The sequence below is a fragment of the Passer montanus genome, unplaced genomic scaffold (assembly GCF_014805655.1).
Source record: "Passer montanus isolate IOZ18808 unplaced genomic scaffold, ASM1480565v1 scaffold8, whole genome shotgun sequence".
NCBI classification, from domain to species: domain Eukaryota; kingdom Metazoa; phylum Chordata; class Aves; order Passeriformes; family Passeridae; genus Passer; species Passer montanus.
In genome coordinates this window covers 14,953,440-15,006,366 of record NW_024373256.1, presented here as the reverse complement: position 1 = coordinate 15,006,366, position 52,927 = coordinate 14,953,440, and the positions used below count along the sequence as shown (strand labels likewise).

At 52.2% G+C, this 52,927-nt stretch overlaps 1 protein-coding gene across 1 annotated transcript; it reads right to left on the bottom strand.

Moving 5' to 3' along the window:
* Window positions 1-6,200: 6,200 nt before the first annotated feature.
* LOC120513172 (syntaxin-binding protein 4-like) lies at window positions 6,201-52,671 on the bottom strand. The gene is made up of 22 exons (XM_039732321.1): window positions 52,545-52,671; window positions 41,520-41,593; window positions 36,084-36,179; window positions 35,212-35,281; window positions 34,128-34,202; window positions 26,458-26,543; window positions 25,637-25,757; window positions 23,112-23,253; window positions 22,818-22,924; window positions 21,921-22,074; window positions 20,093-20,165; window positions 17,127-17,224; window positions 15,468-15,564; window positions 13,357-13,484; window positions 12,776-12,868; window positions 12,225-12,290; window positions 11,942-12,130; window positions 11,375-11,491; window positions 10,218-10,267; window positions 9,232-9,362; window positions 7,919-7,976; window positions 6,201-7,155 (listed from the first exon to the last, which is right to left on the bottom strand). The coding sequence occupies exons 1-22, from the start codon at window positions 52,607-52,609 to the stop codon at window positions 7,053-7,055; spliced, it is 2,193 nt and encodes a 730-aa protein (XP_039588255.1). The 5' UTR covers window positions 52,610-52,671; the 3' UTR covers window positions 6,201-7,052.
* Window positions 52,672-52,927: the final 256 nt, after the last annotated feature.

Genomic DNA, 52,927 nt, shown 5'->3' with positions numbered 1-52,927 from the left:
CCCCGCAGGGCGCTGTCCATTGTGCTGCGGGGGCGCGGGCAGGCCCCGCCCCCGCACGTGCGGCCCCCCCGCCGCCATCTCGCTGAGGGGCGGCGGGTCCCGGCCGTGAGGGGAGCGCTGCCCCGGGTCCCACCTGGCGCTGCCCTCTGGCTGCGGGAAGCCGTTCCCCCCTGGCCTGTCATTCCAACCCCTGTCCCAAGTCCCTCTCCAGATCTCCCGGAGCCCCTTTAGGGCTGGAAGGGGCTCCAAAGTCTCGGCGCCCCCGCACGTGCGGCCCCCCCGCCGCCATCTCGCTGAGGGGCGGCGGGTCCCGGCCGTGAGGGGAGCGCTGCCCCGGGTCCCACCTGGCGCTGCCCTCTGGCTGCGGGAAGCCGTTCCCCCCTGGCCTGTCATTCCAACCCCTGTCCCAAGTTCCTCTCCAGATCTCCTTTAGGGCTGGAAGGGGCTCCAAAGTCTCGGCGGAGCCTTCTCCAGGCGGGCAGCCCCAGCTGTCTCAGGCTGCCCTCACAGCAGAGCTGCTCCATCCCTCTGAGCAGCCTGCTGCCTCCTCTGGACTGGCCCCGGCAGCTCCGTGTCCTTCCCGGGCTGAGGGCTCCAGACCCGGGCGGGGTCTCGTGGGCAGAGAAGCAGAATAAGGCGGGCTGTGTCTGTGTGGAGATGGGCTCAGCCCGTCCCACGGAGGGGTCACGGCAACAGCCCTGCCAGAGCCCCAGGAGTGCTTGGACAGCGCCCTCAGGGACGGGCTGGGATTGCTGGAGTGTCCTGTGCAGGGCTGTGCTGGACTGGATGATCCTAACCCTTTTCCATTCAGGATATTCCATGGTTCTATGATTCTCCACCAAACTGGCACCTGCCCTTGAGCAGCAGGAATTTTCTTGGGTCAGGGCAGGAGGAGCAGAGCACAGCTCCCAAACACAATCTAATCCTGCTCATCCCACAGTAGATCAGAGCAAAGGGACCTGCTCACCTCAGCCCTTTACTCTATCACTGCAGTGTATTATTTAATTTATTACATGACTTATTGCACACCTGTGAACCCACTCCTCGAGCAAACATTCCCCAAACTGTGCTCTCTGGTGAGGTGCAAGGGGATCACCCAGACAAGTGACACTAGAAGGACACTGGGAGGCATCCTCACCTCTCAGCTTCCCCCTCTCCCACCAGCTCAGAAAACCTGTGCAGGGTTTGGTGAATCCTGGGGGCTTTGCAGCTCAGGGTGAGGGGCCCCTGTTTGTCAGGCCATGTGCTGGGGAATTGTCACCATTCAGTGACAGTCCTTGGGGCTGGGGCTCTGTGGAGGAAATGATGCCAACACTGCCCGACTTTGGGGTGTCAAAGAGTGGCTGAGCAGCTGGTCCTGGGGCAAGAGAGGCATGTGGCACCAAGAGTGCTGGAGGAGAGGGGTGTGAGAGACCAGCTGGGGAAGGTTCTGCACCTTCAGAGCCTCCTTTCATGTTCTCCCTAAGCACCAGCTGCCCCTGTGCCTGCTGGTATTGAAGGAACATCACATTTACTGCTGCTTTGTCTTCTCCTGCCTCCTTATCACTTCCAGCTGTGGACTGTCCCCTTATCTGGGCAGGCATTTCAGGAAGCTGCAGTGCTATTTCTGATCAGCAATATTTCCTGAAATGTTCTGCTATCTCAGACTGAGGAGACCAGCCTGCCACTGCTCAAAAACAACCATTGACTGTCAAATGTCAGAGCTCCCAGGGCTGCAGCCTGTGGAGCCAGAGCACTTTTCCTAAAGACCTTTGCAGCACAACTTGGCATCAAAAGCCACAAAGTTACTCAAGGCCTGCAACATCTACTCTATAAATATATATTCAGAATAAAAACAAAATGTATTTATTTACAAATAAATATACTGAATTTCTCATCACAGTGCAACTTTCTTTTTTAAAGATAATTGTATGTCTCTCCTGTTCCTCATTTATTGCTAAATTTCCTCAGAGAGAACAGAAGGAAAAATAAAGCACTATTTCCATCTCCTTGCTACAGAATTTACACCAGCCTGTAACTACTTTGTGCCTTAATTGTGGCTGTTTCCCTTTTGTTCAGGTCATAAAAGCTGGATGAGATTTTGGTGAGTGCTAATCCATCTTTTTCTCTGCTGTGCAGCCCTGACTATAGTTCCTATTTTCCAGCACTTTTTTCTCCTGCTGCCAGAAGGTCACCTTGGCATTTTCCAGTGTCAGTGGCCAGCCTTTTCCCCTGACACAGGGCCAGCTCTCCAGGGCATTCCCAAGGGCCCTGCCTGTCCTTCCACCTACCAGGACTGGGTGTTTGCCTCAAAGGCTGGCACTGACCCTGTGTTTTTTCTCATGGGAGCTCCTCAGAAAGAAGTTCTCACCCCTCAGCAGCCCAGCCCAGGAACTCCTGCAGTTAGAGAGGAGAATGTCTTCCAGGAAGGACATCTGGTCTGGAGATAGCATTCAGCCTCCACTTCCCCCATCACAAGGGCATTTCACTTCAAATTCTGCTTTTGCCTCAACTTTTATGCATCATCTGGTGGCAAAAATTAAAAAAAATTCAACAGCAATTCAAGCGCATTGGCACGTCACATGCAGGAAAAAGCTTTTAAGGATTGTTCATGGTATTGTTATTCCCATTTACCTTACTAGGAAAGCAGCTGAAAGAAGTTGCAAAGGAGGTTTGTGGCAAAGCTGCAGTCAGCGAGGCCAGAAAATTCAGTAGTTTGTGATGGAGGTACTGGGGTAACTCGGCTCTGAGGAGGGGAAGGATCCCTGAGGGAAAGGAAAAGGAAAAGGAAAAGGAAAAGGAAAAGGAAAAGGAAAAGGAAAAGGAAAAGGAAAAGGCAGCTTCACACCTGCAGCCCAGCCCTTTCTGCAGTGGCACTGAGGAGCTGCTGTCCAGCCCTCTGCCACACGTGTTCAACAACCCTTAGAAAATCAGCACTGGTTAAACATTAAAGGCTTGCTTTAAAAATTCAGCAGTAAAGTTCACCTGCCTTTTAGAGCCTCATTTAAGCAGCGTGGAGGTGTATTCCACTCTCTAAACATGGGCTGCAGTCCAGGTGTCACAGTGGAGCTGAGAGGAGGAGGCTGCCCACACAGGCTCCAGTGCTGGGGTGGACACAGCATCCTCCTCCACTGCTCTGGGCTGCAGCTCGCCTCTGCCCCTCCACACCTAAAGACACCTTTTAAACACTTCATCTCCTCTGTTTCACACAGCATCCTCCTCCACTGCTCTGGGCTGGAGCTCGCCTCTGCCCCTCCACACCTCTCTAAAGACACCTTTTAAACACTTCATCTCCTCTGTTTCACCAGAGCTGAGCAAAAGCTGGAGCTGCTGTTCTGAGAGCCAGGAAAAGTTGAAACAGTGAGGCTTTCTTGGCTGAAACCAGCATACCCAAAACCACAGCACTCGCAGACCCCCTTGTGCCAGGAGGTTGCCCCACATCCCGCGGATCCCTTTGGGCTTTGCCTTGCCCGTGCCACTCTCAGTCCCGTTTGTTTTCTGGTGCAAACCTGAGATGAAATGTGCTGCCCAAGGTCACCCAGCGAGATGAAACTGGAGACCAGCGGGCTGAGATTGGGTTCCTTTTCCCGTGGGACTGCAGATGAACAGAGTGCTAATGGCTCTGCTACATTCACCTTCCGAGACAATGCCGCGGTGGCTCCCTGCCCCGCCTTCTCTGCTCCTGCAGCTTTTGAAACAGATGCTCCAATCTTGGTTTGATTTGTTTAGTGAAGCAGAGTGGTCTCCCACCCTCTGACCCACCAGCAGCTAAGAGCTGAATTTCTGCTTTGCTCAAAAACAATACAAAATAAACCCATCGCATCAGTAATATTTAACCCCCAAAGTTTCCAGCCCAGCAGCTGATCCCACTGATGCTCTTTAAATGCATCTTTTTGTCACCTGCACTGTGTTGACATGCTCTGTCTGTGGGGGTCTCTCTGCATTTTGGCTCATAAAATATTTGCCATATTCCAGTCTATGCAAACACAGAATGGTTTGGGCTGGAAGGGACCTTAAAGCTCACCCAGTTCCACCTCCTGCCATGAGCAGGGACACCTTCCACCGTCCCAGGCTGCTCCAAGCCTCATCCAACCTGGCCTTGGGTACTTCCAGGGCTGGAGCAGCCACAGCTTCTCTGTGCCAGGGCCCCACCACCCTCACAGGGAAGTTTTTCCTGATATCTAATCTAAACCTGCTCTCTGTCAGTGTGAAGAATTCTCCTTTGTCCTGTTACTACATGTTCTTGTAAAAAATCCCCCTCCATCTTTTGTGTAGGATCCCTTCAGGATCTGGAAGGCCACTCAGGAAGATCTAATACCATTCAGGGCTCATTTTTATCACAAATACTCCTTCTCATTTCTGTGCAGTCATTCTGGGACCCTCCAAGGCACATTCTCTGAGACAAACACAGCACATTGTGACAGCAGCACATCTCCACAACCTCACAAGCAAACCAAAAGTATTGCAAATTAACCCAGAATTCAGCTCTCTTATAGAGTGCTAGACAGGCCCTGTGGGAATAAAGAACACCCCATGTAAATAACTTCTCTTTCTGTGCTGTTTGTTCCTTCATGCATTTCGCCTTTTGCCTCCTGGTAGTTCTGTGAGGAGATGTCACCCTGTGCCTTGCTGAGTTCTGCCTGATTCCCCTTGCCTGGGAGTAAAGCCTGACACAGGTTTGTTGTTCTGGGTCACCAAAATCAGTGTCACCTCCAGGAGCACAGCTCTTGTCAGAGCTTGGCTCTGAGCACCCCTCTGCAGAGGTGGTGTTGGAACAGCAGGGTTAACAGACAGAGGGAAGTCTGCTGGGCTCGGAGCAAAGGCACAAGGAATATGGGAAATCCAAAGGAAATAAATGAAAGCTTTGGGAAGCATGCAATGCTTGATCCTTGTTTGACATGAGGCTCTCCAGTGGCTGATGGGAACACGGGGGATTTCCTTTCCAGAGTAAGCTGAGAGCACAGAGCTGTTGGGGCTGTTTAAAAGGTTAAGAACTTCACAGCTCTTTTGGAAACAGCTCAGGAGACTCCAAATGCAGCAGCCTTGGAGCAGCATCCCCTTCTTTCCACCCCTTGCTAGGTGCCAGCACCAACCACACAATGCTTATTTCATCCAAACCCTCACCCACTGTGATGCTTTAATACAAAATCTTCTTTCTTGGGACCTTAAATACACATCTATGGAATAATACAGACTATGGAAGCAGCATCAAGAGTTTCTGTTTCAGACCATCTAACTGGTCCCTGCTGGGACAGTCCTGGTCTGTGCCTTTCCAGCACTCAAGGAGGTGGAGTTCAGTACTCATATTTTGAGAAAAGTATTCCATGACTGTCAGAGATGGCATTAAAACTTCTGTGGATTTCCACAACAGATTGTTGATTTTCCAGCTGATTAAGTGCAGACTAAACGGGTGTGTTTTCCCCATAACTTTGCCCTTTTCTCCCAGGTGTCTCAAGTGGCACTGGGTATATGAAATAACACAGCACAACCCAAGACCCGCTCCTTCCCAAAATCCTGTTTGTGCTGTTCCCTGACAAGTGTGACAAGCAGTGGCTGGAGACATCTCCCTAGGATGCCACCTCCAGCCAAACGCTTTTGGAGAGACCCTGCCAGGAGCAGATTGGGATCTGCTGGTTAACCCCAGGGGAAACGGAGTTGTTTTTCCAGAGCCAGGCTACACCAGACTGGTGAGACTGGATTTTGCTGTGTGTGCCTCTTGTCTGTCTGTGTAACACAGGAGATGAGAACAAAGCTCTAGGGCCAAACCCACAGGTAACACCAGGATTTGCTATCATTCCATCACAGCAGAGAGCACTGGGGAATGAGCTATTAAACACAGGATATCCCAAGATGAATATTTTCTCCTTCCTGGGAATATTCCTTGTAAGCAGTCCAAAGGATTATGTCTCCTTTTAAAAGAAGTCCTTTAATTTATATTCTGAGGTATGCATTCCCAAGATTTAATTTACCCCAAGCTATGAAATTGAACTTACCCAAAATTTCAGACTGGTTATTTATGTGATATATTCCACCACACAGTTGCTGGTTTAGCAGTGCAGTGATACCTCGAGTGCAGGAGATACTGGTGAGGGTCATGATTTTGCCTAAGCCTTTAATTTAGACAATAAAGGATCCACAAGCTTTGAACCCCCACAAAGAAGATTTGAAGTAATCTTAACAAATTATTTGTAAAAGCCAGATTGTACCCCATTTTCCTGAAACTTCTCAATGCATCTCCCCAGGAGCTGCCAAAATAAGAGGGAGGAAAAATGGTTTCAGGCTGTGTCTTTGTCTGTGAGACTCTGAACACAGCAGCTGCAATCAGAAACCAGAGAGAAACTCCTTGTGACGAGTGTTTCCATTTTATTTTCCAGACCTCTGCCCATCTGATCTGATCCCCATCCACTGCTGTCTCAGTCTTGCACCACATGGATGTGATTTCCAGTGACACCAGGGACCTTTCTGAGCTATGTTCACTATGCCCACTATGTCCTGCCCCGCGTTCCAGGGAGGGCTCGGTGTCCACGCCGTGACCGGAGCACCCCGCTGCCTGTCCTGCACTCTGCAACTGCCTGAGGTGTGCTTCCCACTCCAAGCACTGCAGCTGGGAGAAGCTATACAAAAAGAATAAAAAGAGAAGTACCTATCCCAAGACAACTAGGACACTAGGGATTAAGCTGCTTTGATTACAGTCACTAAATAGACTTTGGTTTTTCATCTGAAATACCAAAAGGGATCTGTTGGAGACCCCTGAGTCCCTCAGGTACATTCAAGCTACCCAGAATACAAGCTCTAAAAGGCTGCCACAGAAATCCAGGCCTCTGTAGCCTCATGAGAATATTTTTCCTATAAAGCTGCAAAACCGTGAGCAAAAAGCTTTGTATGATAACTCAGAGGTAGACGCGCAGGGGAGGTTGCTGAAAAAGTCTTGGATAGTTAGGAAGAATGATTCTTGTGTCAGAAAGCTTGTTCTCAGTCTGCTTGGCCTGGATGTTGAGGTGCCTGGGGGTGTCTTTCCTGTCTCCCACAGGATGGATGGCTGTGGTTTGGAGCACCACCAAGCCATGGGATATTTATGTCGACTTCTTAGGTACTTCTGTTGGGCTTGGTGGCTGTGGTTGGTCACTCTTGGTCTGGCCTGCAGGAGGGGGCCACGTGGTCTTCTGATGGAGGTGGCTGAAAAGGAGAAATATGCCTTAGGTCGTTTGGGGAAGGACACAGAGGGTAATGTGAAGACAGCACAGGTTATTTAGGAAAGAAGAAGCCACAGATCTTGCCTGGTTAGACTGTGCAGGCCGCCTATTTTGTCTGAAAATGCTTTTCATAACCTTGAAATTATCATTTGCAAATGGGTACTTTGTACCTAAACAAAAAACTGTGCTGGCAGATCTTCAGGTTGAGTTAAGCTAAGAAAGCAATAGGAGATATTTAGGTCTCAAAGTGCCCTTTCAGATAACTTTAGGAAATGGCTCTGTTAAATACAAGCAGTTGAAGAGGTTTCAGGGAAATTTAACAGTTTGAGGTCCAAACAAAGCCAAGTCATCCTGCTTTCCCTGTCTGGAGCTTCACAGCATCTTGATATCACAGCATAAAAGATTAACATATTCAGTGATGCTTTTTCCCTTACACAGAGTGCACTATAAAAATGCTGGCTAGACAAGCCACAGAACCACAAATTCCCATCTGGCCTGAAGGAAAACCAGCATTTTATAAAGCAAAAGAGAAATCCAGGAATTCACACCATGCAGAGCAGGAAATCTCTTTCTGTCTAGGAATTTCACAGTATTTCTCTGTCCTGGCCATCTGGAGGCCTCTCCTAGACTGTCTGATCAAAAGTCGTCAAGCAACAGTTTTGGTTAAAAAAAACCCAACAAAACAAACAGGAATTTTTAGTATCTGTGTTGTCCAAATTACAGACCACAGCAGTTTTGACACCTACTCCTTGTAATTTGGGATTCCTTCAGCAGGCAGGCACTGGTCCCTGTCCCATGGCAGAGCTGCAGATGGAAGCACAGAGCCAAGTATTAGTGCAGAGAACATGCCCAATGCTGCTGCATTATGATAATGCACATTTAAATGGGGCAGGAGCTCAGAAAATGCTGACAGCACTCGTAAACCAGAGGTGCTCCTGAAAGGCTGCAATTATTTCCTTTGTGTCTTGTGCTTTGAGACAAAGCCAGTGCTGGGCCATGGCCACTGAGCTGGTGAATAGCATCAAAGAGCAAGGACTGGGCACCTGTTTGGGGCTGTGCACTCACCTGGACGTGACACTGATGAGGCGGTCAGACACTCATTTTGTGGGGGAAGAGACAAGCAGGGTCAAATAATTGCCACCAAGAAATGTTTATGGCTTATGGACCAGTTCAGAGTACCAGACTGGGAAAGCTAATCCAAACTCCCGTGGAGCTGGATGCCTGTTCCCTGATTTTCTCACAAAGGTGAGGCAAAAGGAGCATGGCTGGTTTTTACTCCAAGGAAACAGGGAGGTGACTGTTCCCTTCCACTCAGCATTGCTGTAATAGTACCTGGATGGTGGAAGGAAAGTTTGGATCCTGGGTTTAAAGCTGTTGGGAAACTGGACGGGATCCAGCAAGGGAAGCCCCAGGCCTGCAGGGAGAGGCTGGGGAGGGCTGAGGGAGCTGGGCTTGTTTAGCCTGGCAAAGAGGAGGCTGAGAGGCAACTTCACAGCCCCCACTGCTACGTCAGGGGCAATTAAAGGATGCCGAGCTGTTTTTGGCAGTGCAGCCAGTGTAACTGGGGGCAGTGGCCACAGGCTGCCCCTGGGGGAGCTCAGGCTGGGTGCTGGGGAGATCTTTGTCACAGAGCAGTGAGGGAACACCATCCAGGAAGGCTGTGGATTTCCATCCTGGCTGGTTAAACCCATTGCAGATCCCTTCTACTGGGATGGCCCTACCTGGAGCAGAAAGATCTGATCCCCAGCAGTCCCTTTCAACTAGCATTTCAGTGATTCTGTGAAACCCTCCTAACGCCTGTTAGGGTTTTTCCCCTGGATAAATGCCCTTCCTCTGGCCCTGGGCACAAGTCTTTGACTCCAAACCCTTCGAGTCTGCATTGCAGATTCCCAGATGAGTCACATGGATATAGGGTAATTACATCTCAGTGAGCATGAGAGAATCAGGGAGGCTCAACTGGTATGGAAAAATATGAAAGGTGCTGGAAACTGCCAATAACACTGGCAGAGATCCCTGAGACCTGCTGGGATTCAGTTTCTCCAGTTAATTTAGTGCTTACCATCCTTGTTGGAGAGGATTGGTGCTAACAGTTCTTTAGCTTCTGACAGCAAAAGGTCAACAAGATCTGAAGGTGGAAGAGATGTGTCTGAGACTGCGTCTGTTTTATCCTCTTCTGTTTCATGGTTGACGCTTATAAACATGGAAAGTGCCATCAATACTTCTATCAGAGAATGGTCATTGACAATCCTGGCCAGCCTCTCAGGAAGGATCTGCTACATAAATTCTGTGTGTTTGGGGGGTTGCATCTCCATCCCTCCGCATTCAAATGTCTGTTAGACACACTTGCATTGCTTTGTTACAGAAAAGTAGCAAAGTATTCTTTAGAATTTGTCAAAAGCTGTTCCCCCCACATTATATTAGAAATAACCAACTTGGAAACTTAAAAACTGATTTCCATCCCTCTTAAAAAACTGGCTTTTAAAAGGACTGGTAATTATCAATGGGACAGTGACTTTTCAATGATGTAATCACTTAAAAACACACAGAGAGGTGTGATACATTTATTCCCAAGTGATAGGAGATAGGCTCAGGTTGGAGGGGACTTCAGGAGCCTGAGCTCTGCTTCTGCAGCCATTCATGCAGCTGAGAATCTTGAGAGCTCCTTGCTTACACTCTGCCCACTCTAACTGCTGGTAAAAAAGGATGTGGTCCTGGAGCCAAAACCTGGTTTATGTTTGGAAAAGCAGGTGTGTCAAAACTCTGCTGCTCAGAAACAACCTGCTTGGTGTCTCTGCTGACAAGAGCAATGTAACCCAAGCTGAGTTCAGCTACTCACTCCCAAAAAAAAGCTTGAACAGAGGCCCAAGTCCCCCAGCACCAACCCACCAGCAGCCTCCAGATCATCTTTCTCCCATGGTTTCACTTCCAAAGTGAAAGTATGTTTAGAAACTCTGGGTAGGTTACATGTGAAGCACCTTCCCCACAGAAAGGTCAGAAAAGGACATTTCATGTTGCTGTTCACCATTCCCAGAAGCCATCTCCTACCTTTTCTCATCTGGTAAATGACTGTGTGTGCTCAGGACCTTGTAAATGTTCTGTCATGCAATAGAAAAAAAAAAGGGTTTCAAACTTGTAGGAATGAATAATTCCTGAGAACAAACCCCATGGGTTTTTCCTGATGATCAGATTTAATATGACAGTAATAAGCTTCTGCTTATTCATTGCCCTTGAAGCAAATATCTCAAGGCCTTTTGCAGCTCAGGCAGCATTCATGAATCTACAGACACATCTGAATTCTGCATTTTATTACTACTGCTAAAATATATGAAATGCAACACAAAAATACTCTTCCAAGGAATAATTTTGCAGGCTGCATTTCAGTGACCATGGCTGCCAGCACCCCCTGGCTCCTGGGTTGGACCTGCATGTGTAAGCTGTCATTACCATGCATTTCTCCAACACCACTGAGGGGTGGTGAAAAAAGGAAGACATTTTGCTCCAGTGCTCAAAATCCTGTGATGTTTGACCCTGGGGTCAAGTGAGATATATTTCCAAAGTCTGACCCCAAACTGCACAGGCTCTAGCACATAGTGCTGAAGCTCTGGAGGCAATTAATTCTTCCTTCTCTGGAGCAGAGGACACAGCATCTATGCTTCCTTTTGCTCCACTGTTTCTGCTTGATTTCAAGAGTTCTTGGGACAGGCCATCAGTAGCCACAGCAGATACACTGATTACTAATGCTTTCCATGCTGGCCAGTTTATTAATTACATATACTGGTGTTCCCAGCATAGGGAATGAAGTGGAAAACCCACCAACTGAAAGACTAAACAGTGAGATTTTACAGGAAATCCAGGGCAAAAAGCACTGGAAGAGCAAAGCCACTCTCCAGGTTCCTATTTTTAGAGCTGTAGCAAGGGAAGGTGAGCATGGATTATTTTGACAGCCTCAGCACAGGGAGCCAGGAAGAGCAGAGCCACCAGCAAAACCTGCACCATGGAGTTTGCATTGCTCCCAGGGATATGAGGAGATCTGAACTCATTCTCTGCTTCCTCCTAACCAACAGACAGTGACTTTTTGGAGTGAGACAGAGGAAGAAATCCCCTCTTGCTTATGGAGGAGGAAGTTGATTGGACTTGCAAAACCATCCTGAAGGAAAGAGGCCGTGGTGATGCTGCAGCAGCGGGGCAGCTCCACACCTCACCTGCACAAACAGGAGCAGTTTCCTATTGCAGATCTCCAGGCGCTTCCGTGAGACTTCGGATTTTCGTAGCTGGCCATCAGCCAGGGACAGCTGCCTCCTCAGCTCCAGGATGTCCTCCTGAGGCAGGGACACAGCAGGGGGAGAAAGGTGCTGGTGATGCTCCAGCCTTGGCTTTTGGAAACAGCAGTTTGGAGCATTTGCTACAAGCAAAAGCAGTGTCCTTTGGGAAGGGACAGTGGAAGTTATGCAAATTATAACACAGATGCAGAGACTGTGTTGGCCTTGTGGTCCCACACAGCAAATGATCTATGTGCTAATTTCATTTTCTCCTGTGTAAATAAAAGGAGGGTAACCTTAGTTGTGGCTGCCCCATCCCTGAAAGTGTCCAAGGCCAGGTTGGACACAGCTTGGAACAACCTGGGATAGTGGAAGGAGTCCCTGCCCGTGGCAGGGGCTTAGAATGAGCTGGGTTTTATGGTCTCTTCTGGCCCAAATCATTCCATGACTCTATGAACCCACAGAAGAAGAGTCTGGAGGGTTGTGGGTTTTTCCAGGGGGTTGCATTACCTCTATTTCAGAGACGTGCTTTGCTTTTTTCCCCGCCAGCTGCATCTTCAGTTCTGCAATTTCAGCCTCCAGCAGGTGGATCACTTCCTCGTAGTCCTGCTCGGCGCTGTGGGCCTGTCTCTGCACCACCTCAGCCATCTGCAGTTTGCTGTGCAGGCTCCTGTTCTCCGACAGGAACCCCAGCGCCTTCTGCAAGGGCCCAGAACTTGTGATGAGCACACCACGTCCCCCTGAGCTGCCAGCCCCAAACCCAGCCCCAGCACCCAGAAATCCCTCCACTAACTTGGTTCAGCCTCTGAAGCTCATCCTCCATCAGCTTCTTGCTGCTCTCCACTTCTCTCAGGAGAGACTGTGGGAAATATTTTCACCAGATTAGAAGCAACAAATGACAGGACATTTTCTAGAATGCCCCTACCCACCAGAATATTATTTTACAGAAGCTCTGTGCACTTTCCCCCCCACACAGGGTGAGCTTTTAGAGCTGTGACCAGCAGAATTCCACCTGGACACAGCCGAGGTGCTCACAGCCAGGTGAGGGTGAGAGGACAGGTGCTGCTTCTGTTAATCACACACTGGAATTCTTAATGAGACCTGCTTTTTAAATATATGAACTCCCTGCTGAGAAGGGACTGCATGCTTTGAGTACAAATAAGTTTTCCTTTGAGGTTGAGAGCAAGAAAGAGGCAATTAAGGAGAGTGGAGGGTGAGAGGCTCCTGTGTGACGAGGAATGCACAGAATGCAAATTGGGGACTTCTCCAGAGGGACAGGCCATCCCATTACCCCCTACAGCAGAACACCCCAGCTAAGAAATCTGCTCCGAGGGGAGGCTGCACCTTCAGCCTGCGGACTTCGTGCCGCAGATCCCTCATCTCCAGCTGCAGCTGCTCCAGGTCCTCGCTGCCATTGCAGCTGAGAGAGTCAAAGGTCTGCAAGGAGAGGGACAGACTCGTCACATATGGAATCAAAACCACCTAAAAAAGGAGTCAGCATTTTTATGCAATAGATCAAAAAACACATTAAATAATTCAGCCCCAGGATGGTTCATTTTGCCCCACAGAATTTCACTCTCTGATCCCCATCATTGCTGGTATAGCTGAGCTAGAATGAATTTTCACTTTGTGAACCAAATGAAATTACTTAAATTGATTAATTATGGCTATTTCTCCTTCTGCATAACTGCCAGGCTGCTTCCTCATATTATCCCACAGATACTGTTATTTCCTTATTCAAAATGAGAAGTTTGAGGTCTTTTATAGAATTTCCTATTAAAAATGATTCATTAATAGTTCTGCCTTGTCTTTCTAACTCCAGAACAACCAGAAAATGGGAATTTAGGTTTTCCCATCTCAGAATTCCATGGATTTCATGTAGAAGACCCATGGATTCAATGTAGCAGAGCTTTGGGGTGACTGACCGGGGAGTGAAAAGCTGATGTATCCAGCAAATTGGCCACTTCGTGCTGAGTGAAGAGCACAGAGCTGGAATCCAGACCAGCCTCGTCCAGCTCCTCCTGCATCAGATCCCTGAGTGCTTGGAGAACATCTGTGAGAAACAATCAGTTTTTACCAGGTTAAACCAGAAAATTGCTGTGGCTTAGCAGAAAATGCCACTGATTTTGGGGTCACCCCCTGGTGCCAAGCAGGGTTTAGAGATGCCAGACAGGTTTGTCTAATAATCCTGGGTTTGTCAGCAATCCCATCAGGCTTAAATGAGTTGACAGCCTTTATCAGACTCCTCATTCTTATCCAACTGAAAAAACTGACATTTTTAAAACCCAGAAAACCCCAGATATTTTCACAGGGGAGTTTTCATGACTGTGGTTCTGAAAATTTAAAAATTTTAAGCTAAACCCGCATTTCCCTCACAAAAGGCACCTGCTGGCCATTTCTCATGGTGCTGATTTAAACAAAAACACAACTCAGTGAGTTCAGCACTTAGAAAAGGTGTTAAATTGACAAGTCTGAAAATCCATTAATTTTGCTTTCAGACATGAAGGAAAGCATAGCAGAAGGGGCTGCGTGGGGCAGGTGGGAACCACCAGGGAGGTGGCACCAGGGTCTACAGAATCACAGAAACATGGGATGGTTTGGGGACAAAGGAACCATAAAATGATCTTATTCCATCCCCTGCCATGGGCAGGGACACCTTCCACTATCCCAGGCTGCTCCAAGCCCTGCCCAGCCTGGCCTTGGGCACTGCCAGGGATCCAGGGGCAGCCACAGCTGCTCTGGGCACCCTGTGCCAGGGCCTGCCCACCCTCACAGGGAACAATTCCTAATTCCCAATATCCCATCCAGCCCTGCCCTCTGGCAGTGGGAGCCATTCCCTGTGTCCTGTCCCTCCATGCCTTGTCCCCAGTCCCTCTGCAGCTCTCCTGGAGCCCCTTTAGGCCCTGGCAGGGGCTCTGAGGTCGTCCCTAAGCTGGAGGCAGCTCTGCAGGTGGGGTCTCACCTGAGGGGGCAGAATCCCCCCTCCTGCTGCCCACACTGAGGCTCAGCCCAGCCCAGGGGGTGTCTGGGTGCTCACAGCCTGGGCGTGTGCAGTTCTCATCCTCCAACACCCCAAATGCTCCCCCAGGGCTGCTTTCCATCCTTTCTCCACCCAGCTTGGATTTGTGCTTGCAACTGCCCTGACCCAGGTGCAGAACATGCCCTTGGCCTTGTTGAAGTCCATGAGGTTCTCATGGCCCCACCTTGAAGCCTGTCCTGGGTGGTGCTCGGTCCCTGTGCTGCAGCAGGAGCCAGAGTCTCTCTGCAAAAGCAGCACATTTGCTAAATACCCTCAATCATCCTCATTTCTGTTTCTACAAGCTGCAACTCCAGTCACTTGTAGGAGAGGGCCGTGGCTCTGTGTCCCACCCCTCTCTCTACACAAAACATTGATCCAGATGCCTTGTGACTGTTCTGTCTGCTGGGGACATTGCTGATGGTTTTGGATTTTTGCTGAAAGCCTTCTGGGGAGCAGATCCTGCAGGCCAGCCATGCTCTGGAAGGCCACAGAAAGCAGACCTGGCTTTCATTTTCTGTGTCTCCTCTGGCCAGTTCCTGCTAGGAAAGCTGGGATTTTAAGGAAAATAAACCCTTGCACCAACTTTCTTTTAGTCTGGTTTTACCTATGACAGGACAATGGGAATGGCTTCAAACTGACAGAGAGTAGGTTTAGATTAGATGTTAGGAAGAAATTCTTCCCTGTGAGGGCAGTGGGGCCCTGGCACAGGTTTCACAGTGGAGCTGTGGCTGATCCATCCCTGGAAGTGTCCTCTTGGACAGGGCTTGGAGTAACCTGGGATAGTGGACAGTGTCTGGTGGAATGAGATGAATTTTGAGATTCCTTCCAACCCAAACCATTCCAGGATTCCATGATTCTACAGAATGCCTTCTTTTGTGTTTGTGACTTCCCCTCTTTACAGGCTCCATCCCTACCCAGGCAGGTGTCTCACCAGCCACTTCTGTCCCTTTTTCCCTTTTTAGCTGCCAGTGGAGCTGCACAGAAATGTCAGATGCCCTGGGCAGAGCTCCTGCTCACCTCCATAGGCCACAGTCCCCTGCGAGTCCGTGGTCAGGCTTTGCCGGAGCTGCCTCTTCTTCTCCTCGGTCACATCCAGACCAAGGTACTGCAGAACCTTGAGCAGAAACAAGGAGCCTTTCAAAAGAAAAATACTGGGAAAGCAATAATTTAGGGTAGGCACTGGGAAGACACTTAGTGCTGGGTTTCTCCAGGCAGCATCTCCCAAAAGAACAGGCTTGGATTGGATTTCCAGTCGCTCCTTTGCTGCACATGTACAGAAATGTCTATTCCTGAACACAGGTTCACATCCCTCCCAGAACATTTTATCTGCCATCAGATTTGCAGCTCCGATGAGTTTTCAGGACTTTTATCAAAAGCCAGTGGAGTTTCAGCAAGACTCAGCTGGCAAGAGCTCAGCCTCTCCTTTCTCTTTCTGCCCAGAAATTGTGTTTGGGACCAGGAACATAAAAGCTATTAACAGAGTGTTTCTCATGGAGAGAGGAGATACTCAAACATTTTGCTCCTCCACTGTATGTTTTGCTCTCTCATTACTCCTGATGCCCTAACTTCTACTGATATTTATCTGTTCAACCTCAGGGCAGCACACAGAAGCAGATAAGCCTGTACAAGCCCTACTCCCCTGCTAGCAGCAGCAACTGAAAGCTTTTAAAAGACCAAGTCGAGCTCAGCAGATTCTGGGAAAGAGCCCGAGTGAAACATTCACCTGTGGCAGGCTGCACTGACAGCTCCTGCTCACAGCAGCTCCCGGACATTCCCTGGGAAGGGGCTGCGGAGGGATCCCGGCTCAGCTTTCCAGCACCAGCGAGTCCCTGGCATCCATCTGCTGTCCCCTTCGAGTCCCACCCCCGCTCTGCCCACCACCCCTGTGCGAGGCACCCACACTTTGGGATGCTGGCCACCCCAAAGCCACCTGCGCTTGTGCCAGTCGGTGTCACCCCCCACTAACACAGCTTTGGAAAGTGAAGCCAAGCGCTCGGCTCCTGCCAGCCCCGAGGAGCTGCTCTGTCCCCGCGAGGAGCAGAGGTCGCTGTGACAAAGCCACCCTGGGTGCCGCTTTGGGAGAGCTCCGCGGGCGCAGGGCCCGGCTCCGCTGCGCTGCCGTCGGGGGGCAGCAGATGTTCGGCACATGGGCCCTCCGGGGCCGCACAGACGGCTCTGTGCCCACATCCCCGCCGCAGGAACCCAAGGTGCCAGACCGGGACACGGCCCCCAAGGCACCCTGCCCGTCCCCAGGGTCTCGGTGAGCAGGGGAGCAGCTCCGCTCCGTGCCCATGGAGAGTGCTCTCCATAAAATGATGGAAGAATCAGCGGGTCTGGATGGCTCCTCGATGAGAAATCTCCTGTGTCAGCCTTCCCTCCTGCACACCAGGCTGCCTGAGGTCACCCTAGCAGTGACAGCAGCACCAAAATTTGGAGGGCACAACCTTAGCCAATGACATGATGTCCAAGGGAGGTGCAGCTGCCAGGAAAAGACTTCTGGAGCTTCATGGAGCACCAAGAAACAGCCAAGATGAGCCAAGGGATGTTTAAATGCCGCTTTGGACACAGTCAGGATGTTTCACCCTCTTTACCTTCAGAGGCTGGACTCAACCTCCATTTCCTGCACAGTGCCCAAGGAGGAGACCTTGCTCTGGGGAGAGGAACCCTGCCACTTACCAGTTCCAGTTTTCCATCCTTGAGCCGGATATGGGGATCCAGTGCTACTTTGGGTTTGGTGCCTGAAGCTGCTTTGTAGTTAGAAGCTGAAGCAGGTGCTGAAAAATCAAAAGCAAATATTAATGGGGAAGCATTTGGGTAGAGGTGTCTGCAAAGCGAAACTCAGATTTCTTGTTGCATGAAATAGAAAATTGTGCAGCAGGGCAAAAATCCAAGTCCAGGATTTACTAAAACCAGCTCTGAAAGGCTGAACTAGGCCTCTCTTGGAAAGATAGTATACTGGGGCAAATCCTTCTGAAACTGGGCTTCTGCATGGTTTAAAGTGAGATGTTTCATCCAGGGACAAAAGAGTGCAAAAAACTTCCAGCACTTTGGAAATTTCCAATCACAGTTTTGTGGAGTCTTGGAGTTATGGTGAACTGTGAGAAAAAATGAATTAAAAACTGCCTGGTTCTTGTCTACTCTGATGAAGCAAAATGGAAAGAATTCCTGACGCCCATGGGAATGAACAGATTAAAAGTGATGTGGAAAAGCACCACTCTGAGATTCTTTCCCTCCCCAAGACTGCAAAAAGCCTTGAACCCCTTTCCCCTCAGCTGGGCAGGCAGGGGTTTTGGGTAGAAGGAGCCCCATGTGTTGTGAGGCAGGCACAAGAGGCAGAGGCAGCAGCTGCTGAACTGATGAAAAGCTGTCATGAGCTGCAGGATCCAGCTGCCAACAGCTGGCTCAGCATTGCCAGCACTGCTGCACAGCTGAAAAGGTCCAGAGCACAAGTCCTGCCCCTGCATCCCTGGAGGGAACCCTCCTTTTCCATTACGATTAACCCTTGCCTGTAAGGAACCATGACACTCCATGGAAGGAGGTTGTAGGAGGTGTCACCTGCTCCTGAAGAGCCCAGCCAGACTCCAGAAGGGTGCAGGGTGGCTGTGCCTGCCCCTGCCCACCCTCAAACCATCAGCCCAGGCGACGAGATTCCTTCTCATGCCAGTCATGAGATTTGCCCAGGGAGCAATTCCTGTTGCTGCTTGGCTCTGGTTAACATCACAGGGAGCCCTGTTTTGCCAAGCAGCACAGCTCCTCTGGAATCCCTGCAGCACCTCACCCTCCTGGCCATGGGGGTAGGGCCCAGGTGCCAGGAGAAGGCAGTGAGTAGCAGAGGAGCTGCATAATCCTCCTAATCCAGGCATCCATCTGCTCTGCTAAGGCCAGCAGCTGGGAAGCAGCAAGAGGTAGCAAATGGGTTTGCTGGATCAGCCAGCACCACTTCCCTCTCCAAGTTCAAGGGCAGAGCCATTACCCTTCAAGCCATGGCTAATCAGGATTAGCTCCATGTGCCTTTGCTGTCAGCTCTGGACACAGCCATATCCAGGGCATCCATCAGGCAGCCAGAGAGAGGCACTGCCTGGCCCAGGCTCCCAGCCTGGCTGTACTTTCAGACTCACTTGTCTGTCCCCATGGATGACAACACTGACACAAAGCCTCCTTAGCATCCCACATTCAAATCCTGAAGTGATCAAATCCTCCAGCTAAGTCAGGCCACGGGTGGGTCACTGCTGGGACTGGGTTGCTCTGTCCCCATCACCAGGACTGGCTGTCTGTGGTCACCACCTGAGAGTGTCCCTGGCAGCTGCAGGGCACTCAGGGCAGGGAGAGCTCATCCCTGTCCCAGGGCTTCTCCAGGGGAGCAGGGAAGGCAGACCTGAAGCTGCTGAGCTCACCCAAGGTGAGCCAGGCATCCCTGGGAGCAGCTGCTCCATCTCCTGCTGATCCCAGGTATGGACCAAACACAGTTTACCTCTAGGGCTTGCTCTCAGCCTTCCAGAGGGGAATTGCAGCAAGGCACAGGGGTTTGGAAGCAGAGCCAAAGCCCCAGGGAAGGAAGGGCTGTTGGATTTGAGGCTGCAAGAATGGTGGGCAGCACTTGTTCAGGATTTGTTGGGTAAGTCCATCTTTCCCTCCAACCTTCCTATCACAGGGGTATGGGGTACCTTGTGGAGGTTTTCTTCCTGGGCTCTGAGAATTATTCAGGTTTCCTCAATAGTATTAAGGGATTTGGGAAGCTTCAGGGTGGTTCAGGTTCACCCCCCATTGCTGCCACACTGTTGGATGAACAAAGTGGTTCTCTCCACAAAAGGTAAGAGCTCAGGAAACCCAGAGCATGGAGATGAAACACAGAATAGAAAAACAAGCAAAACCAGAAGCTTGGATATAGAGAGAAATCTGATTTATTTAACATCTCTAAGCCATTTCCCAATTTGGCCAGCTGAGGGCATCCTCAAAACCTGTTCAGAGCCCAGGGTTGCTGTATACATCCCAACTCTCTATCTGACTGCTTTTATGCTGTGTGTCCGAGGCCCCCATCCCCTCCAGAAGGGAATGTGGCCTGTGGAGAACCTGCTCCATGTCTGGGGGGGCAGAGCCACTGCTGCAAGTGGCCCACAGGCTGAGAGTGGAGGAATTTGTCTCCTTGAATACCTCAGTCCTCAAATGCCTTGGTAAAGAGTTTTGCTACTATGGGCAAACATGGACATAATTACTACTCGTTGAGTAAACCAAGCTGCTGCCTGCCCTCTCTCTGAGCAGGCTGAGTGTCACTATCACCCCGTTAAATTCCACTCCAGCAGTATAAACACTGATAAAAAATGTGGTGATAGGACAAGGGGAATGGCTTTGGACTGCCAGAGGGCAGGGCTGGATGGGATATGGGGAAGGAATTGTTCCCTGTGAGGGTGGGCAGGCCCTGGCACAGGGTGCCCAGAGCAGCTGTGGCTGCCCCTGGATCCCTGGCAGTGCCCAAGGCCAGGGGCTTGGAGCACTCTGGGATAGTGGAAGGAGGTGGGATGGACTGGGCTTTAAAGTCCCTTCCAAGGCAATCCATGCTGTGATTCTGTGATTTCACAATCCTCAGCTCTGAGGAGCCACAGCTCTTTGTCACCACACAAAGAGAATGGTTGGGCAGGACTCACCTGAGACTGTAAGCTCTGGTGGGCAGATGTCCGGAGACAAAGAAGGCACAGGAAAAGGATTTTCACGTCTATTCTAGAAAAACAAGACAAAACAGCACAGACAGTTGCTAAGAAGAATCTGTTGCTGTAAATAATGAGCAGGAGATAGAGGAGTTCAAGGCAGAGCCATGAGGGTGCCACATACACCTCTTGTGCAGGTGAGCCTAAAGAATTCCAGGGGTTTCTCTGGGAGCACCTGGCACAGGCTGAGCCACCCCAAAACCTCTGGTCACACACAAACAGTTCTGTCCTTACTTTAACTGTGCTTGAGTGCTGAGGCTGGTTGTGACCTTGCCTGCTTTCTCCACAGAGGCTCTCCCTGAAGCTCTGCATCCAATCCAGCAGGGAGGTCCCCAGTCTGACCACAGCCAGGTGTAACATTTACCCCAAACCCATAATTATCCCAGTGAGCAGGGCAGGAAGCCCAGATCAGTTCACACCCTTTCTTGTGTGCTATGGCATGGATGAAAGCACAAGGAAGAGGGAAAAATAATCCGTGGGTGAGCACCACCAAGAAGGGAGGTCCCCAGTCTGACCACAGCCAGGTGTAACATTTACCCCAAACCCATAATTATCCCAGTGAGCAGGGCAGGAAGCCCAGATCAGTTTCACACCCTTTCTTGTGTGCTATGTCATGGCTGAAAGCACAAGGAAGAGGGAAAAACAATCCATGGGTGAGCACCACCAAGTCAGCTGTGACACAGCTGGGGACTTGGGTGCCAAGAGGGCACAGGGCTGGTGTGAGGACATACAGACAGGGAGCACACATGCCTGGCCACTCTTTCCCTGGTGTGGAAGTCCAGACCTCATTAGAAGTTCCACCTTTCAGCAGCAAAGTGAGGAAAGGAGCCATTTCAGTCCAGCCAATGGTGTGATTTCATACAAGTGCACAGCATCACACAATCGGGGGTGAGGGGTCCAACCACAGCACCCAACCACAGCTCCAGGGGCTCTGGTGCCTTTCTAGGGCACATCTCCAGCCTGGTGCACCCAAAGGCAACACATATGTGACATTCATGCAAGTCTGTGTCCCCACAGGTCTGGAAAGCAAGGTGTTTTGTGAATGGTCTTGTATGAAAGGAACATCCAGCCAGCCTCTTCTGAAGGAAATTTGTGTGGAAGAGAGCAGAAAGGACACCCAGCATGGCACCAGTCCAGGAGGGGAGTGACAAATGCACACAATGGAGCTGCAGACCCTGAGGGCTGTGTGGTTAAACCCTGTCCAGCCATTCACAGCTCAAGCACTTCTCTGCAAACACAATGTGGAGCTTGGCTTTGCAGGAGGAATGAGCCTGGCTTATCATTAGAGTAGTCAGGAGCAGGAATGGGCTGCGTAGGAATGCTGGGGATTCATCTTCTTCAGAGGGCTTGAAGAATAAAGAGTTGTGCCTGCCTTTGGCTAGGAGCAGATCAAACTGACTCCAGAGATCCCTTCCAGCCCTATGACTGGTGCTGAATTAGATGCAGGTTGCTATCCACAGAAGGGCTTTGGTTTTTTTTAAACCTGAGACTCTTGAAACAGGTCTGAATGCAGGCCCTGGAGATGAAACTCCTGTCATTACCTCCACAGAGCTATCTCTGTCTCAAACCCAAGAGAGAAGAAATTATTTCAGATTAAAAACACCTGCCTGCAGGTAAATACATCAACAGTACAGACTTCCCACTGGATTTCCAGAAGTATTACTAGGGACTCCCTAAAGAAGAGTTCTCTGATCAAGGAAAGATCCCAGGACTGGTGTCTGTCTCCAGGATTGGTATCATATCTCTTTAGAGATGAATTTCCACCTACCTCTGGGGACCTCACGTGGACCTTCAGCCTGCAGGAGCCCAGGCCGTTTCCCAGAGCCTTTGGGGGCGGGGACGGGCTGTTGCTGTGAGCAGACAGTCCGGGATGTAACCGGCCCCTCCCAGGGATAAAGGCCACTTCTGTGCTTCCCTCGTGTCTTCAACAAACAACAAGCACAGAACATCTTATTAACGACACAAAAGGCACAAATTTGCAGAGCTCCCATGCTTGTGGTTCTGTCTCCAGGACAGCCTCACCCAGGCCTGAGCAGCCTGCACCAGTGCAGCTGGATCTCCACCCGCTGCATTCCATTGGATCATGGAATGGTGAAGGTTGGGAAAGACCCCTCAGATCACCGAGTTCCACAATTTCCTGGGTACTGCTAAGGCCGCCACTGACCCATGTCCCCAAGTGCCATATCTCCATGGCTTTTGAACGCTTCTAGATGATTCCACCACTGCCCTGGGCAGCCTATGCCAGGGGCTTTACAACCATTTCCATGAAGAAGTTGTTCCTAATATCTATTCTAAACATCCCCTGGCACTACTTGAGGCTGTTTCCTCTTGTTCTGTCACTTGTTAATTGGGAAAAAAGCCCAATCCCCACCTGACTCCACCCTCTTATACAGATCCCTAAGGTCTTCCTGAGTCTCCTTTCTTTAACTTCAGTTCTGTTTCAAATCTCTGCTGGGCAGTGATAGGAGATCCTCATGAGGCCCAGAACATCAGGAAGGTCTGGATTCCACTTCAGGATGATCCATGCCTTCAAGATTTCCTGATGTGACCACCTTAAAGAATCATTTAAGGCTAATAGTGCCCTTGAAGCCAAACCTTGGTATGAAGTGTTCTGCCTAAGACTCAGTAGCACCTGATGAGGACAGGAAATGCTTTCTATGCCTACCTGAATTTGGCTTTTTCAATTATTTTTCTGGCCTCCTCATGTGTGCTGCCCACCAGAGAATCTCTGTTGATAGCGATGAGCTGGTCTCCAGGTCGGAGTCGACCATCCTAAACAAACAGGGAGAAAGACACAGCATTGAGAAGGGATATCTCTGCCTAAAGCCTTCTCCTGCAACACAAATCCTTATTAGTCTATGCAATTATCCATGTACTCTTAGAAAAGCTGCCTCAGAACAGGAGACCTCTAGGAGAGGTCCCCATGGCAGAGCTCCTGAGGGTCTCCATGCCAACTTACTTTGTAACAGTCTCCATCTGGCAAAAGCTCTTGGACATAAATCATGGGCCCGTCAGGCCTGTTGGATCCACCACTGATTGTCAGCCCCAAGCCAGAGGAGTTTGCTACAGAAATGCTCTGGATTCCTGAGTCAATGGAGTAGCTGCAAGGGAGAAAAGTCAGCAGGTGACTCAAGGTGATCTGGTTATCTTCTCACATCACTGAACAAACTGCCTGGATTTATTTCCATGTGTGATCCTTCTCCCAGCCTTTTATTTGCATCCTTTCTTCCACCCACCATTGGAAAGGGGAAGTGAGGCCTCCTGTTCTTTGGCTGACATTGTTCAGTGTTATTAAGGAGACTGCTTCCCCTAATCCCCAATAGGGGGGTACTCATTTAGAGAAGAAACTAAAGATTTAACCAGAATATATTTGGCATTCCTGGTTTTATAGCCAAAAGCACACAAATGATCAACATGTTTGTTGCTTGAACCCACCTAAATCACCAGGCAGCAATTTACAGATGCATCAACTATCAAGCAGTTCTTAGAAAACATCAAAGTGAAGCTCAGGATACATAGCTGGGTGTGTCTCAACCAGGATTTGGACCCAAAATCAAGAAACATGCCCTAGAAATGGGCATCCTTTACAGCAAAACCCACTGCACTGTGAGCTGCTGCTGTGGCAGGTGGCTTGCCCAGTCGAGGATGGAAAGGAGCAGCAAATAAGCTGGACCCTTCCCTCCAGGAGCTGCTGGACAGGACTCAACAGGCCACCAAGGCTCGGCCACAGCAGTGGCTCCGTGCCAGCAGGGAGGTCTGGCAGCAGCAGAGTTGTGGGACCAGGGATTTCACTGAGCTCCCATGGGCAGCACTCCAACGGGGGGTTGGGGAAGGATTTGGTAAGGATCAGCAAACCCTTTTCCTCCAGATGGGGTGGGTGCAGCTGGCTTGTTGCTTTTCAATTTATTTCCACAGCAACCACTGCCCAAAGAGTCTGCACTGGCTCCTCGTGTTACAACTTCAGACACAAGAGCAGCTGTGCATCCCGTGCCCCACAGGGCACACGTTCCCAAGCAGTGCCATCCCTGGTGGTGTGGAAGGGGTGCATGGGCTTTGCATGGGCTCAGCCTTATGAAAAAACATGGCTTTAAGGTGAACAATCTTAGGGAAATGAAGTAGTGAAATAACAGCATTAAAATGCTCTGTTCAACCGACAATCTCAGACCCTGACTGTGTGAGATTGCATCTCATCCAGCTCCCACTGCTCAGTGGTAGGGCAGGACCTCAGGTGATGCCACAACGAGAAGTCACAGCCTGGGGACAGCCTGTGGTGAGCAGAAGGGGTGGCAGCCACATGCATGAGAAGACCCGTGGCCCAAATTACATCTCACAGCTGACCACCAATGCTCAGGTGAAACCAGTGGTCTGTGATTCCAGGGGAAGACCTCTGGGGCCTGGGAGCAGCATGGAGACAAGCAGAACGTGGCACAGCACAGCAAGGAGGCCACCAAGACAGGCCCCTCTAGCCTAAATGCTCATTTTCCTGCCCACAGTGGCAGGGTTGGAACTAGATGATCTCTGAGGTTCCATCCCACCCAACCCATTCTGGATTCTACACCTCAGCCTGGAGGGAATTAACAGCACAGTAAGGATGGCTTGTCCAAAGCAGCTGCCAAGTAGATGATCTGGTGTCTCCTCTGTGTGGGTCTCTCACTCCATGCAAGCAGCTTAAACCTCTGGTGGCAAATATTTGTCCTCTGCAAATCCCTAATAAGCTGGTATTTAGCAAGAGGATTTACTGGTTCTGCAGTGAGGGCTGATTCTCTTTACCAGTGCTTTGGCTTGTTTGTGCTGGCAAAGGAGGGGAGCTGCGAGCCCTGGGGACAAATGGTCCCCATGCCATGACTGTGAACAGCCCCCAAGCTGTCCCTCTGGAGAAGGGCCCTGGAGACGAGACTGCAGAAAAACCAGCTTGGCCTGTCCAAACCTCTGACCCTGCGGAACGTGCAAGGGAGACGACCACATGAAAACACACTCTGGGAGATGCTCTGGCCACCAAAGGATGAGGTGACTGCAGGCTGATGACCCCAAATGTTTGCATGGAGAGGTGCTCGTGCTCTCGGAGCATGGGGTCAAAGTGCCAGGAGCAGGGCAAGAGGAAACAAGCTCAAAAACACCTCCTGAAAGCCACACCAGCCTTGCAGGAACACTCTGCTCATGGTTTACAAGTGATGTCCAGGGCCCTCTCAGCTGGCTGTAAACCATGGCATCTCCCTGGGATTCAGAGGGGAGGAAGAGGAGCTGCTGCATGGTGCAGACATATTGACTGTCTCAACTGGGAACCTTCTCATCCCCATTGGAACAAACTTCCCAGGAAGAGCCAAGATGTCACCACCACATCCAGAAGATGCTGTGGTCTCTGAACTGTTGTGATGGAAGAGTAGAGAGGTCATAAGGAAGAACAAAACTGTTCAACAAGCACTGGAATGCTTTTGTGGGTGTAGCCCTCTGAGATCTGGTGGTGTCCTGCTGCCGGGTACGTACTGTGCGTGAGGAGCGTGCGCCAGGCTCCCCAGGAAGGGGCCGTGGGAGTTGGCAGGGCTCAGCAGCAGCGGGCTCTGGGAGCGGGAGGACGAGCCCGAGGAGGTGCTCTCCAGGTATCGACCTGAACAGAAAGGCAGAGTCAGTCCAGGGCACACAGACACTCCAGCATCACCCTCCCCCCTGCTCTGCTGCTGCCGCACTCCTGGATTTTTGGGGAAAGCCACGTGGTGGTTAAAGACATCAGGATGGGGCTGAATCAGAGGAAACACTCAGCCTCCTTGGCACAATTCCAGCGTGGGACTGTCACTCCTCTGCCAACCCTACACACCTCTGCCATAGGGGAAGGGCCAGCAGCTGTCTGGGGGGATGCCAAGCCATAGGGAAAGCTTTCCTCCCCAGGCACATGGCTTTTTGTGCTAGCTTCTTGCTTTGGTCAACCTTGTTGCATCTCATTAAACATTCCCATTTGCAAATGAAAGATAATGATTTTTAAATGAATTATTGCTGAAATGCCTTGAAATCCAGGGCAAAAATGTACAGCTTCATTTACTGATGGAGTCACCTGCCCAGCACATCAGTTAGGCAGAATCTGGGGATCAGGGGAGGGGTTATGACCCCAATTCAAGTCTCCCTTGATCGCTCCTTGGCAGCACTGGCCATACTCTGAGCAGGCACCAAGGGTCTGCAATAAGGACAAGCTTTCTTCAAACCTCCACCCCAACACCTACTCAAATACAACCACAGCTCCTTCAGAATGACACTGGGATAAAGGAAACTCTCTGCAGAGAGAGGGGTTTTCAGTTCCCTGCTGAGCTACTCACTGCCACCGTGCAGGACCGGCGAGCTCCGCGCTGAGCCCGTGTTGCTCTGCGAGCCAAACTTCTCCAGCAGCTCAGAGAACTCTCTCCTGCAAGCAAAACCACGGTGCAGTCAGCTGCTGCTCAGAACTCCCCCACAGGATTATAAGGCAAGAGAGCCCCTGATGGCAGGGACTGGGTACCAAGGCTGTAGGGCTGGTGCTCCCCAGCTGTGGGGAGCAGTCAAAGCTTCCTCATGCACAGGGGGAACACCCTGCTTTCAAGAGCTTGTGCAAGGCTTCAGGTCTGTAATCAATCTCATGGCAGTGCAGCTTTCCTGTGATGGGCTGCAGCTCCAGAGTGCTCCTTCCCTGCCCTGGAGTGTGTTCAGGGCAAGAGGACTGGGAAGGGATGTATCCTTAAAGGTCTTTTCCTATCTTTATGATCCTACGATTCTATGGAGAGGCTCTGTGCTGAGAACTGTCAGAGGAGGGCAGGATGAACACTGGAGCCCTGCCCTGCATCCTGACTTGCACTCCACCTCATGGGCCCTCCTGGGAATATTTTCACCCCAACTATAAGGCTCAAAAGTTTTGCAAACAGACCACACAAATTAACCCTGCCAGAAGGAGTTGTAACTGTGCAAACATAACCCAAAAATTCTTGGCCTATTTGTGACTCCTTCTAGGACAGTTAAATACAGGTTATTCTCTGTTTTTTCTCCTCTTTTCCTGGACAGAAATCAGATCCTGTAGCTCTTGCTAGGGTAAAGAGGGAGATGGCTTTCAGGGCACCTGCAGAAGCATCAGCCCACTCTCCCAATCCATCCATAATTATGTTCTCCACAAACATCACAAGCTAAACCCTTGGAGCATGACACCTCAACAAAGACCTGTATGCAATCTCATCCCCAAAATACCCCAGAAAGTGATCTCCATGTGCAGGCACCAGATGCTTTGTTCCAGGTTGAATTTGACCAGCGTGTGTTGAGCCCTTGATGAGCTGGAACTCCCTGTACCCCACAGGTGATTTCCTTCATGACCTCTTTTTGCATTCTTGAACTCCATTAAGAACTACCATTGTCCACATTTACCAGCTCCTGCCCCATTTCTGTAACCTTTCTTTGAGTTGCTATGAGCCCCTCACATCCTTTCAGATGAGGAGGCAGGTGCAGGAATGACATCTTCATCATGCTCATGCTCAGCAGCCTTCTGATCCAGCCCTGCCATGCTGCTCTCATGTTGTCCCTCTGCAATGGGGGGTGTTCTCTCCCTCCATAACCCAACCCCACCTGAAGGATCCGACCTTTTGGCAGAGAGATCCTCAAGGATGACTAACTTCTTACACATGCCAGTTAATAAGCATCCAGGCAGTGGGAGAGACCCTGAAAATGTTGTTTCAGTGGCCACAGTAACACCATTAGATGTCGTCTTTGAAGGCAGGAGGGAATCCCCATGGGAAGGTGCCTTCCTGATGCCATAGCCTCAGGAAAAGCCTGGTTATGAGTGGCTCCCTCTCAGGCTTGACAGTCAGACAAGCTCAAGAGGTGAACCTGTAGGAACCCAGCCACAGCAAAGTTCCCTGAGCGAGGAGACTGCTGTGACACACTCGCAGACGCTGCGTCATCTGCGTTCCTCACCAGGACAGATGTTGGGTGTTATTGGCTAGATTAGAGTCAACAATATTAAATGATGAATGAATCATCAGCTCCTCAGGTTCCTGCTGGAAATGCTCTCAGTAATTTACATCTTCCCAGTCACAACCAGCTCATTAACCAACTTCAAAGACCAGCGCATGCCTTATCTAATATTGCCATCAAATTTATGCCTTATTCATTCCATTTAATGTTAATTTAAAACCCAAGTGGCACACAATGCTCAGTGACATGCCTTGGTGAATCCCAATATTTGCATCCATACTATTGTCTTTATCAACCAGACCCATGACCTTAAAAAAGACCACGACTTTGTTCAGAAACCCCTTGTCCCACAGAGCTCTTCTGGCTTCCACCTCTTGGGCACAAACTTCCCAGGAACAGCAAAGATGCCACCAGGACACCCAGAAGATGCTGTGACCTCCCAGTCATGGTGGTGATACAACAGTAGGGGGAACATGAGGATGATCAAAGCCATTCTCCAAGCCCTGGAATTCTTTATCAGACCCACCCCTCAGACAGTGGCAGGCATTTGGTGGTCCACCAAGGGACAGCTCTGTGGGGCCAGCCCTGTGTGACCTGCATTTACTGTGCATGAGGGAAAGACAGTTTCATAACATAAGGCACCAAAATATGTGAAATATTAGGAAAATTTCTCCACCGAAAGGATGTCAGGCACTGGAACAGGCTGCCCAGGGAAGTGGTGGAATCACTGGAAATGTTCAAAAATCATGTGGATGTGATGCTTAAGGAGATGGTTTAATGGTGGCCTTGGCAGTGGGAGGTTAAGGGTTGGACTCAAGGGTCTCAGAGTGTTTTCCAACCTAAATGATTCCACAAGCACTGGGAAAGCAGAAGGACAAGTCAGCCCCTGGTTTGCTGATCCACGGATCCCTGAGCTGAGCCTTGGGTGGATCTCTGCAGAATTATTTCAGTTTCCCAGTAAAGCCTCTGCAGCTGATTCACACCAGTTTCGCTGGCAGCTCACACAGCCAGGCCTTACCCCTCCCTGACCCCTGCAGGGGCAGGTCCAACACGCTGCAATCTCACACATTATTCCCAGCGGCTACCAAGCCACCAGCACTTAGGTTTTGTTTTGGGCTGGGTATTTCTGTGGTCATCTATTGTTCCATTTTCCTCAGATAATAATCCGGCGGAGCACAGAGGAGGTCATAAACGCCACACAATGGCTGAAATACTCTTAGTCAATGCAAATGCAACTGGTGCAGCAGCTCTGTGACCCTGCAAACCCTGTCACTAACCTGCGCTGCCAAATGCTCTGTCATAAGTGAGGACATGCTCGGGCTCAGCACTCCTTGTTGTTGTTTATTTTGTGTCCTGAAATTCATCCACAAAGGAGGTTTATCATTATTTTCTCAGGAGCCTGAATGAGCTGTGAGACTGGGTCCAGCCCAGGGACAATGTGACCAAATGCCACTGTCCCAGCTCCTGCTTTGTTGGTCAGTCCTGCCAGCCCCAGTTCCACCAGGGACACAAACACATGACTAACTGGAGGCACACACTTATCCCAGCAGAAAGTAAAGCACTTTCTGGTGCCAGTCTCCTGGGAATTAATTTTGTGCTCAGTGCAGTGTTTGGAGGAGCTGGACGTGGGCAGACAATGCCCAAACATTGCCGATTAATGAACGAGCGTGCTGAAGGAATGCCAACAGGCCTTGCTTTGTGCTTTCAGACACCAAGAGGCTTCAGAAGATGTCTTTAATATTTAAAATTTGACCCTTACTAAAACATTGTGAATTGTCAGGTGCCTGCAGGACTAAAATGCCCAGCTTGATTAAAAAACAACAACCGTGGCGTTGTATGAGGTGGAAAGTTCATTTTAACAAGCCCTTCTCCGTTTTTTTTTTTCATTAGGATGCAAACATTTGAGGTCTGCAGGATGCTTGCAATAGAACTTGTCCCTGGACAGCCTTCAGCCAGCCCCAGGGTGGGATGGGGGGTCTGCCAGCAGCAGCCAGCTCCAGGACGACTTTGCTACAGATGAAGCAGCAAGGGGTCAATCTCCTGGCAGAAAATTGTTGTTTTATCTCATAATGCCTCTTTGTCCTGCCCTTTTGTTCCTGGAAGAACAAAGGGTGAATCCTACATCAAAGGTTACACAGCGTCTGGAAACCTCAGCTCTGCACCACAGCTGAGAGAGAAAGTGGAGCCTGTGACATCAGAAATTACTGGTTTGTCTCAAAAAAAAACAAACCTGCAGGTGAGTGGGAGCCATGAACCCAGAGCACTCCAAAAACGTCACAAAGGCAGATTTTCTCACACAGCGCCAGTGGAATTAGGGCACCCGCAGCCAGCCTGGAGCTGACACCCAGCTGTGTGAGGAGGTGACAGCCTGGAGGGGAGGGATGGGGCATCCAGAGGGACCTGGACAGGCTGGAGAGGGGGAACCGTGCAAAATTCATAAAGCACAGCAAGGCCAAGTGCCTGGGTCAGGGCGATTCCAAGCCCCAGTCCAGGCTGGGCAGAGAAGGAATTGGACAGTGAAAGTTGTCCCTGCCCATGGCAGGGGTGGGATGGGATGAGATTTGAGGTCCCCTCCAACCCAAACCATTCGATGCCTTCCCTCTCTGTGGGTGGGATGGAAGCAGTGCCAGGCACAGGTGCACCTCACTGCTCTGGGAAAGGCTGGCTGTTTTTCCCAAAGCTCAGCCTTTGTCTCTGGCACACCCAGGCTTGCTGGAGTCAGCCCCAGCCCTCCCTGCCAGCTTAGCAGCAAGTTCTCAGAACAAAAGAGCCATGGGCTGAGCTGTCTGTGACAGCTCCCTCCTGCCCCTGTCACACGCCGGGCTGGCAGGGCAGGAGGGATTATCCTGCATCTACACCAGGCCAGAGGGGCCACAGCCCCTCTGCTGGGACAAACAGGGTGGGCACAATGACCTGGGAACTGATTCTGCCCCTTTTCCTGGGCCTGGACCTCAAGGCCTGGGGTCAGCTCTGGGCTCCTCACAAGGCAGATATTGAGGAGGTCCAGGGAAGGGAACAGAGCTGGGAAGGGGCTGGAGCACCAGGAGGGGCTGAGGGAGCTGGAAAGGGGCTCAGCCTGGAGAAAAGGAGGCTCAGGGGGGACCTTGTGGCTCTGCACAACTCCTGACAGGAGGGGACAGCTGGGGAAGGAAGGTCAGGGTCTGCTCCCAGGGAACAGGGACAGGACAAGGGGAAATGGCCTCAAGCTGTGCCGGGCAGGGTGGGTCAGGTTGGACACCAGGAGGAATTTCTTCATGGAAAAGGTGGTCAGGCCTTGGAAATGGCTGCCCAGAGCAGTGGTGGTGTCCCCACCCCTGGACGTGTTCAAAGAACAACTGGACATGGCACCTGGTGCTCTGGGCTGGGACATCAGTCAGAGGTTGGACTCAAAGATCTTTTCCACCCTCAGAGATGCTGTGAGTCTGATTCTGTTCCATACTGCCAGGGCACTTGCAGAGAAGCAGCCTTTCCTTCCTGCTGGTTGTGTGAGCCCTGCTAATCCAACAGCCCCTGTTCCTGGCATGCTGGGGATGCATCTCATGTGGAGACACAATGAATTTAGTATTTTATCCTGCCAGGACAGAGGTGCAGCACAAACTGCCTCCTCCCAGTGATAAACCTGACAGACCAGGCCGATATCTGTGCAACGCAGAGAAACAAGGAACTATTGGAACTTTCAGGCTGAGAATGAATAAACAATAATTATGACTATGCAATAAAATTATCCTCATTAGGTGAAGGTGAGCACAGACAAAAATCAGATTTAAATATCACCTAAACCTGGTGAATCCAGCTCCAAATCTGAATCCTCTGCTTTAAGCCCTGGCATTACTGCTGCTCTCTGCAGCCCAGCTGATGCGACAGGCCCAAAACATGCATCTGATACATGCCAGAGACTGAGTTCCATGAAAAGCACAGGTAATTTGGGCCTATAATTAACTCCAGAGACAAATAATAGCGTTTATGACTCAAATTCACCCGAGGGCAACCACAACAAAATGCTACTCAGCTGAGTCATTGGGAAAATTGGCAGGGGTGTTGGATCCAAACCCAGAGCCATGACGTTCCCTCCTCCAGAGTGCTTTGAGTGCTCTGGGCGAAGAAGGATCTGAAAATAAACTGAATTTTCTCTGCCCCGTGTCCTCCTCAGCTCCCAGGTCTCGTGAGCTGCTTTGCTGGGCAGTGGGAAGAGGGAAGGTGCCCACAGCTCGTGGCATGGCACCTCCACAGGCATCACCCCAGAGCTGGTGGCCCCTCTCCACCCGGCTGGCTGCTCACCCACGCTCAAGGACAGACTTAAAAGAGAGCAGGGCATCAATAAAAGACAAAACTAAGTGGGAAAAAAAAGTGGAGAGCAGAAAAATCCTTCCCCATGTTCCCACAGCCCTTAATCCTGGAGATATGTATTCCTGTATTAAACAGTCTGCGAGATGATTATGTAAGTGAAATCTCTGCAAATCTTTTGGAAAAAAGAATAAATAAACTGATTACTTCTCCTCTCTCCCTCTGGCTAACCTTTTGCAGATTTAACAGATAACCAGCAGTGAACGGAGGCCAGATAAATCGCTTAAAGTTTCATTGCCCTGCCCCAGCTCCCTGCAGGCACCGGGGAGCAGGGGGGAGCTGGAGCCACGCCTGCGTGTGCTTCAGGAAACACCTGCTGAATTTGGGATGTCAGCAGCTCAGGAACAGCTTGGAACAGATCACGGTGGAGGCAGAAAACCTGTGCTTGGGGCTCTGGCTGAGAAATCAAGTATTTCAGAGCAAGTCGTGCTGCTGCTGGACACGGATCCCAGCCGAGCTGTGGGATCCTGTCCCTCCTGCTGGGAGAGAGTGTGAGATGCCCACTGGCACTCTGCCCTGCCAAGGGGACTGCTGTGATCCAGAGCTGCATCCTGAGCATCCCTGCTTGGACCAGAGGATCCCTGGTGACCTACTTGCTTCACCCAGCACTTCCTCAGAGCTGCTGAAGGACTTGCACTTAATGTAATAACAGGAGATGCCATTTCCCCTGGAAGAGGGTGGCTAAAAGCAGCCCGTCATTAATAGCAAATAATTCTTCCAGCAGTGTATTGCTGTGTCAGAATTAGTCTCATGCCTGTCATTAGAGCACTCTCACTGCTCTGCCAAGGCAGGAAAGCTGCACAGCAGCTGATGGATAAGGAATGCATCCATCATTAATCACCCATCATCTCCACACTAACGGGATCTGGGTGTGTTCAGCAGGGACTCTGACCTGAGCCACCACGGGCAGAGCACAGCCTGCCCGCCCACAGCCACCCTCACTCTGCCAAATCCCACCCTCATGCCCCTGCTTCCTGCAGCGCCTCAGCTTCCCCAGCCCCTGCTTCTGTCAAGGGAGAGGATGTGCCAGCATATTGTGCCAGATCTCCTGTGGGATATCAGCAAAGGCCCCACTAATCCATGCCAGGGTTCCCACAGCTCTGCCCTCTCTCATGGCACCATCATTGTCCCACACAGCTTAAACCCAGCCAAGACAAGACTGAACTCTTTCCTTCTCCTTCCAAACCCTCTGAGTCTCTCCAGAGAGAGCAAGGCTTTCCAGGGGACAACAAGGGGACAAGTTTCAGGGAGAAACTTCTCATCCTCCCTGAGAAGGAGGAAACCTCTGGGAAAGGAAGACCTTAACTCAATATGTCCAACTGGAAAGGAAAGGGAAGATCCTGCTGTCCCTGCACATCTTCATCCAGAGTTCTGTGCAGGATGTGCTGAAACACCACACAGCAGAGCTGAGGGAGCTGTGCCACCCTACAGCCAAGACTGGAGCAGCTCTGGTCCTCCCTGGGGAAGCACCTATGGAAATCTGCTCAGTGCTGGAATGTCCCACAGACCCCACCCAGACAGGGCTGGCATGAGAGCCACCAAGGGAAGCTTTGCTTCCTTCCATTACAGCTCCACTGAATTCCCACCAGTGCACAGTTACCAAAGACCTCTGCCTTCCCAGAGCATAGGCCTTGGAGCCCAGTTTGCTCCAAGGCTCTCCAGCTGTGGTGCCAAGGAGTGCCACAAGGTCCCTTCCCAGTGTCCCCCTTACTTGGCGTCGTCATCGCGGGCTATCAGGAGGCACATGTGGCTGGTGGCCGACGCCGTCCTCAGGATGTCCACGGCCCTGGAACACAGGGGCCATGACAGGTCAATCCCTGCTCCCAGCAGTGCTCCCTGCTCACCTCAAAGCTGGCAGAGACCCCTGACCTGGGCAAACCCTGCCAGCAGCCGAGGCTTTGGCTGGATGCCCTGTTCCCTGCCCTGGCAGCGAGGCCGAGGGCAGCCCAGCCATACCCTGATTTTCCCACTTCTGCAGTAAATGAGAAGTCCCTGACAGCAAAACCCAGAAGACACCTGTGGTGGTGAGCAAATCCTCCTGCACAGCCCGTGGCAGGGGCTGGGGCGAGGTGCTCTTTAACATCCCTTCCAACCCACACCATTCCAGGATTCTGTAATTCCCAGCCTGGGGAAGCTTCCATTCCAGGGACAGCCATTTTCTGGGTCCAAATTCAAGTACCCCTGGCAGCCAGGGCAGCTGCTGGAGCCAGGCACAGCCTCCCACAGCCACAGAGAGGTTCTCATGGATGTCACCAAGCCCAGCTGCTCTGGGGCTTTGGCAGCAGGACCAGCTCCTCATGCTGCTTCCACCCAGCCTTGGCACCTGGTGCAGGAATGCAAGGCAGGCAGTAGGAGAGCACAGTGTTTGATGGGAAAGGAGAGCCCCAAAGTGCTTGTGCTTCTGTGGAGCTGTGAATGATCCTCTTGGTGGGGAGCTGAGGGGCTGGACGTGGCTCCAGAAGGAACTGGAGCAGCACTGTCAGGCTCAGGCACCAGCTCATCTCCTGTGCTGGGAACTGCAGGACGTGCTGGGAAGCTGCAGCAGATGGAGTGGAGGTGCCAGGAGCTGTTTAAAGCCCAACTTTCTGGGGAAATGTCTGACTATCTCAGACACAATTTGGGCTCTCTGGTCTATTTTTATATTGAATCTTCCTGCCTGATAAGTTCTGAGTTGGCTTTTGGGAACAGCACACAGAGTGATGCCCTGGTGTCCTCCACACAACCCACAGCCTAAGCCACTTCACAGAATCCCACAAAAGCAACAGGAATGGGAAATATCCATTTGGATATGGTACCTCTCGCTTGTAACCCCAATTAGGGAATCTCCATTGACCTCCAGGATCTGGTCTCCTGGCTGCAGGCGCCCTAAAAAAGAAAACTAATGGATAGAAACTGTGGAAAATACAGCTTGAAGGGACTGGGAGAGGCTGGGCAGTTCCCCCCTGTGCCCAGAGACAGGATGAAAAATGCATGGGCTGTTCTGGAGATGCTCGTCTGACCTGTTTTTCCAGATGTCCATAAATGAAGTTTCTGCAACCTCCCGGAACAGCCCTTGCCACTGTCCCAGTACTTCCTCTGCTCTAGGAAGTTGCAAAAGTAAATACTGAAAACTGCAATAAAGCTTTTGCTTAATTCACTTTGAGGTCAAGTAGTTCATTTCGAGGTCAGGTGGAAAAGCAGGAGAGGCACTTCCACCTGTTCTGGATTTATTTTCCTTTATTGGATGGAAAAATGATGTAACAGCTGGGGAAAAAAAAAGATCTTTTTAGCTGAAGTTGTAAAAGGTGAGCTCTGCAGACCCCTAATACCTACTTAGTTGAACATATTCAGCATGAAATCAGTGACCTAGAGCAGAGCTGAGTTTGCAAAAGGATCTCGGGTCATTTTGGGGCCACAGGGAGGTGGGAAAGGACAGGAAAGTTCTTGTGTGGCAGAGATGGGCCATGCTGTGCACACACAAAGCAATAGAACAGATGCTGAGGAGCCAGTCCAAAGCTGCTGTCAGATGTTAGAACAACTGCCACACTAAAAAAATACCCCCAACCACTGGAAAATCCCCAAGCAAGCACCCAAAATATCTAATAAGGGATAAAACAAATGTGTGAAATAAATACCCTCATCTGGGCTGTTCTCAGACCTCGTGGCACTCTGCCCGTGTTCCACTCACCATCTGCGTAAGCAACACCCCCTGGAAGGATCCTCTTGACATAAACTCCATATTCTTCTCCAGTGAGCTCCTTGATGCCACCAATGACCTTAATGCCTGCAGGAGGAACACAGCACAAAGGCAGGAGAGTCAGAGCTGGCACAGCCATGCCTGAGCGGTGCAGCCCCACCCTAAATTCATGGAATCCTGGAATCCTGGGCTCTCTGCAGCAGCTCCATCCATCACTGATGGGAAAAGATCTGCTCCTGCTGCAGATCAAATCATTCCTGGTGAGAAGTGTTTCCCACAGGAGATTCCTTCCCTGGGCACACCTGGACAACCCCCGGGGTTGGGGACATCTCTGCTCCCCCAGCAGTGCCTCAGCCCCTGACAGGGCCGCCCATGGCAGAGCCACACCCCAGGAGCGGCCACTTGTGGGGAGCCTCACTCCTGGGGGAGCCGAGGCAGAGCAGGGAGGTGACCCCTGTTCCTGAGAGACCCCCGTGGCTCGGCACAGCCCGGGTGCCCTGCAGCACCTTGGCTGGGGCTGCTCAGGGCCACCCCTCGGGCCACGGGCCTGTCCCTGCGGCCGCCCTAAGCTGGCTGGCAGCAAAAGGTTCAGGAGACTTATTTATCCAGGGCTCATTAAGTCCTGCTTCGAAGATCCAGGCTATGGAGAGAAGGATTAAAAAGCCTGGCTTTAATTAACAAATCTCTGCCCAGAGTCACCGCCCGGGCATTTTGCTGCTGTGGCCAGGAGGGCAGGCTGGGGACAGGCAGTGCCACGAGCCAGCGCCAGCCCAGCCCTGTCCCGGTGCTGAGGGGCTGCTCCCAGCCCTGGACAGGCCCTGGCCTGGAGGACAGGCCCAGCTGCTGCCCTAAAACCTGGCAACCCTTTCTGGGAGGGAACAGGATGCTGGGTGGGCATTCCTCAGGACACAGCACCAATTCCATCCCTCCCCTCCTTTTGTAACCCAAGCTCTGCTCTCAGGCCCCTCACAGCTTTCATCTGCCTCCAGGGAAAGACTTTGTGTCTCAAGTCACCTTTATATTAAATTAGATTAAAACGAAATTATTACAATTTCCCATAAAGATATTTACATTTCTATAGGCACCAATTGCTGCCTTTCCCAAGCTCCAAATCCCAGCCCTGTCTGAGTGCTGGAGTTTATTCACTGGGCTTAAGGCATTAACCAGGCACTTGTGAGGAGATGTTTTACTGCTGGAACAGGAACTCACAGCAGAACACCTCAGGAATGGGCACAAATATTTTCTAATTTATACTACAATAATATTATATTATATTATATTATATTATATTATATTATATTATATTATATTATATTATATTATATTATATTATATTATATTATATTATATTATATTATAATGATATTATAATGATATTATATTGTTTAAATATTATAATTTATATTTCTAATATTTGCTAGTGAATTATAAAATAAATTCACTCAATTTGGAAATATTGCCCCAAAAAAAGTATCTACAAGCAGCACGAGCCTCACCAAGGTGTGTGTCAGGTCAGGCACCTGGGCACAAAAGTGGGGAGGAGATGCTGCAGCCATGAAATGTAAAACCTGCCCATGGCCAGGGATGCTCAGCAGGACATTTCTCTGTTCCCTGCGGAGCCAGGGGATCTCTCTGCTGGGCTGTGCAGACACCCCAGGGAACAGGGGCAGCCCAGGGATGGGCTTGGGAAACCATGAGGGGTCCTGCAGAGGCAAAGCCCCATCGGTTCTCTGGATGGAACAGAGCCTGGAAGTCCAGCCCAAGGCAAGGGCATGACTGAGGAACTCCTCCTACATCTTCCTTCACCCCTAACACAAAGGAATTAGGAATGATGAAGCACATCAGACAAATAATACAAAAATTTGCACCTTGCAAAGGCTCAGCCACAGCATCCCCCAGCAGCCCAGTGTGTGCCGAGATGCCAAATCAATAATGACTCATTTCCCTTTTGTGTCTGCAAATCAATTGTAATAATGCCTTAATATAGCTGAGGTATCTCCAAATCCTCCTTTATCCCCAACGATGTCAGGAGAAAATCCGATCTTGTTATTAAAATCGCTGATTACTCACAGTATTGCTCCAGACACACTCAAACTTGGATGGGGGAGGAAAAACCCCTGAGTTTTAACTCCCTTGTTGGCAAAGCAGCTGGATGCTGCCAAGCTCTGCCCACTACTCACACCCATCACCTCACCAAGAAGGTGCTCTGGGTGCCAGTCCTGCCCCCTAAAATCCACTGGAGAGTCCCCACTGGGGCAGGGAGGAGGAGGAGGAGGAGGAGGAGGGAGGGCTCACCCCTTCCAGGGCTCAGGCCACTCCAGGGGACAACAGCTGATGGATGGCAGCAAACCTAGGTCATCCACGATTGTGGTAGCAGCATTCCTGGGACAATAATTTTTTACACATTTTATAAAAATTTACTTTAATCAGATTTCTGTTTGGGGCCCATTGTAGGTAAATAACGGCTCTTTAATTATCACAGCATCAAAGTCCCAGTATAATGCTTATTAAGTCATACTTAGGGCCAGATAATCTAGCCTATTTTGGATCCCTCTATTTAATCTTTCCTTTCTGGCAAAGGTCCTGGAGCTGATGCCCATGTCCCTGGTTTGTTTGGTTTTTTTTTCTCTTTTGCAGAACAAAGCTTGCCAGGAAAACTCCAGATGGACTTAGAGGTAAGACTGACCAAGTCTATGTTTTCTTTAGGCTCTTAACAATCCTATAAATTTCTCCAAGACCCTCAAGCTTCTCTGGTGCCTCTAATCCCACTCCCACTAATGCCAGAGTCACAGTTCTCAGGCTATAATCTCACCTGCTCCTGGATCCACACAGGTCAGGGGGTGTCCTGGCTAATCTGGTTGTTTAGTCCAACTGGGATCATCCCGGGCGCATCCTGACCCCACTGCTGCCAGGCTGGGCACAGAGGGGCTGCCCGCCCTCTGCCTAAGCTGGCAATGTTCAATTACATTTCCCTTAATCCCTCTGTTGATCTTGCAGCCCCCGCCAGCTTTTTCCGTCTGGAGGAAGGGACAGATTGGAGGTGAATCACTCACTGCCCTGTCCTAAGCAGATGAAGGTCAAGATAATGGGATCTCAGTGTTTCTGAGAAATGCTCCTTAATCAGCACTTCCCTTTGATGGCTATTCTTTAATTCGAGGTTCAGGTTTGAGGAGATGCCAGGTAACCCCTTTGAACTTCTGCTGAGGTTCACATGTGGGTTTCCACCTAAAGCCACAGAGCAACAGACCCGCGGCCAAACGCTGACCTGGCACCAGGCAGTGATGCTGCTCCAAAGGAACTCTGGAATAATGCCTCATCCTACCTGAGAAACTGCTGGGATAACCCTGCATCCCACCTGAGAAACTGCTGGGATAGCCCTGCATCCCACCTGAGAAACTGCTGGGATAACCCTGCATCCCACCTGAGAAACTGCTGGGATAGCCCTGCATCCCACCTGGGAAACTGCTGGGATAACCCTGCATCCCACCTGGGAAACTGCTGGGATAACCCTGCATCCCACCTGGGAAACTGCTGGGATAGCCCTGCATCCCACCTGAGAAACTGCTGGGATAACCCTGCATCCCACCTGAGAAACTGCTGGGATAGCCCTGCATCCCACCTGAGAAACTGCTGGGATAACCCTGCATCCCACCTGGCAATCTGCTGGGATAACCCTGCATCCCACCTGAGAAACTGCTGGGATAACCCTGCATCCACCTGGGAATCTGCTGGGATAACCCTGCATCCACCTGGGAATCTGCTGGGATAGCCCTGCATTCAGCTTCAGAAACTCATGAAGGCACTTTCTTTTCCCAAATAAACCCACTCTGAGCAGCTACACCTCTGGCAGACACATGGATCCTGTCAGCACCTCTCATCAGAGAGGATTGATTGAGCTGCCAGAGGGCAGGGCTGGATGGGATATTGGGAAGGAATTGTTCCCTGTGAGGGTGGGCAGCCCTGGCACAGGGTGCCCAGAGCAGCTGTGGCTGCCCCTGGATCCCTGGCAGTGCCCAAGGCCAGGCTGGATGGGGTTTGGAGCAGCCTGGGACAATGGAAAATGTCCCTGCCCATGGCAGGGGGTGCAGTGAGATGAGCTTTGAGCCCCCTTCCAAGCCAAACCATTCCATGATTTCTGGAGGATGATCGCTCGTCCTGAGTGCTTCAAGCCTCACAGGAGAGGATGAAGCCAGCAACTGATGGCATTAGGAAATCCACATTATTGTAGCTTCCTCCAACACACCACAATTTGCTTTGTAGGTTCTGCTAGACCCTGCAAAGACCCTCTGGCCCAGACTGGGGGAAAGGAGAGGAGCTGGAACCCAGGGAAGTGGCTCACAAAGGGCTGCCACGTCTGCCACTTCTTCCAGAGGTCAGGGATGGCCCCATCAGGCTCTTCTGGGCCTCCTCCTTTAATGAGCTAATCTAACCCAGCAGCTGACATCCCATCAACTCAACCAATTCCACCTCTGGAGATTGAAATATCATATTCACCAAGTAAAGTCATTTCTCTGAGCTCTCATGAACGTCATGAACATGGGAAGAGTCAGCAAAGCCATCACCCCCCCACCCCGAGCTGGAAACAGCCAATAATTAATCCATAATTAATCTCAGGTCTCAGGAAACCTGAACTTGTTTCTCTGGTGACTCCCCAGGAGTTGTCCCAAAAGGTCATTCAGGGGTCTCACCAAGAGGTCCCCAGCTGCTCTGTGGCAGGGTGAGCTGCACTCACAATTAAGGATTAGGGGAGAGACTGTGAAATCCTGATGCAGGATCACAGATTTTTATAAAGTCCATGGCAGAGCATCACTGAATACAGAGAGGTCAGAGAAATGCTCTGCTGGATCCCTCTGGGCTGAGTGTCATGAACCTGGGATTTTCTCACATTCTGATGGATGTGACCTTCTCTTTTCCCTTCTCTTCCATGCTTTGAAGTTCAGAGTGCTGTGGAAGGACACCGACTCACTTAGTGCTCATTCCCTTTCCCGTGGGCCAAACTTTCCAAAGCCAGCTCATGCATCCCAGTCCTCAGGAGCGCTGCAGGAAGCACCTTCCATCCCCCACTGGGATGGCTTTCCAGGGGAAAAGTCTGCAGAGGGGAAGGGAAGTGCTGGGGATTCTGTTTTTCTATTTATTTAGCATTTTAATTGATTTTATCTAAAAAATTCTGAAAGGCCCTTCCCCCTCATCCTGCTGAGGGAAGGGGTTGTGGGCCTGGGCTCCTGCAGAGCTCCCAGCACTGGCTGCTCACCATTACCATGGAATTAGCTGGGATTTTGGCATTCTTTTAATGTCACAGCTGCAAAAGGAGCAGAGGATGCTCAGCACAGGCAGGTACAAGACACAAGCTCAGAATGCACACAGGGAGCACACCCTGACCCAGGCTCTGGGGCTGTCTGAGGTACCAGCCCAGCCCCTGGCACTCACCCAGCCCATTTGCACACTCGTAGAAGTCGAAGCAGTGCACAGTTCGATCCATCCCGTACGGTCCCATGAGTGTCCTGGGGAGACAAGAGGAGCTGTCTGTCATGGCCAGAAAGGACAGAGGCACAGGTGCCCACACACTGAGGCACTCTGTCCCTGCCAGCCCAGCAGGCACTGCAGACACTCAGGTGAGGGACAGCCCCACCACTGCACCCACACAGGCAAAACCCAGCCCCAGGCAGCCCCCCCGAGCTCTGCACGGATAAATGAGAGAATATGTGCAGGGCTGAGCATCATCCTCCCCACCCAGCAAATCTGCTGGAGCTGTCTGTGATTCATTACCCCAGATTATCGGGGCTGGACAGCTGTGCAGCTCCTGGGAAATGAGATCAGAGCTCGGAGCCGTGCTGGGGAACAAAGCAGTTTCACAAACACAGCCTGTAATGAACACGGCCAGGCACAATCCCCTCAAAAGGTTTTTAATGCAGGCAGAGGGTCTGGAAAAGGGGATGCAAGAGCTGCTCTAAGTCCTGCCTGCTCTGGTGGGAGCTTCTCATCACAAGCCAGAGCAGCTGGAAGAACATCACACAGCTAAGATTCCCCTGACCAAGTAACTCCCCAGAACATCCCACAGTCTCCCCCTAAACACCTTAGGCAAGGTCCCAAATGAATGACCCCAAAAACACCCTGTCCCAAGCACAGATGCCAGACTCCAAACCTGGGACCACCAGCACTTCTCCTTGGGCTCCTCAGGATGGATGAGCCCTGATCCGAGAAACACCAACCCCAACGTGCCAGGGGGGAAAGCAGGGCTGAGGAGGCACCAAAGAACTCCCCAGCATTTAAGTGGCAAGAGAGAAGGTGTTTCCCAGTTTCCTGGGATATCAGGTCCCGGATCTGAATATGGATGAGAAGGAACAGCAGCGTGGGAAACAAGAGGCTGCTCCAAATCCAGCAGGATGCAGGATGAGAATAACCTACAGGGACTTACCAAGAGTCCAAAATAAAACTCAAAATATCGAGCTATCCAGCAAAGGCAGTAACTTGACCTCTAAAATTCGGACTGGAAGTGTTTTCTCCATGTTAAAAAATGCCCCTTCTTGCCATCCTTACACCTCTCTGAAGACTGAACAACCAACTGGCCACATCTGGCTATTGAAATACGGAGCTCGAAGGCATCCCAGGGAGGCGGAGCAGCCCTGGGCCCGGGCTGGTTCAATCCTCGACCCAGGATTTTCGGGGTATTTCGAGTAAATCACCGAGGACATTGCCCGGGCGAGCCCGGGCGCTCGGGGCGGGCGGGCAGGCACCACACGGCCGCAGTTTCGGCGGAGCAGACTCCTCCTGGATACCACCAGCTCTCCTCATCACCCCTTGCGATCAGCCCTGATCATCATCCCGCTCCGAGGCACGGCCGCCCAGCAGCCCCGAGCCCTGCGAGCGCCACCGAGGCAGAAAACCCAGCGAGCCACGCTGGCCCGGGCTCTCCTGCATCCCTGCCTCCTCCTGCATCCCTGCCTCCTCCTGCATCCCTGCCTCCTCCTGCATCCCTGCCTCCCAGCCCTGCTCCTGGGGATGCCACGGGCAAGAACCCGGGCTGCAAGTGGCAGCCACGGGAGCCCGGGCTCCCTCCCCGTTACCTGCTGATGATGATGGCTCCCTTGTAAAGGACAGAGACCGCGGGCATCTTGCCGGCCCTGCCCGGCACCGGCCGCTCTGATTTGGCAGGAATCCGTTAAAGTGATGGGGGGGAAAAAATGTGGAAAAAAAAAAAAAGGGGGAGGTCGGAGGGCATCACGTGGTCCCCCCGTATGCATGTTAATTCCTCCCAACATTAACACAGATCGGCTCAAAACATCTCCAACTTTAGATTAAAGCTTACGCAAGCCGGAGCAGCGCGGCCCCTGCAGCGCCTTCCCAAGGCCGGGGCCGGAGCAGGGCTGGCCCCATGTCCTCAGCACAGGGGGAATTTCTTGGGATGTGCTTGTGGGAATGGCCCCTCCAGGGGTAGAGGGCAGGGTTTGGGGTGGGACGGGTGCAGTCACCATCCCTAAAGAGCTAAAATCCACAGCCAAGCTTTGGAAGAAGTAACGGACTGTGGCACTTAGGGGGTTTAGGGCTGATGTTGATTTTTTTTTCTTTTAGCATCTTTTCCAGCCCACAGGATTTCCGTCTTAAAGCAGAACAAGTTCAGCTGTTCCTTGTCTGTTGGGAGGTCAGAAGCCTGACTTGCTTTGAACAGCCCCTTCCACAGAATCACAGAATCACTGGGTTGGAAGAAATCTTAAAGATCATCGAGTCCAACTCAGCTCCAACACCTCAACTAAACCCTGGCACTCAGTGCCACATCCAGTCTTGTTTTAAACACATCCAGGGATGGTGACTCCACCATCTCCCTGGGCAGAACATTCCAGAACTTTATCACTCTTTCAGTAAAACTCTTTTCTAATATCCAGCTTTTATTTCCCTTGATGCACTTGAGACTGTGTCCTCCATCCCTACACCATCCAGCTGGAGAAGCAGCAGCACCCCTGTCTTGTGGGATGGGGGGATGGAGGCATGAAATAAGATTATCCAGGGTTTGCCAGTGAGTGGGAATGGCCCAGAAGAGCCCAGCTCAGGGCTTGGCAGCAGCAGGGCTGCCACCGTGGGGGAAAGATCTGGTGACCTTTTCTGAGAAGGGAAACGTGCTCCCCTGGACCCGCAGGAGGACACAGGGCCTGCCTCCCAACCAGCCCTGGAGGACATCTGAGGTCACAGAGAGCTGTGACTGCACCAGCGGTGTCCCCTCGTGCTGTCCTGCAGTGTCTCAGCAGGCTCCTGGCCAGGCCCCATTAGTGGCCCTTGCCCTCGTTAGCAGAGCTCTCACTGTGGCCGTGCCTGCCTGGCAGTGCCACTCCTTGCCAAACCATCCCTTCAGTCCAAGATGCTGGATGTTGATGTTTCCATGTCTGAACAACTGATTTTATCAGCTGGAGCTTCCCCAGCGGCCTCGTGTGAAGCCTCGCTGGGCAAGTGCAAAGTGCTTCAAAACAACGACAAATTGGAAAAGTTCTCCTGCATTTTATCTTTTTTTTTTGTTAATTATTTTCTCTTGAGGACATTCAGATGACATATAAAACCTGAATAGATTGACCTTCAGGTGGTCAAAACTTTCCTAAAAATTAAATTATCTACCTAAAAAAAATAAAATTATAAGTAATGCCAACTAGACAAACGTAGATGCATCTGGTGATAGATACATTGTGCACACCCCAGCACAGCAAGGTGTGTTCATAGCCTCGCCAAGGCTTTGGCTGAAGCAGACTAAGCACGAGGGGTGGTACCTGGGCCCATCTCCAAATCTGCTGGATGCTGCAGCCTTCAGGAGCATCACAAACCTGTCCATCCCGCAGCAACCCAACAGCAGGAAGATGCTCTTTCTCCTGCCATCCCACAGTAAAGGACCAGGAGAGCCAAAAATTAAGGCAGGAGATTCCAACACCTGATGACCACCAGCTCTGGGTTTCAGTGACTTGTTCAAGGCTGGCCAGGAGGTTTTGTGGCAGAACATGCACAGAAATTCAACGCTGGGCTGTGGAACCCTCCCTCTGTGCCTGTTCTACGGTGGGAGCTGCTCCACACCAGGGCACAGCTCCCCAAGGGCAGGAGAGTGCCATGGCTGGCACCATGCCCAGCTTGGGGTGACCTTTTAGGCACCCCTCACCCAGCAGCCTCCTGCCACTCCACGCAGGATCACACTCCAAGTCCTCTGATGCATCAATAACCTTCCTGGTCAGAGGAAGAGACACTTCCATCCCACCACCAAAACACCACAAAAACACCGTGTACAAGCATCCCAGATCCTCTGGGACTCTGCTAATGCATTGTCCCACAATTACTGCCCTGATCCACGGGCCAGAGTCTTGGCTGGAATAAATGAGGGATGCTGGAGGGAAGGGATTGCACAAGCACTGCAGGCAATGGGACAAAGTTGAAGCACTGGCACAGGGTGCCCAGAGAAGCTGTGGCTGCCCCATCCCTGGAAATCTCCAAGGCCAGGTTGGAAGGGGTCCATTCCCACCACAGGGAGTGGAATGAGATGATCTTTAAGGGCCCTTCCAACTGAAGCCATTCTGTGGCTCTATGACAAGGTCACTTCTCTGACCAATTTCAGAGGGGCTGCAGGAAAGCTCACTGGAATCAGGCCAACCCAAAATTGCAGGCAAATGGGGAAATTTTCCTGCCTGGCACTTCAGTAATTCACCCACCCTGATTTCTGCATCTCAGGGAACAATTTCTACACTCAGGGTTAGACAGACGTGTCTGGGGCTCCACACCTCTGACACAAAATCCTTCAGCTGCCCCGGGCTGGGATTCCTGGTGCTTCCCACTGGGGGGATGTTGCAATAAACCACAAGCTGGGAAAATAAATGAAAACCAAATCCAAGAGCCCTAGGGAAGAGGAGCAATGCTCAGCTTCCAACTTTCTCTCCAAACACTCAGATCCTCAATTCCATCCTCCAAAACACACACACCAACCCTGGCAAAAGCATCAGACACTGCTGCTGCTCCTGTTCATTAACATGCCTCTTACCAGAGGAAGTTTCAACAGAAACATTTCAGAGGATTTTCAGTGGTTTAAAACTTGGAATCATATTCAGGAAGGATTTATAAGGCCCCTACAATCTACCCAAGGGTCCCAGGCCTAATTTGTATAGCAGTGGTGAAGGCAAACATCCCCCTGGCAAAGGGCCTGTGCTGTGTGCTCGAGACCCTTACGGAGCTGGGACCCAGCTGAGCACTCTGAGTTAATCCAGGGTTCTTATCCCAGGGAGCTGCTGTGGGACTTCAGAATTTTCTAGATTTTAGCTTTTTAAATGAGAGAAGAGAAGAATTAAGAACAATTGAAATGAGCATTAATGAATTAAGAACAAAGTTACCCCATGGGGCTGGACAGCAGATAAACACATTTCACTTGGTTGTCCACTTTTTCATTGACTGCTAGAAAAAATGGGTTTAAAACTCATTGAAAAATGATATGTCCCCCAATGGAAAAAATTATTTTTGCTTGAAAAATATATTTTTAATAGAAGCTGAGTGAAACTGTATGTCAGCTTTACTTAGCACTACCATTTATAAGCAGGGATGGATGAAACTGCAAATAGAATCAAAATAAGTCTTGGAGCAGGAGCATAGAGTTAAAAATGCTGGGTCAGCACAAGTCAGGTGCATTTCCAGTAGATTTTTGTGGGAGATCATGAAGAGGAAAGTGTGGGAGAGTGAAACTGGGAGTGCTGGGGAGAGGCACAGAAACCACTGCCAAGAGGAAGCAGTGGAGAAGGTGGTGGTGATGGGTTTGGGTTTCAGAAAGAAGAGGGGAAGAGAATGGCTGAAACAAGTACAACCAACAGTAAAGTTATGATAAAAAAGAACTCAGGTCTGCCCTGTCCTTCCTACCCAGCCAAGGAGCAAACAGAGCTGGGAACAGCTGGACCACGAGGAGAGTGATGGGTTTAAAGTCACTGGGAGTGTTGGCACAGCATGGACACGTCCAGCAGCAAACACAACTCCCATGGGAAGGGTCACCCAAGGCTGCTCTCTCATGAAACACATTTCCTTTTGAAACTGAGGGCTCAGGGAGTTCTTCCCCAGCCACACAGCCCTTCACAGCCTGGCTGCTCAGGCAGCCCAAAATGTCATTGTGTTCCATACCTGGCTGTGCCCAAAAATTGTTGTCTTGACCCAAGACATGGGGTCATCACCAGGCCATATTAAGGCCGTACAAGAAATGGAACCATCATCTCCTCAGTTATTCCAGCCCCAACACTGAGGCTAACCCAGGAACCAGGAGAGGAGAGCAGCTGAGCCCAGGCATGGCCAGACCCACGGGGATGCCCAGCCTGGCCAGATCCCACAGCAGCACCCCGGGGTGAGCCCAGGGATCCAGCCAGGAACACATCACCCCAGAAAGGGACAGCCCCAGGAAGGACCCTGAGCTCGGCCAGGCAGTGGCACAAGGAGGGGAAGGGGAAGGGGAAGGGGAAGGGGAAGGGCAGGCTGTGCTGACAGCAGCACCCCAAGCCCGCAGGCAGTCTCTGTGCCTGGCTGAGCAGAGGAGCCCAAGTAGGTTGAGTGGGTGGGGATTAGAGGTGGAAAGACATCCTGAAGTGGAAGTGAGATCTGTCTGAGGCCTTTTGGCTCCGGAAAGCAGCATTAAGGAGGTGGGAGGTGGGAGGGCTCCCCCCAGCAGGGCACTGGGTCACGGTCTCTGCCATCCTCCCAGCACTCCAGGAGCAGCAGCAGGAGCTGCCCAGGCAGCAGCAGGAGCTCTGGATCATTACTGAGTTCACTTCATGACACAACAAAATTAGTGTAGGCTGCAGAGGCTTTTACATCTGATTAGAAATCGGAAAATTGCAACTGTGCTGCTTGCAGGATCAGCTACAAAGCGTTGGGGATAAATCAGAAAACCAATCAGCTGGGAAGGAGCTGGGAAGGAGCTGCCCACAGTGCAGCCCACGGTGTTCTCACAATAACACCCATGGAGTCACTTCAGATGAGCTCAGGAGATCAGAGATGCTCACAGACAAGTCTGAACAGAAGAGGGAACAAAGAATAATGGAATACCAGGTTGGAAGGGACCTCGAGGAACACTTGGTGCAACTTTCTTGTCAAAAGCACAGTCTAGGCAAGACAGCCCAGCAGCCTGCCCAGCTGAACCTTGAAAGTGTCCAGCACTGGGGGATGCACCACGTCCCTGGGGAAGTGATTCCAAAGGCTGATTGTTCCCATTGTGAAGTTTTCCTCTCATGTCCAGCTGGAGCCACCCCAGCAGTAACCTGCACCCAAAGGAAGCACAGTGCCAAAACTACTGCTGAAGGAAGCAGGCAGGTCCTACAGGGAGCACTCAGGGATGGGCAATCCCGTGCTCCCACCCCAGCCCTGGGCTCAGCATCTCCCTGGGCACCCACCCGCAGGTGGGCAGAGGGTGGCAGCAGCTGCAGCCAGCCCTGGAGGGGTGGCACTGCTCCTCCAGGCCTGTGGTCCTCATCCCCACGGGCAGGGCTGCCAACCCTGTCCCCACACCCTGGGCACTTTCCTCCTCCCAAGGACCACGTGAGGCCCCAGAGCTCCTTCAGTCCCTTCCTCTGACCCCTCCACAGGCACAGGGTGGCTCTGGGGAGCGTTTCACCCTCCCCACTCCTCCTGCTGGTGTCACCCCCACTCCCACCTGAGCCAAGCCTGACGATGGGAGCTGAGGAGTATTTGATGGCTGGGCTTTTTTCAGGGCTTGCTCCCTCCTGCTGCTGGAGGAGGGCGTCTCCACCTGAGGCTGAGGCACATTCTCACTCCTCAGGGGAGGGGTCCCTTCTCCCAGGGCATCTGCTCCAGCCACCAAGACCTCAGAGAGACAGAGATGCCACCTCTCACTGCTGGCCAGGCTTTCCTGTTCTTCAGCCCCTTTTATCACCTTCCTCTAAAGCCCATTCCTATTTCCAACACCTTTCTCAGCCAGTGGGTTTCTGCAGCATGAGGGGTTCATCCCAAGGAACCTCTGCTGAGTCAGATCTCTGCTGCCCATCCCCTTCAGCCCAGGGAGAGAGGGGCTTGCAGAAGGCAGCAGATGTCACCTGACAATTATGCATCAAGTCAAGAGTGGTGGAGAATTTTCTGGAGGTTCTTCTTGCCCAGGGAGAAGATGGTCAGTCCATGGGCTCCTGCCTGGCAGAGCTGCTCCTGGAGACTGCTGGGGCTTGGCTAAACCACAGCAAGGGGTTACAGCTCTCTTCCAATGGACATGAACACACAGCTCTTCCTGTGCTGTTCCAAAAGGTTTTGGTCGGGGAAAAGGCAAAAAGAACCTCTTCAATTATTCCATATTGCAGTAATTAGGAGAGATTGTTTATGGTAGAAGGGAGGTCAGGCTTGGTCTGCCCAGAAGTTTTTAGGAAAGGCATTTATGCCAGAGCCCAGCTGAGCTGAACATCTCCCAGCATCTGCTCCAGCCCAACCCTTGGATGTGCCCCCTGAGATGGGGATTAACACAAACACAGTCACAGGGGAAAGCTCAAACAGGGCCTTCATGTTCACTGCAGCAGCTCCAAGGTGTGCTAACATCCCTCCCACGAGGAAGGCTTTCTCCTCCTCCTCCCCTTCCCATCAGGTGGGTGATCTGCTGCTCTGCCTGGGGACTGGGCCCGTGGCCCCCGTTTGGGTGTCAACTGCTGTGAAGGGTTAACAGGATTATAAATCATCCTGCCTGCCTAAATCCCCTGGGCTGCGGGATTGGACTGGTTATAAACTTATTAACAGGGGCTGGTGGGGGCTGCAGGACCTGCTCTGCCAGCCTGGCCACCCTCTGTCCACCCCGCACTAACGGGAGAAACCCTGAGAACCACAGCAGGAAATCCACCCAAGTGAATCCGTAAAAAATAGAGGTGGAAAGAGAGAGGTGAGGGAAATGGCTGGGTATGGAAAGATGGGAAAATCACATCTTTTGGGGAAAGATGTCAGAACATGTTGCTGAACTGGAAGTGCAGCTCTTTGGAAGGGCTTTGAGCCATCCTTGAGCTGCAAACACCGCCCTGCTCCAATCCAGACCCCGGCACAAGGCACAGACAGGCAGCAATAACAATTCCAAGAGACACAATAACAATTCCAGGAGGATTGGTGGGAGTGCAGGCCAGTCTCGCACCCGGCCACGCCTGGTGGGAGCCAGGGGATTCAAACCCCCCGAGCACACAGAGCGGGCTCCGGCCCCAGAGCCGCCCGGCCCCGGCGGCGCCCCCGGGGCTGTTCCATTCCTGGGGGCTCTGGCAGAGCTCCGGCACAGAAACCACCGCTGCAAACCCTGCTCAGAGCTTCCAGAGCCCCGCGGGGCCACAGCGGCATCGCCGTCGGGAGAAAGAAGCCGGGGATGAGGGCTGAGGGCTGAGGGATGGGCGATGAGGGCTGAGGGCTGAGGGCTGAGCCGCTGCTCCGGCCGCGGCGGGCACCACCCCCGCCCTGATGCTGCCGGGTGAGGTTCTGCTGACGGCTCGCGTTTATTTATCAAATTCCTATTTCAAACTCCAAAATTAATCTTTTAATCAGCGGCAGAGCGGGGTCATCCTTATCGAAGAGCCGGGAGGTGTTATCTCCCCGCCATCTGCTCGCCATCCTCCGCCGCGTCCCGACGGAGCCGGCAGACAGCCGGACACCGGCCAGCACATCTGGCAGCCGCCACATGTGGGGACGCTCCCCTGACCGTCCCTCTCCTCCTAAACCAAACACAGCCCAGTGAACAAAGCAGAGGACCCAAAATTCCAGCCTACGAGCAGATGTGTGAGGTAGAAAATGGGGCTCGAGCATTTCTGCCTGGCAGGGCAGGGCACCAGGGCTCAGCAGCCCCGTGCAGCCAGGGATGGCCGGGGGCCCCCAGCGAGCTGAGCTCCCCTACAGCCCCCAGGGCCCCACAGCAGCAGCGCTGCCCGAACACGGCCACGCGGTCCCGCCTGTCCTGCACCGCCTTCCGACCGCCAGCTGATTCTGCCCTTTCCGCACCCAAAAGCGGCGGGGCAGCATCAGCGCAGCGTCACAGCCCAGTGAACAAAGCAGAGGACCCAAAATTCCAGCCTACGAGCAGATGTGTGAGGTAGAAAATGGGGCTCGAGCATTTCTGCCTGGCAGGGCAGGGCACCAGGGCTCAGCAGCCCCGTGCAGCCAGGGATGGCCGGGGGCCCCCAGCGAGCTGAGCTCCCCTACAGCCCCCAGGGCCCCACAGCAGCAGCGCTGCCCGAACACGGCCACGCGGTCCCGCCTGTCCTGCACCACCTCCCTCCGACCGCCAGATGATTCTGCCCTTTCCGCACCCAAAAGCGGCGGGGCACATCCGCGGCCCCCAGCCCGGGCCCGGCTCGGTGGCAGTGACCCCCGGCTGCTGCCCTCGCCATCCGCGGCCCCCAGCCCCGGCCCGTGACCTACTTCAGCCGCAGGTGTTTCATGTCCCGGCGGCGGCCGGAGCGCGGCCCCTGCGCCTCGCTGGGAGCAGCCCGGGTCCGGCCGGCCCAGGAACGCCTCCGCCGAGCCTCAGGGTGGTCCGAGACCCGGCGGGGCCCAGGCCGGCTCTGGCTCCGGCCCACTGACCCCCGTTAATCGGCTAAAGCCGCACGCCCTGAGCGCTGGCCCCGGCAGAGCCGCGCTGCCGCCGCTCTCCCTGCCCTACATAGCCATCTGCGGCCGCCGTCACCTCCCGTCCCCTCGGGTCCCCTCCGCCGCCCTCGGGCCCCGCCGGGCCCTGCTCCGCGCCCGGCCGCTCCGGGGCACCGGCCGCGGGCACGGGGCCCTTGGGGAGCTTGGGTCACAGGGGAGAGCCCGCACGGGGCTCAGCAGCACCCGCAGCTGCTCGCAGAGGGTGTGGGTGCTTCCCCGGTCGCTCCCTGGAAATAAATCCCCTTCGCAGCCCTGGCTGATCCCGGCCTCACCTGAGCGCGGCCCCTGCGGGTGCCGTGGGACCCGCAGCAGACCCTGCCCCCGCACGAACCGAAAATGAACGGAATCAAACCAACCCCGCCAAAAGCCGCGGGGCCACCGAGCCCAGCAGCCTCCCTAACGCCGTCCCTGCAGAGCGGACCCGAGGCTCCGAGGGATGCCCGCTCCCATTCCCGGTGCCGGTGCCGGTCCCGGTGCCGTTCCCGGTGCCGGTCCCGGTGCGGCGGCAGCCCGCCCCGCTCACCAGTAGATGAGGGAGAGCCCATCGAAGCGCTCCAGCCTGGAAATAAATCCCCTTCGCAGCCCTGGCTGATCCCGGCCTCACCTGAGCGCGGCCCCTGCGGGTGCCGTGGGACCCGCAGCAGACCCTGCCCCCGCACGAACCGAAAATGAACGGAATCAAACCAACCCCGCCAAAAGCCGCGGGGCCACCGAGCCCAGCAGCCTCCCTAACGCCGTCCCTGCAGAGCGGACCCGAGGCTCCGAGGGATGCCCGCTCCCATTCCCGGTCCCATTCCCGGTCCCGGTGCCGTTCCCGGTGCCGGTCCCGGTGCGGCGGCAGCCCGCCCCGCTCACCAGTAGATGAGGGAGAGCCCATCGAAGCGCTCCAGGGGCCGGCCAGGGCGCTGCAGCTGGGACATGCCGGGGGCCGCCGGGCCCTCGGGGCAGCCGCGCTCCCGCTGCCCGGGGCCATGGGCTGCCCGCCGCGGCTCCCTGGCACGGCTCCCCGCCAGCGGCTGCACCTAATCCCGGCCGGGCGGGCGAGCATGTGATCGCCCCTCCGCCGGCCCCCCAGCTCGGCTGAGCCCTGCGGGGCCGCGGGGCCGAGCGGCCGGGCCGGGACCCGCGGGCGGCTCCGTCCCACCAGCGCGGCTGGGCCACCCCTGGGCTGGGGGCCACGGCACCACGGGACCCCCGCGGCAGCCACGAAGTGTCACCCGTGTGCCACCACCCCACCG

Coding starts and splice junctions, on each gene's coding strand:
- LOC120513172 (XM_039732321.1), bottom strand. CDS start 52,609: ATGTCCCAGCTGCAGCGCCCTGGCCGGCCCCTGGAGCGCTTCGATGGG. Junction 17,225..20,092: donor ACCAGAGCTTACAGTCTCAG/GTGAGTCCTGCC, acceptor TTGATTTTTCAG/CACCTGCTTCAGCTTCTAAC. Junction 12,869..13,356: donor CATCAGCTTTTCACTCCCCG/GTCAGTCACCCC, acceptor CTCTCCTTGCAG/ACCTTTGACTCTCTCAGCTG.